The sequence below is a fragment of the Trachypithecus francoisi genome, unplaced genomic scaffold, assembly GCF_009764315.1.
Source record: "Trachypithecus francoisi isolate TF-2019V2 unplaced genomic scaffold, Tfra_2.0 Lachesis_group1, whole genome shotgun sequence".
NCBI classification, from domain to species: Eukaryota; Metazoa; Chordata; class Mammalia; order Primates; family Cercopithecidae; genus Trachypithecus; species Trachypithecus francoisi.
In genome coordinates, this window is record NW_022681454.1 from 135,534,435 (window position 1) to 135,606,523 (window position 72,089).

Genomic DNA, 72,089 nt, shown 5'->3' on the forward strand with positions numbered 1-72,089 from the left:
GTATACATGTGCCCTGTTGGTTTGCCACACCCATTAACTCGACAGTTACATTAGGTATTTCTCCTAATGCTATCCCTCCCCCATCCCCCGACCCCATGACAGGCCCCGGGGTGTGATGTTCCCCACCCTGTGTCCAAGTGTTCTCATTGTTCAATTCCCACCTATGAGTGTGAACATGTGCTGTTTGGTTTTCTGTCCTTGGGATAGTTTGCTCAGAATGATGGTTTCCAGCTTCATCCATGTACCTGCAAAGGACATGAACTCATCCTTTTTCATGGCTGCATAGTATTCCACGGTGTATATGTGCCACATTTTCTTAATCCAGCCTATCATTGATGGACATTTGGGTTGGTTCCAAGTCTTCACTATTGTGGATAGTGCTGCAATAAACATACATGTGCATGTGCCTTTATAGTAGAATGATTTATAATCCTTTGGGCATATACCCAGTAATGAGATCGCTGGGTCAAATGGTATTTCTAGTTCTAGATCCTTGAGGAATCACCACACTGTCTTCCACAATGGTTGAATTAGTTTACACTCCCACTAACAGTGTAAAAGCATTCCTATTTCTCCACATCCTCTCCAGTACCTGTTGTTTCCTGACTTTTTAATGATCGCCATTCTAACTGGTATGAGATGTACACCATTACACTCTTTTCTTCTCTAATTTAAAGATTGGGGGGAGGGAATGAAGTGGGGGAAAGAAAAAACTAACCACATGATGCAGAGTCAGTTACTGGAGATGGAAAGAACTTCATCCTCAAGTTTTCCTGAGGGCAGTAGAGTCCAGACTATCTCAACATGCCTTACCCCTGAGTGTGTTTGGGGAGCAGTTTTGGTGTGAATTCCTTCTCTGGTTCACATGGACTGTTCTGTGATCGTGATTAGGGCAAGGACAAGGGATTTCCTATTCACCTGGAGGACATGTGCTCCTTTGGGAAGGCCCATCTGTAGGTAAAGCAGTTTGTCCATCAGCAGCTGCAACTTCAACTATCTAACATGGACCTGTTTCTTAGTCCCCTTCTCACCTCTGAAGTCTTGGAGTCTCACTGTCACCTGTAGAACCTAAAAATAATATACTCATGACTAGGCCCCCAATGCTGGAAAATAAAATGCAGTAGATGTGGAATAGAGCTGAGCATCCGCACTTTCTTTAAAAGTTCCACAGGGCCTTCTGCTGTGCTCCCAGACTTGAGACCTGGACTTCAGAGTGTGGTCAGGAGACTCAGGCACCCCTGAGAGGGGCCCTGCTTCCTACACCTCCTACCTTCCAGATGATCCAAGTCCATATTAGAGATGAGCAACAGTGGTAAGAGAAATAAACAGGACTCATCCTCTTTGTAGTCATTTCCTCTTTCTGTTGTATTAAATTACCATAAATTTAGTAGCTTATAACAACACAAATCTATTGTCTTATTGTTCTGGAGATGAGAAGTCCCGAATCAGTCTCAGGGGGCTAAAACCAAAGTGTGGGCTCTAGGAGGCTCCACGGGAGAATCTGTTTCCTTGCCTTTTCCAGCTTCAGCTTCCAGAAGCCACCTGCCCTGTGACCCCCAGCCTGCCATCCCATGATTCTATCTTCTCCTAACTCCCTCTTTCACTTCCTTTTTTTTTTTTTTTTGAGACGGAGTCTTGTTCTGTAGCCCAGGCTGGAGTGCAGTGGCGCGATCTCGGCTCACTGCAAGCTCCGCCTCCCCCCGGGTTTACGCCATTCTCCTGCCTCAGCCTCCCAAGTAGCTGGGACTACAAGCGCCTGCCACCTCGCTCGGCTAGTTTTGGTTTTTTTTATTTGTTTGTTTGTTTTTGTTTTTTTGTTTTTTTGTTTTTTTTTGTATTTTTTAGTAGAGACAGGGTTTCACCGTGTTAGCCAGGATGGTCTCGATCTCCTCACCTCATGATCCGCCCGTCTCGGCCTCCCAAAGTGCTGGGATTACCGGCTTGAGCCACCGCACCTGGCCCTCCCTCTTTCACTTCTAAGGACCCCTGTGATTACATTGGATTGTCCTACCAGGATAATCCAGAATCATCTGCCTCATCTAAAGATCTTCCGCCTAATCACATCTGCAAAGTCCCTTTTGCTGTGTAAGATATCATATTCATGGGCTCCGGGGGTTAGACATAGACACCTTTAGGGATAAGGGGCATTACTCTGCTTACCACACTCCTCTTCTAGGAATGCTGGGGTTTGATATGGTTTGTATCTGTGTTCCCACCCAAATCTCATGTCAAATTTTAATCCCCAGTGCTGGAAGTGGGGCCTGCTGAGAGGTGAGCAGATCATGGGGCCGGAGTTCTCACGAATGGTTTAGCACCATCCCCATTCCCCCTTGGTACTGTATAGTGAGTGAGTTCTCACAAGATCTGTTGTGTCAAAGCGTGTGGCACCTCCCCGCTGCTCTCTCTTCCTCCTGCTCCAGCCATGTAAGATGTGCCTGCTTCCCCTTCACCTTTGGTCATGAGGAAAAGCTTCCTGAGGCCTCCCCAGAAGCAAAGCAGAAGCTAGACTGCAGAACCATGAGCCAATTAAACCTCTTTCCTTTATAAATTACCTAGTTTCGGATAATTTATGTCTATCCAGTTAGATAGCAGACATTTGCCAGAGGAGTCACTCATTATCAAAGTCCCAAAAACATTTTTGGCTTTAGTAGTCTGCTCTTTCTGCTTGCCACTTATTTCCCCTCCTGCTTTTCCTGGTTAATGGTCCTCTCCTGTTTCGTCTTGCCTTGTTTTTGCAGATACACAGTTCTGGATAAGGCACAATGCTCATTCCTACATGAGACAAGTGCACTGCATTTGGCATGCACAAAAGAGAAATAATTTCAGAGCATAAGTTTACAAACTTTGTGTAAAATAAGCTTGGAAAACTCTACAGCCAAATATTGTCAATCAGCATTCCTGGCACGTTTGCTCATTAAATGCTATGCAAGTCAAGCAGGTCTTTATCGTTGTTGAAATAGCAAATCTGCACATTTTGTGTGATTCAAAATATTTGTAATAAAACTGCTACTAAATATATAAGCATGGCGGTGGTCCTCATATCACAATTTTTTCTGAGGAGTGAAGGAAAGGATCATACCCAGCAGTACAGCTCTGGGGAGTTTTGCCCATGATGACAGAGTATTTTGGAGGGTAAAGAGGAAGGAGGGGGAAGCAATTGTAAAACCGAGGGAGACAGGATATGGGGCTCCATTTGCTAAGGGAAAAACAGCTGGAAATACACTGTGGTTATTATAGAAAATAAGAAAGTTCCTTGGAAATTAAATTTAGGGAAGATGAAATTGAAAGCAAGAGGAAATGAAAAGTCTCGCTGGTTTAAAGAAAGCACATTTAAGAAAAAGTGAAGTAATGGTAAACATTTTTCAGATACCTCTATGGAGTTCTTGTTTTGTGAATGACCAGTTCTTCTCCTTTATTCATTTTTCGATTATAGTGTTCATCTTTTTTATTGATTGGTAAGCACTCTTTGTGTAGTCCGGCTATTAACCTTTATTTCTGAAGTATGCATTACAAGTGGAGCTCCTATTTGTCAATCTTGTTTGTGATAAGCATTATTTTCCTACGGAGGAATTTTTAATTTGTAAAAAGTCAAAACTATCAATTTTTTTCTTCATGCTTTGTGAATTTTTTATTAAGCTCAGAAAGGGCTTTTGTACACCAAGATTATTTAAATCTCACCACTAGTAATTAAAAATGCAAATAAAATGAGATTTAATTTTTTACCTATCAACCCCATTTATTCATTTCTTTAGAAAACATTTTTCAAGTGTCCATTATGTGACAAGCATTGTACTAAGAGCTGGGAATACAGGATTATAGAAAACAGAAAAAAAAATCTCTGCCCTTGTGACATTTACATTCTATTGGATCAAGATAAGCAATAAGATGAATAAGTAAACGCATAATGTATTAAGGAACAAGTGCTATGAAGTGAAATGAAGCTAGAAAGGAATAGGAATGCTGGAAGGTGAGACAGGTAGCAATTTAAATAGCATGATCAGGACAGGTCTAGTTGAGTGAGCCATGCTGATATCTGGGAGGCAGTGATCTGGACCAAGCCGTTTGGTATGCTACAGAAACAGTTAGGAGGCCCATGTGGCCAGAGGGGTGTGGGAAACAAAAGTAAGCATGGAAATAGGTTAGAGTAGTAAGCAGTAAGCATAAGTAATAACAGGTGGAGGAGTAGTCACCTAGACCATCAGCTATGGCCTGTGGGCCATTGTAGGGATTCAGGCTCTTACTCCAAGTGACGTGGGGTAGCTCTGGAGGGTCTTGACTACAGATATTATCTTACAAATTATTAGAATCAGTCTGGCTTCCCTGCTGAGAATAGATTATTCTAGAAGTAGGTCAATATGGCCGGGCGCGGTGGCTCACGCTTGTAATCCCAGCACTTTGGGAGGCCGAGGTGGGTGGATCACGAGGTCAGGAGATCGAGACCATCCTGGCTAACACAGTGAAATCCCGTCTCTACTAAAAATACAAAAAAAAATAGCCGGACGTGGTGGCGGGTGCCTGTAGTCCCAGCTAATCAGGAGGCTGAGGCAGGAGAATGGCGTGAACCCAGGAGGTGGAGCTTGCAGTGAGCCGAGATCGTGCCACTGCACTCCAGCCTGGGCGACAGAGCGAGACTCCATCTCAAAAAAAAAAAAAAAAAAAAAAAAAAAAGAAGTAGGTCAATATGAGGGGATTAGTGCAATAATCCAGGTGAGAGATGAAGGTGACATAGCTCTGTGGTAACAGGGAATTGGAAGTGAATGACACATGCAAGAAAGATAAGAATCAAGGATGGCATCAAGATCTTCAGCCTGGGCAACTGGAAGGACAGAGTGGCCATTAACTGTGAAGGAAAGGCTGCAAGTGAAGTAGATCTGGGGGAAGGGGAACATCGGGGAGAGGTTGAGGGGTCTTGTTTTAGATACATCGGCTTTAAGATACTCACTAGGAATGCAAGTTGAGATGGCGGATAGCCACAGCAACAAGACAGATTTCCAAAGCACTTTTCTATCTGCTAGCTGGAGATGTCCATTTACAAATCCTGAGAATATAGGTGGAATTTAAAGCCATGAGACTGAATGAGATGACCATGAGACTGGCAAACATTAAGAATATTGATGGCCAGGCGTGGTGGCTCACACCTGTAATCCTAGCACTTTGGGAAACTGAGGCAGGAGGATTGCTTAAGCCAAGGAGTTTGAGGCCAGCCTGAGCAACAGAGACCCCATCTTCTAATATATATATATTAGATACATATATTAGATATATTATATATATTATACATGTATCTTTTACATATATATGTAAAAGAATATTGAAAATACCAAATATTGATAACTGTACAAGAAAATGCACATTCTCATATGCTTTCCATCTGAAGAATAACCGTTCTGGAAAGCAGTTAGCAACATGTATCACAATTAAAACATGCATAACTTTGACTCAGCAATTCCATTTCCAGGAATTCATTTTAAGAAAGGAACTAAACAGGTGAGTAAAAATAAGGATGCTCATGTCATTAATTATTATAGAGAAAAGCTTGAAACAACCTGAAGTTCCAACAAATGGGAGTTTGTTATTACAGTACATACTCAATTAATATTATATGGCCATTTCAACCAACAGTGTAAAGATTTGTATTCACATGTGCTGTGGTATCTGTAATTTACTAAATACTTCAGCAAATATAGTGTGATATAGATTACATGGTTGTTGTTACTTTTTCTTTATAGTTTAGGCTACACCCTAGGAGGAGACAATTGTTCTAATCAGAACTCCACACCCTGGAGCAGTCAGCTAGCATTTTATCAAAAAAGCCACACTCCAGAGGCGATTACTAAAAGCCCTTCTGTAATCCACATCTCTAATCAACAAGAAAGGTTTTGCTAATTAGCATACTGAATTTCAGAAATGGGTTTTCATAGGAGAAATTAATGGTTGTTAATGAACATAATGGATATTAGAAACGGGCAATCATTGGTGAAATTTGTGGAATTCAAGATCTGTAAAGTGGCTAAAATGTTTCAGAGACGCTTCCTCCTCTTGCATGAACATCATAAAAAAAAAAGAAAAGAAAGTCTTTAGAGAGTCGTGAGGCCTGCATTTTCAGAGTTGATCCCAAAAGAGTCCTGCATTCAGCCATCAGTTTAAAGACTTCTGGTTGCCTATTCCCAGCTCTAAGTGTAAGCGAATCTTGTTTGAGCTATAGGGTTTGCCCCAAGTGAATCTTTCAATGAAGTTATGGTTACAGCCCCCAAGAGGAAAACTTACAGGACTTCAATGAATTTACGGAACAGGTTAATATATTGTTTTGCTAATGGTTGTTTCTTTATTGAATATCTGCCTACGTGGTAGAATTAGTTCTGAGATCCACTTTCATTACAACCCAGGAGTAAGATCGTGAGAAGTAGATAACACTCAACCCTTCTCTCTTTTCATCTGACTATTCCTTTTCACCCAGAACCAAGGGTTGTGCATGACTCAGGCTGCAAGGGGGACGACTCAGAAGCAGATGTAAGACAAGTAAGATAAACACCATCTTCCCCAAGTATTCCAGAGGATGAGGATCTTGAGACAGGAAAGGAAAAGGCTGATATTTGGGTTATATTTTTATAATCAGGAAAAAAATAAAGCTAAAATTTGTCTTTCAAAAAGGAAAGTAAAAATAGAACAGGAGGGAGGAGAGATACATGAGAAAATATTCAGGGAATTCCATCCATGTAAACTACCAGCTGGAAATTGATATTTCACCCCTATTCTTGCCTTCGGTGCTTCCCCCCCACCCCCTGCCCCACCAACAGTAGGATTTGGGACCTAAATTACCTAGAAAATTGCTTCTCCTTTTTTTCACTCTGTCAGAGTTCATCATCATGTCATAAGTGAATAAATACGTTTGAGTAAGCACAAACTTTGAAATATTTACGCTATCCATTTCTCTTTTCCTCTCCCCAAAGGCAGTCAACAGTATTTAGTTTATTTCCTACCATTTGTTTTAAGTAGGAAGATGTTATTTTTGGTTGTTCAAATTACTGTCATTTTACATTGATTCCCGATGCTGCCTTTCCGCCTTCCTGTCTCTCTTCCACTTTATAAAGTAGTCCCTAATTTATTTCCCTACACCCTCTTTTCTACTTCCCTCTCTGTTGCTTTCTTCTCCTTTCTACATCTCTCTCTTCTTATTCCTATTGTCTAGCAATCCAGGTACCCAGAGAAGACAATAGTAACTTAAGAAACAGCCTGGTGAGAAGATGTCCTGAGAGAATTTCATAGAGTGATTAGTACATCCTAACATGAAAGGGCACGTTTTTATAAACCCATGTTTTATAAAAACTTGTCTTCAATGAAGACTGGAAAAAATAATAACCAAATGGTAAAGTTTTCCAAAATCTTTTTTTTCTGGTTTTAAAAAAGCAGACTAGAAACAGATGTAAGTTAGGAAGGCTAAATCACAAAACCCAAGAATGCAAGCCTTACAGAATTCTGATAAGAATGTCACTGCACTCCAGCCTGGGCCACAGAGCGAGACTCCGTCTCAAAAAAAAAAAAAAAAAAAAAAAAAAAAATGTCATGAAACACCATTTTCTCTTCAAATAGCACTTAAAAAAAAAATACTATTTGACTTTAAACTCACCCATCTCTGTCTGGATGAACATATGTTACCACACAGATTATTCCCCTTTGAAAATATCCACTGCCATACAAACCAGCGGGAAAAGGGAAATTTCCAGCAGGAGGTAGGCAATAAGACATGAGAGCTCTGGCCCTTTTAACTGCTGTTAAGTAGCTGGCTGTTTCCTTTCCTTAACCCCTCTCTCCCACTCCTGCTGCTATGGCTGTTGTTTCTGCTTTGCAAGGACATGTCATTTTACTTACTACTCTCTCTCCCCCTTCTTAATTGGCCTGCAGTAAAAATACAAATTGCACCATTGTACTTTATTATTAGCCATTTGATGGGCCCCAAACTGCCTTATAAGTACTGCCTAGAGGGTATTAGTCAGACCTGCTGACTCTACTAAGCACCCACTTTTATATGTTGACCCCCAGATGAGGCCAGTGGGTGGTAACTCTGCCCCCTCCCACGGGAGCATTTACCTGGTCCCTGCCTCTCCATTAGCAAAGGCACAACTGAAAGGTGTGGCTCCCGTCCTGCAGCAGCCAAGTACACAGCCCTAATCTCTCCTCTGCACATTAGCTTTAATGCTTATTGTACTTTATGGACATGAAAAGTCTGTCTCATTTTTCCCCCTCTCTCTAGGTACTAAAGCATAAAGCGAATGTCTGAATTTTAAAACAGCAGCTAAGGTTCATAATCTTCCGTAAACTCTCATGGCTTGGTAAAGACAGCCCGTTTCTTGGAAGTAAAATCAAGGAAAATTGTGGTTTCCAAAAAGCGTGTTGAAAGAGCAAGGTTCCAGCTAGACAAGAATAAGGTGAGGGCTCCAGGGGGTATTGTTTGCTGTGCTGGTCCCACTCAGTACATATCACTGTATGTTTCAGTAGCGAATGCTGATTGAAGATCTGCTTATGTTGTAATGACAATAAAGGTCTGTTGTGAGATTTCAGTTTCACAAAGCTCTATTCTTTGCGTAAACCTGATCACCAATTTTCTGCTGTCAGATACCTTGGAATTCACATCATTTGTGTGCTCTGAAACATTAAAATGGAAAAAATGGTAAAAATTTTTCAATGTAAATAAAAAGCAAAATGGTGGAACAAACTGATTATGGCCTAATCTCTGTCTTAACTTATTCATTCAGTAACTTATAAGAAGTGCATCTATACCTCTATGCCAGAAACTATGTGCCTCATTGATTACTGAACATATTGGTTTATGCTTACAATTCAGTGTGGAATATGGTGGAACTTCCATCTTATATTTAACTGTGGGGAAAAGAGAGATCACACTGTTACTGTGTCTATGTAGAAAGAAGTAGACATAAGAGATTCCATTTTGTGCTGTACTAAGAAAAATTCTTCTGCCTTGAGATACTGTTAATATGTAACCCTACCCCCAACCCTGTCCTTGCAGAGACCTGTGCTGTGTCTACTCAAGGTGTCATGGATTTGGGGCTGTGCAGGGTGTGCTTTGTTAAACAAGTGCTGAAGGCAGTATGCTTGTGAAAAGTCATCACCATTCTCTAATCTCAAGTACCCAGGGACACAAACACTGCGGAAAGCCACAGGGACCTCTGCCTAGGAAAGCTAGGTATTGTCTAAGGTTTCTCCCCATGTGATAGTCTGAAATATGGCCTCGTGGGAAGGGAAAAACCTGATCGTCCCCCCGTCTGACACCTGTAAAGGGTCTGCGCTGAGGAGGACTAGTAAAAGAGGAAAGAAGGCCTCTTAGCAGTTGAGATAGAAAAAGGCATCTGTCTCCTGCCTGTCCTTGGGCAATGGAATGTCTCGGTGTGAAACCTGATTGTATGTTCTACTTACTGAGATAGGAGAAGACCGCCTAGGGCTGGAGGTGGGACGTGCCGCTAGCACAGCAATGGTGCTCTTTATGCACTGAAAATGTTTATGGAGATGTTTGCATATATGCACATCAAAGCACAGCACTTTTCCTTAAACTTATTCGTGACACAAAGATCTTTATTCATACATCTTCTTGCTGACCTCGCTACTATGACCCTATTGTCCTGCCACTTCCCCCTCTCCGAGATGGTAAAGATAATAATCAGTGAATACTGAGGGAACTCAGAGACCTGTGCCGGTGGTTCCTCTGTATGCTGAGCACCAGTCCCCTGGGCCCACTTTTCTTTCTCTATACTTTGTGTCTCTTTCTTCTCTCAAGTCTCTCATTCCACCTAACGAGAAATGCCCACAGGTGTGGAGGGGCAGGCCACCCCTTCATTTAATTTAATGTAATACATCATGTATGGTTTCCTCTAAGGTTCTAGTTTTTCTGCCCCATATCATTTCTTCAACATCTCTACTTTTTTGTTTACAAATGTTCATGAGTTCCAAGGTTTTGTGGCCATAATGATTCTTCAGAAGGACATTTCAGCTCCAAAGAATGGTTTCAACAGTAATGCCTTCAATGGAGTAATTATCAGATTAAGGGAATTCCCAACATAGCCCTTGCCTTCTGATGTTATTGTGGTTTCTGTTTACGTCTCAGAAGCACACACGTCACTTGTAGATGTCTCAGTCTCCTTCATTCGGAGTTCCTCCAAATCAATCAACATTCATTCGGCAAACTGGAGGCTTCACGTCCAGTTTCTTTCAGGAAAATTACTCCTCTCAGGCAATAAGCTCATAGACCAAAGACCTGGGCACAGAACTCAGGAAGCACCAATATTCAAACCCACTAAGAGAACGAGAAGGAGCAGTGAGAAGGAGTGAAAGCAAAACAGGACACAAAGAAAAGGACATCACAGAAGCCAAAAAAAAAAAAAAAAAAAGAGACAAAGAGGATATGTTTCTGTGAGGAAGACATGCTGGAGGACCAAGAGAATAATAAAGAATGGACTCTCACTAAAACAAGGGAGACTCCACAGAAAACAGACAGGGTGACACTCAGTGGCCATGCGTTGGACAGGTGAGTTGGTAAACTATTTGAGGGGCAGACTCTGTGACTGTTATTTCCCTTAAAATTATCCTAACACCTAGCACAATGCTACATAGATAGATGGATAGGTAGGCCCATAGACAGCTAGATAGAATATATAATAAATAGTAGTTTCCATGTGTATATGTGTACATATATATGTGTGTGTGTGTATATATGTATATGTGTGTGTGTGTGTATATATATATATGTATATATTTTTTTAAATTTTTGTAGAGATGGGGTTTTACTACATTGCCCAGGCTGGTCTTGAACCCCTGGCCTCAAGTGATCCTCGCACCTCAGCCTCCCAAAGTGCTGGGACTACAGACATGAGCCACCAAACCCAGCCCTATTTTTCCACCTGAAGCACAGGAAATGACATCCAAAACACAGCACACAGAGTGGACACTGTCAGTAGGAACCTTGGTAAAATTTTATGTTGTTTTGTTTCCTTAGGAAGCAGTGTGGAACAGAGAAAAGTTGAGTGGCAGCAAGTTAAGAGAGCAAGATTTGAGCTCTGACCCTCATTGACTAACCAATAACTAACTGTATAACCCTCAGCTAATCCCACCACCTCCCTGGGCCTCAGTCACTATCATAGTACAATTAGGGGAGTGGGCTCTGTGATACTTTTTCCAACTACAAAATGTTGTACAAAGCATCCTTACTGCTCTCCCACTTGAAGGCTTATCCTTTACCCATCCATGCAAATATTTTTCCCTAGCTCTCAAGTCCTTCAGACCCATTATACTACACTCTGGCTGTACCTAATTCTTGCACATAAGCTCATCCTTCTAGAAATGCCCGTTTGCTTCAAACCTTCATTCCTGCAGCGTAGCCAGCCTCAGCTGAGCATTATAAGGGAAGTAACAGATTATTCAGTTGACTATATTCTCACCCAGTAAATTGGGCTAGTGTGCATAATATGCCCTCCATTTGCCCCTCTGCATGCACTCCCCTTTACTCAGAGCTCCTGTACCCTCTGGCCAATGGGAAGCCGGACAGAAAATCAGAGGAAGGAGAAAAGGGAAACAAGGTTGGGGCATGTATTTCCCTGGCTGCTTCCTTGTGAGGTTTCCTGGAGATGACCTGTTCCTTTATTAGAGGTAACCGTCCTCTCTTAGGAATCATGCTCTACAGGGCTCTCCTTTTACAGTTTGGTAACTGGGTTTGATAACCTGGTTTAGTAACCTCTTGCTCCCTATCCCTTTCATCTCAGGAGTGATAAGAGCTCAATTGTTCTGACTCCAGCTTCCTGAATTGTCTGTCTTTCCCAGTTTCCATCCACCCACACCTTTATACATAAGTTTCCTTAGATTTTTCTTGAATTATCCTAATTTGCATTCATTTGTATTCTGTTAAGACCCTGATAGATACAGAGAGGCATCGCTGGGTTTTTTGGAGGGAAAGAGTATTTTAAAACTTGCTTGTTCATGTAAATTAATCTCTAGTTGGTAAAATGAATAAACAGTGGTAAATGTTTGTTTACCATTAGTCGGTAAAACAGTTTTATTTTGTTTTTATAAAGCTGAGGTTTACTCTTGGCCCTTGGCCTATTCATTCCCTTTACCTCCCCACAAAATCTGAAAGATTGATCCTTGGTCTATACCAATCCAAACCTTGGTCAGATTTTATTTACTATAATTAAAACCAAATCTAAACACATGAATTTAGGACTAATTTACCCAAATCATATTATTCTCTCCAAAATACATGTCCTGAAAACACAATATGTATTGTTTGTTCCACCTATTTTGAATTAATTGATTTTAAATTAGCCCTCAAAGAAAAGGCACCCATTTACCACTCAGGAAAAGCTTCTATTATAAGGTGAGCACCTCAAAGTAGGCAGCATCAGGCAATGTTACTCAACCTCCTTGAATTCCCAAAAAAGGAATGGCCAGACTGAGCAAGGAAAGGGGCATGGAGCCAGTTGGATTTAGCCATCCACTTAATATATTCTAACTCCAGGAGAAGTGGCCTTCGAGGAAGTTGCACCACCTACTTGACATGTCTTTTTATATGGTGTGTTACAAGGGATTTTTTTTTTCTTGACCTGATTTTGTAATCACTTTGCTTAACAAGCACCATATTTGGAAGTCTGGGGTTTCTATTCCACAGTAGCTCCTGAAAATAGAGATGTTCTTCTTATTCAGATACAGGAAATGTCTAATTCCTACCTCTGAATAGTCTAGGTTAATTGCCTCACTTAATATCCTACAGCAGCAAATTCTACAGCCTAACTCAATGTTTCACTAGAAAAAAAAAAACCCTTTGTGTGAAATTGGGTCTTTAAGTTAGGCTGAGCCGGGGGGGGGCGGGGGGAGAAGTAAGTAGGTGTTAGCATTCACCTCTCCCCCAAATAAATGTTACCTTGATTAGCAGCCTCTAGAGAAAAAGTGCCAGCACATCTCACTCTCCCCTTCATGAAGCCAATCCAACATGTATGTATCATCAAGTAAAAGTTGGCTCTGTGAAGCATTTACAGAGAGGCTTGTATCTCTGTGTGTAAATCACATCTCTTCCCTGTGACAAGTCGTGTCCAGGCAAAGCTTATTACAAATTCAGTCTGAAATCTCGAGAAGGAATAGGAAAAAAATAACAACAGCTTTATGGAGCTATGCTCAGGAAATGACTTGAACTCATCCCAATTTTGAAGCTCCATTCTATACAGCAAGCAGCTAAAACCCCATTTTCTGGGGAACTGCCCTTACAGGGAAGGTGTGGCAAAGCCATCTGCTGCTTTATAGTGGTTTTCAGCCTTGTTTTTCTGGTCCAGCTATGAAATTGTACTAATCACAGAAACAGACTGTTTGGCCAGGAAGCAGTGTATGCCAGATACAAGTGAATTTAAGCCCACATGTATTGAAGCTGCAAGCTTAGTTTGCAATTTATGTGCAAGTGGTTTTGTACTTATTGATCTGGATCGAGTGCAGGTCCTATAGGGGAAATATGACAGATTTCATCTGTCTGACAGCCAAGTCTAATTGTATTTTCAGTCTAAAATGACCAAAGACAAAAGTGCACATGTCGAGAGTCTTCACTCTGGTGCCATATGGAGTATTAGATACAGGGCTGTGGTCACTGTAAGTGTTCATTTTAATAACTAGACACAGGCTGCATCCTGAACAGCTAAAGCAAGAAAGGTGAGAGTTTTTAATTCAAATCTGAATTAATAGACCATCTGATTCTGCCTGAATGTGGGTGGGCCTTTTTAAAGACTGCCTTTTATAGACATGATTGGGGGGAATTTAAAAGATGTGTCATATATTATTGATTCATCTGGACCATGAAACTTCTAAGCCAAAAGTCAAATACTTCCCACAGTGGTTGTCGCTAAAATTATAGCCAATACTTCTGGGAAAGCCCACATCTTAAAAATCTTCTATTTCTCTCTCTCTTTCTCTCTTGATACCCCTGTGTCCCTCTTTCACTCTAGGGACCTTAGTGATTACATCGGGCCCCACCCAGATAATCTAGGATTGTCTCCCCATCTCAAGATTCTTAGACTGAATCACTTCTACAAAGTTCCTTTTGCCATGTAGGGTAACATAATCACAGTTTTCAGGGATTAGCATGTAGAAATTTAGGGGTGTAGGAGTACATTCTTCGCCTACTGTACCTACCCTGTCAGTCTTATTTCATAAAATTATCTCCTACTTTTCCATCAGTTCCAGCCCCACTGATGTTCTTATAAATCCTCAAACAAACCACAGTTACCTCTACAACAGGACCTTTGTATATGCTAGTCCCTCTGACTTCACTTAATTTACCCTTAACCATCTTACAAATCAAATACCCTCATCGTATCATAGTTTTTTCTTATTACACATCATAGTTTTCAGTTGTACACATATTTTTGTGATCACTTATGTCTCTCTCCCCCACCAGACTATAAGCTCCATGAGGACAGAGATCATTTCTGATTTTGTTCACTTTTGTTCCAGGGCCTAGAACAGAGAGCACATAGTAAGCATTTGATGAATCTTTGTTGAATGACTAATTCATATCAGTAATTGACAGCCCTCAGCTGTCATGGATATTAGCAGTAATTGATATACACACACCTGGATTAAATAAACTATAGACATAGTCGGGTGCAGTGGCTCACACATGTAATCCCAGCTCTTTGGGATGCTAAGGTGGGCAAATCATGAGATCAGGAGTTTGACACCAGCCTGGCCAACATGGTAAAACCCCATTTCTACTAAAAATACAAAAAATTATCACAGCATGGTAGCAGGCACCTGTAATCCCAGCTACTCGGGAGGCTGAGGCAGGAGAATCACTTGAATCCGGGAGGTGGAGGTTGCAGTGAACCGAGATCATGCCACTGCACTCCAGCCCGGGCGACAGTGCAAGACTCCATCTCAAAAAAAAAAAGAAAAAAGAAAATATAGACATAAGCTGCGATCTGCTCAATCTCATCTAATCTTCGTAACAAATTTTTTGGGTGGCTACCGTCATAATCTCCACTTTATAGAGTAAGAACCGAAGAGAGGAGAGCTTAAAGAACTTACCAGAAGTACATATCTGGTAGGTAATTGAATCAGAATTTTCTCTCAAGTGGGTTTGTTTCCAAAGACCACACTGATGCCCTGGGATTATTTTCATATGAGCACATGGGTGGCTGGGACAATGGAACAAATCTAGCTGAAGTACATGGGTGAGGAGACTATACCCATGCACACGCAAACACATTTCCTAATCCCTGTCCCACTGTGTGGGAAATTTTGAGAACATTCATAGAAGACCCATAAACTGAGTCAGGCATGGCAAAGAAAGTTCTGGGAACATGACTAGGGTGACCCCTACTAGCCCTCACCACTAGGTAATGGACTGGGGAAGGAGAAGACTTTGAAAGATGCAAGTATGCATAAGGCTGGCCAGAACCTTCGTTAGTGCCCCAGAAGGTAAACTGTAAACCCCAGGATAGGTGAAAGAAGTTAGGTCATAAAACTGATCCCTGCTGGCCTCCCCTCAAGAGAAGAAAATCTGGCAAAGGGCAGGACCTTCCTAGAGACCATCTGCTTCATAAGAATTTGCACGTGGGGGTTAGTCACCCCTCACTCCTGCAACCAAGATACAGAAGAGTTAGTAAGGGCAGTCTTGTGGGACTGAGCCGTAAACCTGTGGGGCCTGTGCTCATTCCAGGAGTTAACATCAGAATTGAACTGAATTCTTAGTGTCTGAGAAGTGAAGAATCACTTGGTGTCAGAAAAGATGGCACCTATTTGGTGTCAGAGAAGATCAGAGAGATGGGTAAAAAAATCAGAGATGAAAGGCAGTAATATTCTAGGCTAGGAGAATTTGGGTCCACACAAGCAACAGGAAGTATTGCCTTCAAATTATCCTGCTGATAAGGTTGGCAAGGTAGGTCCTTGAATGCCAGCTCAGGAATTTGGGTATATTCCTATAGTTTAAGTGTATTTAGCTATTATGGATTTGGGAGCATGACATAGCTTAGAAATTTTTCTCTTATCACAAAGGAAACTTCTACCTTGAGCAAAGAAGCAGCAGTAGAAAATTTACAAAATATATTTACACATCAAGTAAGAAACCAATTGTTTCCTTTTTAACCACACATATCAGTAGCATGAATTAGCATTAGTACTGTTTATAACTTATTTAACTTTATTGCAGTTTTACTAGATAACCAGTTAGTCAACACTCTCATGGTGGAGTCAAGCATGACTTCAACAAACAATTTTAAATTAAAGCACAAAAACTCAAAGACAGTTCATGAATATGATAGCTTTTCTTTCCAGCACTATTGGCTGGTTTTAGCCATATCAATTTTCAAAGAAATGAATACTACCTAGGACACTCCCTTGTATCTGGGATTACTGTCAACTCAATTGAAACAAATTCTAAGTTCTGCTTCTAATGCTTCTTTTTGCAGGTTTAAAAGATGCATTTTGGAGTTTTGCACTGTTGGACATCCAATTTACGTCATTGTGAGGAGCTGCTAAGCAGTTTATCTTCTGTCCATTTTAACGATCAAAACTGAATTCCAATGAAAGCCTTGTACTATTAGTATTGTACTATTCTATACTGCCTGTTGACCTGGGAAAAATGGGCCAAATTTAGTGCCAGCTTTATTAAATGCATTGCAAACAAACCTCTATGTATAAAAGCCCTACAAGTCGAGTCAGTCTTTAGCGCAAAAAAACTGAGTAAATGTAAGACCTGACACCAGCCTGCCTAAGCAGGAGTATACTACAAAAGGTTCAAAACATCAGAGTAAACAAGTAAGAAAGGCCTCTCCTCAAACAGATGCATGAATCTAAGCCACACTAAACAAGGACTTTGACACTGTGTGAATTCAAAATTAATTTGTTTTATTATTTCCTCTCACTGCAGTGACACAAAAATCTAATTTCTTTTTAAAGTTTCTAAAAGAAGCAAGGTTGGTGGTGGTGGTTGCCATGAACATCCAATGAATGATTCATTCTTGCTCAAGTGGAACCCGTGGGAAATGTTGCCAATAACTTGGTTTATTTCTTATCTTCAGTTCTCAGCAGACAACGTATTTGTCTATATTTGTATGAAGAGTCATAAATTTTTCAGTTAGTGTACAAGTAATAACACAATGTGATTCCATTTGGTCTCAGTCCTCAGGGCTTTGGGAGAGAAGAAAATTCCATCACCTTGATCAACAGTGTGGACTATGATTTCTACAGCCTGCTGGGAAGTCCTGGAAGAGGGTAGAGGAAGGGTGATCTGCACATTTGTCAATCCTTAGATGCATCACCAAAGGAGCAGATAGCATTTAGCCAGATAACTCCAGTTGACTTTCCACATTTCGGGGCTATTGCAGGGAACCGGGATGTTTAGCTGCATTCACCTGTGTTGCTCTGTGGGGCAGTGTTAAGAGGGGCAACACTCCTGAGCGTCTGAATCTCTCTCTCTTTTTTTTTTAACCTTGGGCAAATCTCTTCACCCATATGTAAAAATGAGGAAATACCTTTCAGGATTATTCTGAAGTGTAATCAAAATACTATAGGAAAAAAGGCTAGCACAGCACTGAATATAGTTGGTCCTCAGCAAATGTCATCTCCCAATCTCCCCTTAATTTCCATGAGATCCATGAAAAGGATCTCATGGAAACAAGATTTTCCACACCCTCCCCTTTACAACTACAAAAATTACAATCGCACTTAATAAGCCCTGGGCCCCACCCTGATTCTGACATAAATTCAATCCCTATTAAGGCCATACGAGTAGTCCACAAAAAGATGTATCTGAACTATACTCCCTGATCTCTGGTCAAACCTTTTTCCCAGCATTACATCAGCCTCTATGTTATTGGGATGCAGTAACTAAGAGGCCAGAAAATATTCTCTATTCTAGAAGCTCCCAAAGAATAAAAACTGGGCTCTATTATTTAATGATCATGCAATAGAGCCAGCCATGAATTAATGCGATTCTATCAAGAGCCTTGCAAAGCTCTCCTTCTGTCAGGTAGCAGTTAGGAAGTGCTCAAAGAGGCATTATTCTTCAGGTTCCAAACGTCTCCTGTAGAAACCCAGCTCCCCAAAGCCCCAGCTCTGTCCCCCAGCCCATGTCACTGTAGCCTTTTATCTGATACACTAAGAAACCAACACTTGCTCATCCCACATAAAGACAATATTGCCTGCTTTTTCTTCTATTCTAAGGCTTGGAGGAAGCATACCTTCTGCAACCATCCTAAACTCCCAGCTCCAGACACCTCCCTGCTCTCCAGGCAAACTTTTTTCCCAGCATTACATCTATTTCAGTATTTTTTCCCTTCTCAAATAAGAAAAGCATTCACTCTGAGGCACATTTTTGAAGCAATAAACACTCACTTCTTCGTGGAAAAATAGGCAATTTTCAAGTAACCTTTGGAAGCATCTAAATAACCCACACATATTTATGGCTGAGTGGTTCTTTGGATTGAAGAAACTTTAAGCCTGTATTTGCAAAGATTTCCATTAACATCTTTGAACAACCTCTCATCTCATTTTGAAACAAATGACTCACTCAACAGAAGAGAATCTGGTTTGTTTGCTGTGCGTTCTTTTCCTCCTCCCCCAGCTTGGCTCCCTAAGCAGAGATTTGATGTGTGCATGAAACACTCATAGAAGCTCAAATGGCGAATCTTCACCCAGAGGTCGCAAGGTCCTGGGGGTGAAGGCAGAAGCCTCTGCCAGTGTCCAGGGTCAGCCTTTTTCTCTCATTTTTAACTGAACCTCCATTTCACCTCACCCCCGCTCCTTCCTTCTTGCAAGAATACTTCCCCAAGGAAAAGGAAAAAGGCTCTCATCTTCCTACCACCCCCACATTGCAGCAGGAATGTGCTGTTTTTAAAGGGTTTGTTCTCAGGAGAGAATGCCATAAGCTATATTTATCTCTAATCCATTTCTCTCTCTACTCCAAGATTAAGGAATTAATGACTGCTACAGCTGCTGTCCTTAGCACATTAATTACTGTAAATTGTCTGCAGCCTCAAAAAAAGGAATTGACTCACTGACAACGGTGAGAGGGCAAGGATGTACGCAAAGCATTAGGTACCTAACCTAAATAATAAATCAGTGTAGCATCAGCCCAAGAAGAGATATACAAGCTTGTGCAGTGGGTTTCCACCCACAGGCTTAAGCACAGAGGAAGCAGTGGGGCTGGGTGAGAGTGGGTGAGAGGGGGGAAAATACATTCTATATACACATCACTTTCCTCAAGGCCCATAACAGATCAAATATTAAGGAAAATTACTCTCAGAGTAGTTCATAAAAGCCTGCATCATTGCAAGCCCTTTTCGGTCAGTACGTTGGCTGTTATTACATTTCCTAAGATCCTAGAAGATGGAACGTAGTGAATAAAGGTATTTACAATGACTTGTCCACCCTGGTTTCCTTGCACCCCACACTCCAGGTAGACCCAGTTCCCATTCCCGGAGCCCACACCCTGCCCTCCTCAAAATCCTTTAATGTTCCATTTTCTCTCTGTGATGCATCTTCCCCTTTTCTGCTCTTTCTCCATCCAACAGCTTCACTAATTCTTAGCCCCAACTCAATGTCCCCCCCTCCTGGAAACTGCTTGAGCTCCCCCAGTTCTTCCTGCATGCTTCCATGGAACTCATGTCTTTGCCCCTGAGTGTCACGGTCCCAAAGCTGTGAGCATCCTGAGGGCTGTGCTCCTGTAATTTTTACCAACTCTTTGCTGCTCCTCTCTTCAGGTGTCACCATCCCTTCACCCTACCCCAGCATCTTCCCTTTTTCCTTCACAGCCAAACTTCCCTTCAAGGTCCTCGCTTCCTCCTCTCCATTCCTCAACTCTCTGTATTCTACCACCTTTACCCCATTACTCCAATACACCTGATCTCTCTAATCCCTGGGGCACACTTTAAACCTATCTTCATGAAAATACCCCAAATTGGAAGCTCTGTTGTCACCCTTACCCTCATCTCTAAGGAATGATCAGGCTGTGGCAGCTCTATGTTCCACACAGCTGTAGCCTATCCACTTCTCTCCACTCACAATGCCACTCCCTAATTCAGAACTCCATCACTTCTCACCCAGCTAGCTGCAATGCCCTCGCATCTGGTCTTCCTGCTTCCAATCTAGTCTCTCTTTACTGCAGCCAAGGTGATCCTTCTTAAAAGCAAATCACATTCAAGTCCTTGTTTTAGTATCTTTCCATATTTCCCCCTCTCTCCTGAGATAAATTTCCAATTCCCTTAACAAGATTCACTAGGTCCTTCATTGTCTGTCTCTCCATTCTCATCAGTTGAAACTCTCATTGTCTCTGCCAGCATTCTGAACTTCTCAGGTTTCCTTGAGAGTGTCCTGCTTCCTCTCATCACCAGACCTTTGCCTATGCTCTTCCCTAATTCTTTTCAAGCTCCCTTAGGCTAGCTAACTCTTCCCTGTCCTTCACTCACCCTCTTAGATTTTATCTCCTCCAGGAGTCCTTCTCTGGCCGCCCCAATCCTGACTAGATGTCCCCCTTCATCCTCCTGTAGCACCCGGTACCTTCCCCATCACAGCACTTAACACAACTTAGTAACTGCCTGTTTTCTGCTTGGTATTCTGCTTTCTCTGCAAAAAGTAGAGATGCCTGCAAGCCAGACCAAGCAGAGAGAGATTTATTATCAGGATGCAGAGGGCCTCACAGGCACCTGAGAAAATGAGCTTCCTAGGAGCAGGAACATAAAAACCATCAGAAATTGAGGCTCTTCTTTCCATCTCCCCCCTCAGAGACCTAAGGTCACAGCATCATTGTGCCTGCCTGCACATCACTCCATCCTTCTCTCTCTCTCTGCCAGATTTCCCTACTTCTGCTTAGTCCACAAGGCTATCCCAGCATCCACTACATTACCCAGCTCTCGAGGTCACCTTTTATCTTCTGCCTCTGGTGCTAACAGGTACAACATCTCAGCTTTCCGATTCCGAGTTCCTGAATGATGAGTTTGCTTGGTGCCTCTCATCTCGTGGTGCTGCGCCACTTGTGTGTTGTTTCTCGGCCAGCCTAAGGATGGCTGCCTTGACTCAGGTCTAATCAGATTTACACAAGAAAGGTGGGAATGTGATGCAGAACACAGCTGTGCTCACTGATATGGTCTGGCTGTGTCCCCACCTGAATTTATCTCAAATTGTAATCTGAATTAGAATCCCCTCATGTCAGGGGAGGGACCTGGTGGGAGGTGATTGGATCATGGGGGCAGTTTCCTCCATGTTGTTCTTGTTTCTTGTGATAGTGAGTGAGTTCTCAGGAGATCTCATGGTTTTATAAGTGGTGGTTTCCCTCTTCCCCTCCCTCTCCACCTGCCACCTGCCACCTGCCACCATGTAAGATGTGCCTGTTTCCCATTCCACCATGATTGTAAGTTTTCTGAGGCCTCCCCAGCCATGCGGAACTGAGTCAATTAAACCTCTTTTCTTTATAAATTACCCATTCTCAGGTAGTTCTTTATAGTAGTGTGAAAACAGACTAATATACACACTTAGCAGAGATTTGGGGTACAGCCATAAATAATAGGAACCTCTGAGACACTGAAAGACACTGCTACACTTAATCTCCAGCGAGTAACCAAGCCTTTTATTGTTATGTACTATTGCCTAGCAAAAAGTCAGGCACAGGGAAATGCGCTGAGCAATGGCTGAACCAACATGTATCAGAACTCTCTATTCTAGAAGACCCATTTGGAGATCTTTTTTACAGTCAGACCAGGCAGGGTAAGCAAGTTCTTGATCCCCACATAACAAGAAGATAGCTGTTTTTTTCTTAAAGGGAGTTGTCCAGATAATACATGTTTTCTGACTTTTCACTTCACTTAGAGTCAAACCTACCACTTAGCTGATAACAGCTCCTAGCTGCTTTAACCAAAACAGCAATAATCTTTTGTAGCTTCAGCCTGCTTGTTTGACCTCTCCTTAAAATAATTGCTGAATTGGGCTTTAAAAGTCTAGAAGGAAATCAGATAAAAAGTATAAACAGGATTAATGCATTATTTTACATCAATGTAATAATAACTGCCTCAAGATCCTGCCCAATTTGGAGTTCACCTCTAGACTCAGCAGATCCATAAGCCACAGAGTCCACAGGGCACCAAGCATAGTTTCTGACTTAGGGTGGGTATGAAAGGCTCTATCTTAAGTTAGACCTTTTTAGTACGAGCCAGATTTTCTCTACTTATTATAACTTGAGATCTCTCTCTCTCTCTCACACCAGTATTTGTCTTTCAACATTCAAGACCCGCCATCTATTTTATTTTCAAAACTTGCTTGCAACTAAAGAAGAAAGCCTTTACGAATGGAGAGACTCATTTGTAAACAATAATAGTATTCTCACCAACCAGCCATGCTCCCTTTGTCTTTAAGGCCCTGCCATTGAAGACTGAAGAATATAAGATTATTCCTCAGACTGGCATCAGCATCACCCAAAGAACTTGATGAACACGTGTATTTCTGGAACCTACCTCATTGTTTGAAACAGAATCTCCAAGAGTGAGGAAAGACTGGAATGCAGTGGCATGATCTTAGCTCACTGCAACCTCAACCTCCTGGGCCCAGGTGATCCTCCCACTTCAGTCTTCCAGGTAGCTGGGACTGCAGGCACATGCCACCATGCCCAGCAAATGTTTGGTCATTTTTGTAGAGACAGGGTTTTGCCATGTTTCCCAGGCTGGTCTTGAACTCCTGGGCTCAAGCCATCAGGAAATAAATTTTTAATGAGCACTTGGATGATACTTATCATCTTACAAGTTTGAAAACACTGACCTACATTATCTTGGTTGGCTCTTCCCAAAGCATATTTCATGAATTAGGGGTTCTCACCCTGGCTGTACAGTGGAGTCACTTAGGAAGCTTCTTACACAAGCCAATGCCCACCACACCACCGTTTTAATTCAAATCTGCAGCCATAAATGACAGCCACTGGTGCAACAGCCGCTCTGCAGATGCCCCGTGAAAAACCAAGGGCTCTCAAGTAGAGTAAGTTTGGACGGTTCTGCTCTTCCAGCCCCTCTTTTTGATTGGCAGTAGAAATGGTCGCAGTAAAGACTCTGGAAGTCCTACAGCAAAAAATCAAATGTAATTTTATTTATATTTGTTTAAATGTACTTAAATTTGGCCAGGGGCAGTGGCTCATGCCTATAATCCCAGCACTTTGGGAGGCCAAGGCAGGTGGATCACTAAGTCAGGAGTTCGAGACCAGCCTGGCCAATATTGTGAAACCTTGTCTCTACTAAAAAATACAAAAATTGGATGGGTGTGGTGGTGCACGCCTGTAGTCCCAGCTACTCAGGAAGCTGAGGCAGGAGAATCACTTGAACCCGGGAGGCAGAGGTTGCAGTGAACCGAAATCGCACCACTGCACTCCAGCCTGGGCAACAGAGCGAGACTCTATCTCAAAAAATATATATATATATATACACACATACACACACACAGACACACACTTAAATTTGTGCTCCAAATTTAATTGCCTGCAAGAGAACTTGTTTTGTCAACTTGCTTGTTTGGTGTCTGGATGGTTGATTTTTACATAATATGAATGAGAATGCTGTATAGTATGAATGTACTTAAATAAAGCCTGTTGCCCTGTTTTCTGAGTGAAGAACTAGCCTAGATGTTCCAATTTAGTTTGCGTGGCAACTCCTGTATTCTGCTTCCATTTAGCTCCTCATTTCTGTTTCTATTTACAGTTTACTGTTTATTTCATTTCTGTCTCTGGATTTTGTATTGGCACTGACTCACTAAACTTGATTGTAGGTTCTCCCTTGAGGAAACTGACAAAGACAAACCTCTTTTACCCCTTTCCTTTCATCTATCTGATTTAGGGCAGCCTGAAAGAACTAACCCTGCCTAAATGCAATACTCTATCTTTAAGTTTTATGCAGCTGTATCATATTCACAGTTTTTAATACCATGATATTCAGGTTATCAACTCCAAATAAGAGTGGGATAGAAAATGGGACTATAAAGACCATGCATACCCTTGAGCTGATGCATGGTTGGGTCCCCACTGCAGGAATATTAACACAGGAGGGAGGGTCAGCCATAGTTACCATGCACACACACACTTTCCTAGTCTGGACAATTTCCTGAGGAGGAACAAAAGTAAATCATTAAACTACCTGGAGAAAATAAAGTGGAAAATAATGGACTCTCAGAAAAAAAGAGAGAGAAATAAAAAGGAACTTTAAATTATTTGACATTAAGTTTCTCTTCCACTTACATAGTAGAAATCATCCTTCTGGCTGGCACTAATTCTATAGCAGGACTTCCCCCACAGCAGCACTGTTGACATGTTTGGCTGGATAATGACTTGTGGATGCTCCTATGCACTGTAGGATGTTTAGCAGCATCCTGCTTTCTACCTACCAGATATCAGTAGCATCCCCCCCACCACTGCCCATTCAACTGTAGCCATCAAAAATCTCTCAGACACTGTCACACATCCACTGGAGGCAAATGTCCCAGATTAAAAACCACTGCTCTAAGCATTATATCTATATATAAAACATTATGAAACCAAGACTCAGTGAGAGAAATTAAAAGTTAAATCACAAATCTTTTTTCTAGATAATTTAACTTTAATCATACAACAGAATATGGATAGATATTTTTCAAAAAGTTTCCTCAAGGTTTGTATTTCCTGTACCAATGTTAATCATACTCTTTTTTTTTTTTTTTTTTTTTTGAAACGGAGTCTCACTCTGTCACCCAGGCTGGAGTGCAGTGGCCGGATCTTGGCTCACTGCAAGCTCTGCCTCCCGGGTTTATGCCATTCTCCTGCCTCAGCCTCCCTAGTAGCTGGAGTTTTTTGTATTTTTTAGTAGAGATGGGGTTTCACCGGGTTAGCCAGGATGGTCTCAATCTCCTGACCTCGTGATCCGCCCATCTCAGCCTCCCAAAGTGCTAGGATTACAAGCTTGAGCCACTGCGCCCGGCCAGTCATACTCTTTTTTAACTCTCCAGTTAATTGGGGTAGAGGGATGGATGGTAGTGTTTATGAAGAAAGGCACATTTCTAAGCTGAACCTAGAATTTTCTTTTAATTACCAAGAAAGTTGGGGAATTAAGATTTTGCTATATGAAAGTTTAAAATATTGCAGTTAATTAAAAATAGCCTCAATAAAAAGGGAAATAAGAGGAAAAATTCAAAATAAATGTAACGAAGATTAATGTTCAAGATGTAAAGAATCTACCAAATTAATTCTGTAAAGAAAAGAAAAGCCTGAGATTTCAATGGATAAGTGGCCAAAGACACACACAAATAATTCACCAAAGAGAGCACTCAACAAGAGAACAGTAATGAGCACTAGAAAATTGTTCACCTCACCAGAAATCAAAGAAAACTAAATTAAACACAATTTTTGCCTATAAAATTCGTCTCTTTTTAATTAAGGAGATTCTGCACTGATAAATGTGAGATGAAAAAGACACTCATATACTGATAAAAGTTTTTAAAATTAATTTGGCAAAATTATGAGCCTTAAAAACATTCACTCTGCATAATCTATTCTAAGAAATTAATCCTAATTACTGGAAAAGCTCAAAGATGCTCATTATAGCATAATCTAAGAAAATAAAAAATTGAATATCACCTGGATGCCCAATAAATAATTTATGTTGGAGAGGTTACATTGTAGCAATTAAATGTAGTATTATGAAGCCATTAAAAAGTTGCTTTAAAAAGCAGGTACACAAAATCATATATTAAAGGGGGCTACATAGTTACCAACTGAAAGGCTGACCCTAGTTACCTTTGAGTAGCTGTAATATGGGAAAATTGTTTCACTCCTTCTATTTTATATTTCTGAATTTTTTGTAATGCGTGTGTATTACTTCTACAATGGAAAAAATAAACTCATAGAAAAATGATTCACTTTTTTTAAAGTGCATGGCTGTATAATGAGGCATTAAAATAAGCTGGTTTCTCAGTCATGTTTTCTCCAGATTGAGCTATTTTGAAAACATTCTCATCATTTAAAAGATGATTGAAGCTAAGGAAACCTAATCTGTTCTAATTTCAGGGTCATCGACCTCAGCCACATAAACAACCAGGGGAAGATGGATTCTGGAATACACTTAAAGAAGCCTTAAGACATGATTGTTCTCCCTTCCCTAGGCACATTTTTTTAACTGAATATGTGAAACAGGTTCTTCTCTACATAGCAACAGGAAATCACAAACACGGAAAAGTAACATCAAGTTCACTCATTCACCTAGATAACTTTAAAAATAAATAATGAATACGCAGCATCTGCCTTTCCTCATTATTAAAAGTGTGATCAATAATATTTATTGAGTATTCCTCTGTTCCCTTTATCATACCAATTCATGAAACATAAGAAATACCAAAAGACATGAAAAGATCTCAATTCTGAAATCAATCAAATAATGAGGAAGTATAAAAAGATAGATTAGAGAATCATTATTTCCTAATAATTCAAGACAAAAATTCACAGAGTTTAGGAACTGGAAGTTACTTTAAATTCAACTAGTCCTACTTCATTTTGTGTAGGTTTTCATGTCAAAATAAAGAGGAATGCCATAAGAGGTCATTGTACACGGATGTCAAGGAAATCTATAATAGTGGGGAGAACCTTAGAATCAGAGTCTTAGATTAAATTAAGGGATTAAATTAAATTAAGCGACTAAAATGGTAGTATAGTGCCTTTAGTCATCAAAAGTAGGATTCCTCTCTACATCCTGATGAAAAGTGGTCACCCCTGTTTTTTAACTGTTGTTTGTTTTTCTAAGGATCTCAACCATAATTGTCTCTGCCTATGATGTTGTATTTGTACTTTCAGCTGTGAATTAAAATCTAGTGTGTTTCATTTCTAAAAAAAAAAAAAAAAAAAAAAAAAAAGAAAAGTGGTCACCCTGATGCCGTCACTCAGGTTCTGGTCACCCCCTTAAGAATGATCACTGATGCCTTTATCTCTGTATCATATTCCAAGATCATCTAAATCTTGCCTGGAAAATACTTCTTGTCCATCTCACCCTTTCTATTTCTATCAATCTAGATAGAAATAGTAAGAAAATCATGGCATTAAGTGAGTCTGAAAATGAGCTGGGCTAAGATGGTGGCAAGGAGAACAAAGAGGATGGGTGGAGATGAGATATACCTAAAATAAAGGAAAGGCAGGAATTGATGGCTGACTAGATATAAACATGATGCCCATGTTTTCTGAACCAAAAAAAAAAAAAAAAAAAAAAAGTGGGATACATGGCCTGACAATCATGAAGGTACTTCTGAGTTCAATGGGGCAGGATATTTGCCCTCAGGACCAACTCAGAAAATCCATTTAGAGGGATTTTTTTAAAGTGAGCATGACCGGGAGTTATAGAATGGGAGTCAGGATGAAAGAGTGGGGAGAGCCAGGCAATAGGTAGAAAAGGAAGCACTCTTTAAGCTGTAAGTACTACGTTATTTTCTTTTTCTATTCAAGCATGTTCTCTTCTGCTGGAGAATGCTTTGTTAAACTGATCTGAGGTCGTTTCCATCCTCATGAGAAATCTGATGCAGTATTTCATCCTAAACATTATAAAGCTTGGCATTAAAAGCTTCCCCAAGTCTATTTTCCCCTGGAGTCAGGTACCGTTTGTCATTTGCTCACACATTCCTTCTGGCACACTGATTCCCAGGGGCAGCTATGGGGCTGGAGAGCATCCTTCACACATGACTTCCCACTGAGTCCAGAGGCCGATGGGCACAAGTTGAAAACCAACTTACCCCGTTTATTGATGAATTCTCCCATTTGGGACACATACGTGTTGTCTTCTCTTCGTATTGTTCACCTAGGTTTATAATGTGCCACCAAAACTCAGAAAAACAAAACTTGAAACTTGATAATAAGTTTTATGTTAGAGTGTTCATCTCTATGAATCCAAGTATTTATCGTTCTTTTGGGGAGCTTACTCAAGCCTATGTTCCAGAAAGCCAGGAAGTAGTCAGTATATTCTTAGAGTGAAGACAGAAGGATTCTAAAAAAGGCATATGAGCAGTATTTAACCATAAATATGGTGAATACATTTTCTGAAACAAACAAAAGAATGTGATTTATGGTCTGACAAACATTTTACTAGTCAATAAAATGGAGGCCAGGAGAAAAATATCTTTGAAAGTAGGGCTGAAAAATCCAAGACATTGGTCTCTATAGCTATAGAGACACATAGAGAACAATCTATTTCTAAGTTTGATAAAAGAATGTTGTAAAATCCTGAGTTATTAAATTTAGAAGGAATAGGGCAAAAGAGGTAAATATCAGAATGTATATTTCATCTTACTAAGTAGGCAAACCACCAACTGTCTGTTTTTGCAAATATGGTATGTGGTCTAGAGGAGCAATTTTTGGTCCATAACATAGCTCTCTAACAGACTTTGAACATGCAGCCTAAAATGAGTATTGAATGTAAACCCTTTTGGGAGTTATAGGAAATGTCTAGAGTATATATTTTCTCACCTGGTGACAGGGAGGAATAGGACTAGATTAGTATAGAGAGACCCTAAGAACAAAGCCCCTAAAATAGCAGTTTTAGAGTCTTGTGGTCTTGACGATGGTCTGTTTTATCCTTAGAATGAGGCCTAGAAGCCATTACATTTAATGGGGATTGTGAAGACAGAAACAAACAGATTTCTGAATACAACTTTTCTGCTCGTGTCTCTGTGAATATGAGATGAAGTTTCTGGTATCTATTAATGTTATTGATCAAACCACAATGCGTTTATGTCTCCAAAATACAATTTATGCTTAACATTTTTCTTTTAAATGTTTTCTGTACCTTATGGCTCCCCTATATGTAGTAGCAATTTTTCCTCGCTCAAAGGGCAACCATGATGTGGAAAAGGCTCCGTCTTTGGGCAGCCAAAAGGGGATTCCTGAACCACTTCAGCAGGCTTTTGCGGTAGGTAAAAAACCATACCTGCACGACCTTTAACGTGTTTCTCTTGGAATGCTACCCCCAGGGGTGGCGAGTTTTCTCTAAGGAAAGGGTAAACCCAGCAGTAGGGCTCCCACATCCACAGCCCTGGCGGACATCTAAAATTCCAGGGTCAGTGTTTGGGCACCATCTTGCTCCTGGACCAAACTGAGGGTTGAGCTGCTTTTTCTCACAGCCCAATAACGAGATGCAGATGAACTGGGGAGGAAGAGAGTTTTATTTTCTGCAACTGGTTACAAGGAGAAGGCTTGGAAATTATCACCAAATCAATTCAAAATTACACAGTCTTCCAGAGCTTATATATCTTCTAAGCTATATGTCTATATGTAAGTGTGCACTCATCTAAAGATGTAAGTGATTAACTTCTTTTTAATCTATAACTAAGGTCTGAGTCCTGAAGACCTTCCTCTGGAGCCTCAGTAAATTTACTTCATCTAAATGGGTCCAGATGCTGGGGTGATTACCCTTATCTTGTCTCCTGCTAAATCATGGAGGTTTGAGGAGTTCCTTCAGATCCCCAATAAACCTGTTTGTGGAGGCCTGAGGAGTTTCTTCTGTACCACCGTAAAATTTGTTTAATCCTAAATGGGTCCTGTTAAGAATTCCTTCGCTATTTTGTCATTCTTTAAGGCCCAGGAAAGGCCTAGGCAAAACTCTTGATGGGCTTTCATTACATCCCAGCCTTTGTATAAGGGCACTGGCTTTTGATATTTAACTTAACCGCTCAGTTAGTACTAAAACGGTTGTTAGCGAGACCTGACCCGCCACAATCTTAGTCTGTTCTGGCTGCTATCTCAAAATACCTGAGACTGGGTCATTTATAAGAACAGGAATTTATTTCTCACAGCTCTGGAGGTTGGAAAGTCTAGGATCAAGGCGCCGACAGATCCCACGTCTGTGGAGGGCTGCTCTCTGCCTCCAAGATGTTGCCTTCTTGCTGTATCCTTACATTGCAAAAGACACGGAAGGGCAAAAGGCTTCAGCTAGTTCCTTCAAGCCTTTTTATAAGGGTACTAATCTCACTCATGAGTTGGAGCTCTCCTAAAGTGTCCACCTCTTAACACTATCACATTGGGTCTTAGGGTCCAACACAGGAATTATGAGAGAACACATACGTTCAAACCATAGCAGGTACAGAGTCTTGCACACTTCCCCACACACAATGATCTTATAATTTCAAAGAAATGAAAACAAACCCCTCACCTTATGGTGAGAAAATAAATAACAGATTGCAGACATAGAGTAGCCCATTTTCAAAGGGAGTCTACGATACTTCCTGAAGACCAGATTCCTCAAAGCTCCAGAGAAAAAAAAGAAAAAAGAAAAAAAAAAAAAACCAGCCATATTTTCAAGGTGTCAAAATGTTCTGCAAGATTCTATGGGATGAGGCTAATGTCACTCAGTACTGCAACCATCAGAGTTGTGTACACACACAGACAGTTTTGTGTTTTACTTGTTAAGTTCAAACAGTAGCCAATATAGCATATTCTGGAAACCTTGCCCCGGGACCTAGGTCTGTCTTTAAATTACCACAAACATAAACATCAATCAGTATTTCCTTTCTGGAGGACAATTTAGTAACACCTTTCACAAGCCTTTGAAGTGTGTGTATATATTCTTGGACTCAGCAATTTCCTAACTAGGAATTACTCCTAAAAATTAAAAATCATGAATTTATGTAAAGATTTAGCTATAAGGATGTTCTATCTATATTTGTTTATAGTAAATAAAACTAGAAACAACCAAATCTCCAGCACCAGGGAACTGAATAAATTCCTGTATATTGGTATGAAATGTTATTCACCATTGAAAACTAGTATTATAGAAGCATATTTAATGACACTGGCTCACGCCTGAAATCCCAGCACTTTGTGAGACTGAGACACGTGGATCACCTGAGGCCAGGAATCCAAGATCAGCCTGGCTAACATGGCGAAACCCCCATCTCTACTAAAAAATACAAAAATTAGCTGGGTGTGGTGGCACGCACTTGTAATTTCAGCTACTTGAGAGGCTGAGGTATGAGAATAGTTTGAACATGGGATGTGGAGGTTGCAGTGAGCTGAGATGGTGCCACTGCACTCCAGCCTGGGCGACAGAGCTGGGCGACTCTCTCTCAAAACAAAAAAAAATTAATGACATTGTATGTTAACTAAAAAGAGAGATTATAAAACAATATGAACAGTATGTTACAGTATGTTCCATTTGGGGAAGGTATCATAAAAATATAAACAAGCAACATTATGAAAATTAAGATCTTTGTCACCCTGTTAACATTTTGATGTGGCTTCTAAAGTTTGTACAGTTAATATGTGCTGTTTAAAATAAGAAAATAAAGTTTTAAATTACTACTTTTAAATTTCAAGCAACCAAATATTCCTCAGTATTAATTATCAGCAGAGCTATTGGGAAAAAAAGAAGGGAGAAAAGAATTAACATGAATTGTTTTTGCATATTATTTTTATTCCATTTTATTTAAATATAGGATCAACTTAACTTAAATTGCTCCCTTTTGGTAGATATCGAAGATAATTAGAATGTATATTTTTTACTGAAAAAACACAAGGGAGATGCTTTGCTTTTTCTCTGAATCCTTTATCATTAAAACCCTATGATTAAGATTGCTGCTTCTGTTTACCAAACTGGATGAATTCTAAAGTTATTTCTTTCCAAGGTGAAGGTGTTAATTTGCATTACCTCTGATTACGCATTCAAAAGAGTGAGCCAGGTTGCATCTGCTATATATTATGCAGTGAACTGTTGATTATCTGTGGAGACAAGGACAGTACAAATAATAAAAATCCATAGAGAATGCCCAAACTTCATTTTAGCCAGAAGTGTCAACAGTTTGCCAGAGTTGTTAGCAAGGAACAAAGCTGATTTGAGTTTTATCTCCTAACTCCCTTCCATATGCTTGAGGATTATGCTAATAAGTGAAATGACCAGCAGCAGAGGCAGCCCTGGGTAATTCCTAGTCAGGAGAATTGGTTTCTGATTAATCAAGATTTGGCTGAGTTGGAGCATAGACATGCAACTGTCTCCCAGTAAACAGCCTAAACATTCTTTAAATATTCATTGTCTAAAAAATTGCATTTACTTTAACAACATGTTTACCAGAGTTTATTTTACCTATGAACCACAAAGACTGTGACACCCCATTTCTGCCCAATCTGAACTGTTCATGCACAGAATGAATGGTGAACCCATTTCTCTTTGTCATACTATCCTACTGAGCTACCAAATTTAAATTTCTAAATATGTTATTTATGGAAATTATAATTCCATACACCAGATCAATCTATTTTGGCAATATGCAATTAACCTAAAATTCAATAGCCTAAAATTATTATGTTTCTGAAACTTGGAAGGAAAATGCATCCTTCTGTAACCTTTCTTTCATCAGTAAAATCTACAGAAACTCTACATTCCTACATATTTACACACATACATAAACCCTAGCAATGCCCATGATCTAATTTGACAGATGCTTTTACCACTCCATATGTCCACATATCTCATTTTACATTTGAAATTAAGAAAGTTAAGACAGGCCTTTTCAGACCTTATGAGAAATACCATTTCTCTAAAACTGCTTTTCTTCAATGAAGTATCATAAATTGACTGAGAGGGATGTTAACTGCGTTAACTTTTTAAGATTCTTTCAAGTCTCTGTCTTTTGTGAAATAACTATAAATTTAGGTTAGTGGTTCAAATGACTTTTTCCCCCCACAACAAATATGAATAAGATAAATTGTACTAAAACTCTTTTATGCTTCACTGAATAACAGCCAGTAATAAGGCAGGCTCAGAGAGCAGACTCTAATATCAGATGCATGGTATAGCTTTAAATATCTTCTATGGCACTGGATAATAGATTTAAATAGGTCCCTTTACTAGGAGGTTCAAATTGCCTCTTCTAGACTTTTCAACAAGAACTTTTCAGTCTTTCCTTTCACAAAGTGATAAGACTTTCTTTACCTACTTTGTATACAATCTGTGTTTCCCTCCAAGAAAACTTTCCATTTTCCACAACCTACGAAAATACTAGCTATTTTGTGAAGAGAAGCTGATTCATGATTGCCTGAATTTCAACAATATAACACTCTATTGTGAATATTGCAAGTCATTGTCATCGAGTTAAAAGACAAACCCGAGCTATCATTCTTAGCGACTCTATTGTTTTAAGTTCAGGAAACTTCTCAAATTCATAGCAGGGGAAGGAATTACCAACGTAAATCTTTCTTGGCCCATATATTTGCTCTCTGACCCAGACTTTTTTGCTTTAAATAACTGGGCATTTTCCCCAGAGTCTGGAGGGATAGTGGCTTTCTTCTGTATATATGATCATTTCAAATCCAACCCCATATTCACGTCTTCAGTGCCTTGCCTTATAAGGCACAAGAAAGAAGAACCCATACACTAAAACATTACACTAAGATTTCTAACATTCTCTTCCAGATCTGAAGGTAATTTTTCCCCCAATTTTATTACATTTATAAAAAATGCAGAATTCCTACTGAGAAACAATCCAATTACATTTACTGCCATATCCCATAAATTCAGTTTCAACATTTCTTGATCTTTCAGGACCTGTTATTTTCCAAAAATAAAAATTTCAAGAAGTAGGACTGAAAAAAAATAGCATCCACCTAAATATGAACTAAGGTGCTATATATAGACCACATATTCATCAGGCATTCAATAATCGCTTACTTTAAGTAAAACAAATTCTAGTGGTAATGATAGGGAAAATTATGCCTTCTATGATAAAAATATGATGCCATTTTATGACGCAAATTTTTCCAGAATTGGCAATGTTCTTTTTTTACTTTATTTTTTAACACTTTCCTTACTCTTTTACCTCATTTCAACTTATTGGCAGTAGTCTTGGACAGTGAAAGGTTTAATACCTATGCCAGAATCAACCTGAACTTAGTGTTAGGCTAAGGATTGATTCTCCATTTCACACACATACGTTCCTTCTTTACCTTGTTCCAAAAATTAACTTCCGATTGCTCTTTCTCAATCATGTGAGAAAGGGGCCGGGATGGAGAATTATGTTTATTCGCCTCACAACCAACATTTGTAAAGTCATTAACAATTTGAGTACCACAATGTGATGCAGTTTCAAAAGAAAAAGAAACAAACTGAAAATCTGGTATTTGTGGGTCTCATACTGACTTTTATAAAGAAGTTGAGAATTATTATTTTAAAAAATGAATGTATCAAATGTGTTCTGTGAGTTTTTTTTTTAAAGCTATTTATGCAACTAAATGTTACCTTAGGTTAAACATCTACTGCTTCTCTAGCTGTTACGTAAAGCTAAACTCATTTATATTGCATAGGCTTTTTTTAAACCAAAGTATTAAACTAAACTAGGTTCTTTATTTACTATTTTTAAAAATTCAAAAAATGTCCAGAGTAAAGAGAAGGTAATTTCACAGACTCTCTATGAGAAATATTTCCTTTAAAGGCTGCTTTATAGAGGCAAAGAGAAACTGGGAATGGTCTCCTGATTTCGTTTGTGATCACCATTTGAAAAATGCAAACCAAATAGAATCTGGTTTTTCTTTAATAGCAAAACTTTGAAGCCTGAGATATCTAGATACCAACATTTTGCTTTGCTTCACATGCAAGCCTAGACTGAAACACCGTAAGAATTTCTTTCTCCTTTCCTCCACAAGTAATCTTCTCAAAAGAAAAATCCAAAGGATTTTCTTTGCTGCCCTTTCAATCTTCAGTCTTGACAACCTGGCTTCCACCCCTACCACTCCCTTCAACTGCCCTCATTAATGTTTCGAGGGGCCACTTAATTGCTAAACCTTGTGAGACCTTTCAGTCCTCATCCTGCTTCCATATGCAGACCGTTTTCCCTATCACTCATCCCTCAAGATGCACAAGGATGACCTCTTCCAGGAAGCCTTACCAACCCACGTCCCAGCTGGTGGGTGACCTTGGGCATCTCATCCTCCATGCTCCAGGAGCACCTTTGCATGTTCTGTGAGGGAATTTACTATGCAGCAAGATACCCACTTGTTTGTCTCCCTCCCTGACTGTGAGCAATGCAAGTGTGGAGAGTTTTAACCTTATTTATCTTTCTACCCACATTGCCTACCCAGTGTCTAGACTTGGCTGGCAAATGATACCATTTTTTCAATTTCAGGAAGTAAAGCAGAGAGCCCTGGCAGCACTGCCTACTAGTTTTTCTTCATGGCATTAAAACAGAGGTTTTTGCCTACTTTCTTTCAAGGCACACTTCAGCAAAGTTTTCGTCCATATATTCCTCATCCCAAGCAAAGAGGATTCTGTTTCAAAACACTGTGTCATCAAATATCCCAAAGCTTCTTTGGTACCTGAAACGGAGTCTGAGCAGAAGTAGGTAGCAAGGGGAGAAGGAGGACAGTAGAAACCTAAACAATTTCTGAAATAAATCCATGTTTCCTGCCTCTTTCCCCTTCTCTATGCATTTTCTTCTCTTTCAGAAGCACTGACACCTGCTAGCCATCTAATCAAGACAAATCTTTCATGCGGTAATTAAAATACAGCTCATCTTCAGAGGGAACAGCAAAACAAAGGCCGAAACAATTAGCTGACTGTGCCAAACAGCATGGTTCACCCCCTCCGGCCCACACCTCTCCCTCTCTTCCCCATTCTTTCAATGGCTTGCTTTTAAGTACTGTTTTTTCACAGGAAGAAAAACGTCATTCCTGCTGAAAGGTAAGAAACTGAATAGATACTTAGACTAGGAAACAGCTTAATTGAACTTCATCTGAAAAATGTTTCGGACTATTTAAGACAAATGTTGGGTTCCCCTCTCAGCTGGAATTGCATTAGATGAGGGAGGGAGTCAGAGATACCTGCTAATCTATTATCGTCAGGTTAGAACAGAATATTGCATTAGCATGCAAAAGGACACAGGCCGGCAATACAGGGAAAGACAAGTCTTCCCAGAATGAAGACTGCAGAGTAGAGAGGTAAATTGTATGAATAATAACTCAAAAGGTAGGAAATGAACTTGCACCTCATAAGGCTGTGTGTGCCTTGATTACATTAGCACTGCTTGCGATATTAAGCAGTATATTCATTTTTATTGTATTAGTTTTTGAATAGTCTGTAAAAGGCCAGTGTTTTATTTCGCTCCCTGAACCACCTGTCTTTTCTACAACATCCCCTACCAGCACATTCAAGCATTAGCGTTCAGGATTTCTAAAATCTTTTAACCATTGATGGCTGCCAGCAGTCAAATTAAATTCAAAGGGTTTAGTATAGTTTCAGGTTTTAGCGATATAATTTACTAAGAATGCCCAAAGCATTTGCAATCTAATTTGCAGTTCAGCAACGAATACCATTTCCTAACGAAATCTGCCTGAAATTTCCTTTTAAGGCTCCAGAAAAAAATACACTTGTGACACCTGTGTGTCTTCCTGCTGGCACTGACTCCAAAAAAAAAAAGAAATTTACCAAAAAAGGATGATATACCTCATGCAAGGTGCAAAAGAAAAGAAACCAAGAGAATGAATTTGTTTTTACCGCTAGGTCATGTGGGCCAGTACAGGCACTGTATGCCTCTTTTTAAAATTTAGGTTATGTTTCTATTTCTTCCAAGTCCAATATTAGTGCTGTATTTGTTACAGCACGAATAATCAGCATAGGCTTAACCAAACTCTTGGCTTTCTGAAAAATTACTAAATAAAAACCACTGTAGGAAACCCCAGATTTGATCATTTCCATATCCTTATGGAGGTAAACAGTCTATTTTTCAGTAAGAAACAAGAGTGTCAATTTCTAATCCTAGAGTCAATTTCATTTCTAATACTTAGTTCCAAAGTACCATTGCTTACAGTGTCCTTATAGAAGGACATTTCACCCTTATACGTGGAAAATAAGGCCAAAAGTGACTGTTAAAAATCTACGGCTAACTTAGAGTATTGTTTGTCTTACGAAAAATTGCCCTCTCTTACCTAGATTACTTTTACTTAGATTAAATAAGGCATGAGGAATGCTTGAAAAGTGTTTTGAGAATCATCTGTGGAAGCTGAAAACATAAAATTTTATCTAACTTACTTTTAGATTTCATCTTCTCTCTTCCTGATACGTAGGAATTCTGATCCCTAGCCATAAGGACAAAGGCAGCGAAGGGCAATGCAGCTGACGATTGCCAGGTAAAAGCTGAACTCTTACAAGTTTTCCTTATCAGAGATGGTACTCACCACTAAGGAGGCTACAGAAATCAAATCTTCCAGCTGAACTAATTTAATTAATAAAAGGCATAATTTGGGAGCTCATTAGAGAAGTCAGAGATGCCTAGCTATACCCACACAGAGTTAATCACTCACCATCAAGCCAACTAAATGTAACTCTAGAAATCAAACCATTAAAGTATAAATTGAAAAGAGCCAAGTTCCTAATGACGCTAATGATCTAAATCTGGCTGTTGATCTCGCTCCTTTCATTTCCCACTCAATAAGCCCCTTTGTACCTTATAATAAACTCTATAGTTTATAAAATTTGAAAATGCTAATGGAGCAGCATTATTAATGTTTTTAAAGCCTACCAAAATATCAGCCCTTGAAAGGAAAACTGAGTCATTCCCAAGACAAAGGGAGCAGAAGCCTCCATCTGTCTCAGCACCTGCTCCCCCAGGTCACCTTCTATTCCCAAACCCTCTCCTCGTACGCAGGCTTTCAAGGATGCTTCAGATGTCCAGAAGTATGGCGGAAAATGAAACAAAAGTGAGTGCCACAATATTTTGATTTGTTTCTATCCCAGTGGGAGAAAAGACGTAACTAACCAATTCTGTAGAAATAAAAACAAATCTTCTTTTCAAGCATCACCTATCTCTTCACTCCCAACTGAACCACTCTCCACCCACTTCCACTTTTAACAGGAAACCATTTTTGTTTGTAGAGCAACAGACAGAAAATTAATGTAGTCAGCCATTCACTTTCCAATTAATTTAGTGAAGCAGCAACTGAATAATCCAATTCTATCAAGTCAGAACATGAAAATGTCAGCTGCATAGCACTTAGTAGAAATAAGAGGAGGAAGAAAAGAAGTAACTAGCATCTCTGAATACCTTCTTTGGCAGGCATTTTGGTAGGCATGCACTCTTTTACTTTCATCCTTACAAGACCCTCACAAGGATGGAATTATTATCTCTATTTTACATAAACTCTCTTTACATAGAAAATTTAAATGACTTCCCAAAGATCACAGAACAAGTATGTAGCAATGCTGGGATGGAATCCAATGTCTCTCTGACTCCTTGAGTTAAACTGAAAACGAATAAATGATAAAAATTATGATACTTTATGATAATTATAGATTAGATGAGGGTTTATCCTTGCTAGTTTTAATAATTCTGGTTTTTTTTTTAACTTCTCTTTGCCATTATCTTATGGTTACCTAAGATATAGTCATTTACTTTTTAAGAAACATCTCAACCCATATTCATTCCTTCCCCTTGCTTCATCTTCATCCTTTCCTTCCTTCACTTACAGATTTATACCTCCCAAAGATTCAGGCAAACAAGATGACAAAGATTGTGATTTAACGGGAATTAATGAATTGTGTTTAATTTAAAATAGATTCTGAATACAGATTGTTTATTACATTTTATAGCTACTTCTCATATGCACTTCTGATTGGAATAACTTTACAGAGGATTAAGGTCCAATAAAATCCCACACGATGTACAGTGTATGTGTCAGACATCTAAAAATTCTTGAGAAAGCAATTACACTCAGTGCTATCTAATAATAAACCAAATGGACAGCTATGATACGAACTGCATTTCCTTACAACTCTACCCCCACCTGACTCTGCATTTCAATCTTTGCTAACTCTCGGCAAAAGAACAGATGTTCTGCTTTGGGTTGAGAAATCAACAGTTACCATTCATATGTTCCAGAAATTCAAGGGCCTAGTGCTGCTGTTTTAAGGATGCTAATTAATTCTAGCCCTTATGCTCCAATGTTCTTGTGGTTTCAATCACTTGCAATCTCACAGGACCTTGGTCCCCACTATCTCTTTTGAAAGTCTATGGGGAAAAGCAGCTAGGAAATATACACTTCACTAACCTAGGGGGAGAAAAGAATTAATCTAATATGCTCTAATTTTGTATATTTCTTGTATCATTATCATTGCTGTCCTCTCTATTGTATTGATTTGAACAGGTAGGCACAGCCCTGCTGACACATATAATTGAAACAATGCCTAGAGATGCCTTTTGGTCATATTTTTCATTTATTTACCAAACACAGACTAATTTTGGAAGCAGGATGGAAAGAGCTATTTCTGAATTCATTCCTGTTTTTGTTTGTGTGTTTGTGTTTGGATCTAGTGTTGATTGTGCATAATACTCAGCTAGGAGCACGTTAAAAATGCAGCTTCCTGGGCTCAAAGACTACAGATTAGTAGATCTGTGAAGGTATTAAGGTATCTTCCATTTTTTAAGAAATACCTTATTCTTAAGCAGATGGTTCAAGGACCTCAGGAAATGCATGCGTGCTCTTTAGCACAGATGTTAACAATCTCTATAACCTTTGCCCAAGATGAGATAGCCTGAGCAGAAATGGTCCTGCAAGTCAAGTATGGTGTAAAGATCCCATTCTATTTACATTAATAAACCCTGCTTGGCTCCCCAGCCAGACAGACATCATTCACACCAGAGTTTCCATGGGCACTGAAGTTTAAATCACCTGGGGTGATGATAATCACTGGGACAGGGCCCAGGGATTTGTTTCTTTAACAAGAACCCCAGGTGACTTTTATGCACTGACCTAGGGGGGAAAATAATTTAATATGTGCTGACTTTGTATATTTCTCATAGCATTATATTGCTTCCCTATCTGTAACATTGATTTGAACAGGTAGGCACAGCCCAGCTGACAAATATAATTGATATAATTGAAATAGCAGTCTGATGAGCCGTTAGCTACCACCAAACCAGGTATACCCAGTGAAAGAACATCAGCTGGAAAGTCAGCCAGACCTGGGCTGGAATCCAAGATTTTTCACCTATAACTGTCTGATTTGACGAAGTTCCTTAACCTTGAGCAAGTTTCTTAATCCCTCTGAGCTTTATTTCTCTCATCTTTACATTTGGAATAGTATTACCCTTCAAGATATTGTGAGATGTCCACAACTAACATCTTACTGAATGGTAGTTGAGAGCTGAGAGCTTTTCCTCTAAGAACTGGAACAAGACAAGAATTTCCACTTTCACGTGACATTCTTATTCAACATAATACTGGAAGTCCTAGCTAGAGCAATTAGGAAAAGGAAGAAATATAGAGCATGCAAACTGGAAAGAAGGAAGTCAAATTATCCCTGTTTACAGATGACATGATGTTGTACATAGAAAAACTCTATAAAAAATGCTTAGAACTGATCAATGAATTCAGTAAAGCTGTAGGATACAAAATTAATATTAAAAAACCAGTAACATTTTTACACATGGCTATAAAATAGCCAAAAAGAAATCAAGAAGGCAATTATGTTTACAATAGATACAGAAAAAATTACCAAGGAATAAATTTAACCAAAGAGGTAAAAGACTTCTACAAGCAAAATTATAAAACACTGATAGAAGAAACTGAAGAGGATACAACCAAATGGAAAAACATCCCATGATCATAGGTTGAAAGAATTAACATTGTTAAAATGACAATACTACCCAAAGCAATCTACAGATTCGATGCAACCCCTATCAAATTACCAATGACATTCTTCACAGAAATATTTTTTAAAATTCTAAAATTTGTATGGAACCATGAAAGACCTCAAATACCAAAGCAATCCTGAGCAAAAAGAACAAAGCTGGAGGTATCATACCGCCAGACCTCAAACTGTATAACAAAGCTTTAGTAACCAAAACAGCATGGTACTAGCATAAAAACAGACATATAAACCGATGGAGACTAGAGAACCCAGAAATCAATCCAAATATCTATAGCCAATTGATTTTTGACAAAGGTGCCAAGAACATTCATTTGGGAAAGAGCTGTCTCTCTTCAATAAATGGTGCTAAGAAAACTCCATATGCAGATGAATGAAACTAGACCCCTGTCTCTCACCCTATACAAAAATCAACTCAAAATGGATCAAAGACCTAAATGTAAGACCGGAAATGATAAAACTACCAGAAGAAGTAAAAGGGGAAATGCTTCAGAACATTGATCTGAGAAAAGATTTTATGACTAAGACCTCAACAGCATAGTCAACAAAAGCAAAAATAAACAAATGGTATTATATCAAACTAAAGCCTCTGCACAGCAAAGAAAACAATCAACACAATGTAAAAGACAACCTACAGAATTGAAGATAATATTTGCAAACTACTCATCTGACAAGGAATTAATATCTAGAATATACAAGGAACTGAAACATCTCAACAGCAAAAAGTAAAACAATCTGATTTAAAAATGGGAAAATGATCTGAATGGACATTTTTATTTTTATTTTTATTTTTTTTTTTCCTTGTTAAAACACATTTTTATTTAAATCAGGAACAAGGCAGTTTTTTTTTTTTTTTTTCTTTTTTTTTTTATTATACTTTAAGTTCTAGGGTACATGTGCATGACGTTTATATCATGTATAACTCCCCAATGCATCCCTCCCTCCTCCCCCCTCCCCATGATAGGCCCCAGTGTGTGATGTTCCCCTTCCCGAGTCCAAGTGATCTCATTGTTCAGTTCCCACCTATGAGTGAGAACATGCGGTGTTTGGTTTCTCTTCTTGTGATAGTTTGCTAAGAATGATGGTTTCCAGCTGCATCCATGTCCCTACAAAGGATGCAAACTCATCCTTTTTGATGGCTGCATAGTATTCCATGGTGTATATGTGCCACATTTTCTTAATCCAGTCTGTCACAGATGGACATTTGGGTTGATTCCAAGTCTTTGCTATTGTGAATAGTGCCGCAATAAACATACGTGTGCATGTGTCTTTGTAGTAGAGTAATTTATAATCCTTTGGGTATATACCCAGTAGTGGGATGGCTGGGTCATATGGTACATCTAGTTCTAGATCCTTGAGGAATCGCCATACTGTTTTCCATAATGGTTGAACTAGTTTACAATCCCACCAACAGTGTAAAAGTGTTCCTATTTCTCCACATCCTCTCCAACACCTGTTGTTTCCTGACTTCTTAATGATTGCCATTCTAACTGGTGTGAGATGGTATCTCATTGTGGTTTTGATTTGCATTTCTCTGATGGCGAGTGATGATGAGCATTTTTTCATGTGTCTGTTGGCTGTATGGATGTCTTCTTTTGAGAAATGTCTGTTCATATCCTTTGCCCACTTTTTGATGGGGTTGTTTGTTTTTTTCTTGTATATTTGTTTGAGTTCTTTGTAGATTCTGGATATTAGCCCTTTGTCAGATGAGTAGGTTGCAAAAATTTTTTCCCATTCTGTAGGTTGCCTGTTCACTCTGATGGTAGTTTCTTTAGCTGTGCAAAAGCTCTTTAGTTTAATTAGATCCCATGTGTCAATTTTTGCTTTTGCTGCCGTTGCTTTTGGTGTTTTAGACATGAAGTCCTTGCCCATGCCTATGTCCTGAATGGTACTACCTAGATTTTCTTCTAGGGTTTTTATGGTATTAGATCTAACATTTAAGTCTCTAATCCATCTTGAATTAATTTTCGTATAAGGGGTAAGGAAAGGATCCAGTTTCAGCTTTCTACTTATGGCTAGCCAATTTTCCCAGCACCATTTATTAAATAGGGAATCCTTTCCCCATTTCTTGTTTGTCTCAGGTTTGTCAAAGATCAGATGGCTGTAGATGTGTGGTATTATTTCTGAGGACTCTGTTCTGTTCCATTGGTCTATATCTCTGTTGTGGTACCAGTACCATGCTGTTTTGGTTACTGTAGCCTTGTAGTATAGTTTGAAGTCAGGTAGCGTGACGCCTCCAGCTTTGTCCTTTTGACTTAGGATTGTCTTGGCAATGCGGGCTCTTTTTTGGTTCCATATGAACTTTAAAGCAGTTTTTTCCAATTCTGTGAAGAAAGTCATTGGTAGCTTGATGGGGATGGCATTGAATCTATAAATCACCTTGGGCAGTATGGCCATTTTCACGATATTGATTCTTCCTATCCATGAGCATGGTATGTTCTTCCATTTGTTTGTGTCCTCTTTGATTTCACTGAGCAGTGGTTTGTAGTTCTCCTTGAAGAGGTCCTTTACATCCCTTGTAAGCTGGATTCCTAGGTATTTTATTCTCTTTGAAGCAATTGTGAATGGAAGTTCATTCCTGATTTGGCTCTCTGCTTCTCTGTTACTGGTGTATAAGAATGCTTGTGATTTTTGCACATTAATTTTGTATCCTGAGACTTTGCTGAAGTTGCTTATCAGCTTAAGGAGATTTTGGGCTGAGATGATGGGGTTTTCTAAATATACAATCATGTCATCTGCAAACAGGGACAATTTGACCTCTTCTTTTCCTAACTGGATACCCTTGATTTCTTTCTCTTGCCTGATTGCCCTAGCCAGAACTTCCAACACTATGTTGAATAGGAGTGGTGAGAGAGGGCATCCCTGTCTTGTGCCAGTTTTCAAAGGGAATTTTTCCAGTTTTTGCCCATTCAGTATGATATTAGCTGTGGGTTTGTCATAAATAGCTCTTATTATTTTGAGGTACGTTCCATCAATACCAATTTATTGAGCGTTTTTAGCATAAAGGGCTGTTGAATTTTGTCAAAAGCCTTTTCTGCATCTATTGAGATAATTATGTGGTTCTTGTCTTTGGTTCTGTTTATATGCTGGATTACGTTTATTGATTTGCGAATGTTGAACCAGCCTTGCATCCCAGGGATGAAGCCCACTTGATCATGGTGGATAAGCTTTTTGATGTGCTGCTGAATCCGGTTTGCCAGTATTTTATTGAGGATTTTTGCATCGATGTTCATCAGGGATATTGGTCTAAAATTCTCTTTTTTTGTTGTGTCTCTGCCAGGCTTTGGTATCAGGATGATGTTGGCCTCATAAAAAGAGTTAGGGAGGATTCCCTCTTTTTCTATTGATTGAAATAGTTTCAGAAGGAATGGTACCAGCTCCTCCTTGTACCTCTGGTAGAATTCAGCTGTGAATCCATCTGGTCCTGGACTTTTTTTGGTGGGTAGGCTATTAATTGTTGCCTCAATTTCAGAGCCTGCTATTGGTCTATTCAGGGATTCAACTTCTTCCTGGTTTAGTCTTGGGAGAGTGTAAGTGTCCAGGAAATTATCCATTTCTTCTAGATTTTCTAGTTGATTTGCGTAGAGGCATTTATAGTATTCTCTGATGGTTGTTTGTATTTCTGTGGGGTCGGTGGTGATATCCCCTTTATCATTTTTTATTGCGTCTATTTGATTCTTCTCTCTTTTCTTCTTTATTAGTCTAGCTAGCGGTCTGTCAATTTTGTTGATCTTTTCAAAAAACCAACTCCTGGATTCATTGATTTTTTGGAGGGTTTTTTGTGTCTCTATCTCCTTCAGTTCTGCTCTGATCTTAGTTATTTCTTGCCTTCTGCTAGCTTTTGAATGTGTTTGCTCTTGCCTCTCTAGTTCTTTTAATTGTGATGTTAGAGTGTCAATTTTAGATCTCTCCTGCTTTCTCTTGTGGGCATTTAGTGCTATAAATTTCCTCTACACACTGCTTTAAATGTGTCCCAGAGATTCTGGTATGTTGTATCTTTGTTCTCATTGGTTTCAAAGAACATCTTTATTTCTGCTTTCATTTCGTTATGTACCCAGTAGTCATTCAGGAGCAGGTTGTTCAGTTTCCATGTAGTTGAGCGGTTTGGATTGAGTTTCTTAGTCCTGAGTTCTAGTTTGATTGCACTGTGGTCTGAGAGACAGTTTGTTATAATTTCAGTTCTTGTACATTTGCTGAGGAGTGCTTTACTTCCAATTATGTGGTCAATTTTGGAATAAGTGCGATGTGGTGCTGAGAAGAATGTATATTCTGTTGATTTGGGGTGGAGAGTTCTATAGATGTCTATTAGGTCCGCTTGGTGCAGAGATGAGTTCAATTCTGGATATCCTTGTTAACTTTCTGTCTCGTTGATCTGTCTAATGTTGACAGTGGAGTGTTGAAGTCTCCCATTATTATTGTATGGGAGTCTAAGTCTCTTTGTAGGTCTCTAAGGACTTGCTTTATGAATCTGGGTGCTCCTGTATTGGGTGCATAGATATTTAGGAGAGTTAGCTCTTCCTGTTGAATTGATCCCTTTACCATTATGTAATGGCCTTCTTTGTCTCTTTTGATCTTTGATGGTTTAAAGTCTGTTTTATCAGAGACTAGGATTGCAACCCCTGCTTTTTTTTGTTCTCCATTTGCTTGGTAGATCTTCCTCCATCCCTTTATTTTGAGCCTATGTATGTCTCTGCATGTGAGATGGGTCTCCTGAATACAGCAGACTGATGGGTCTTGACTCTTGATCCAGTTTGCCAGTCTGTGTCTTTTAATTGGAGCATTTAGTCCATTGACATTTAAGGTTAATATTGTTATGTGTGAACTTGATCCTGTCATTATGATATTAACTGGTTATTTTGCTCGTTAGTTGATGCAGTTTCTTCCTAGCTTCGATGGTCTTTACATTTTGGCATGTTTTTGCAATGGCTGGTACCGGTTGTTCCTTTCCATGTTTAGGGCTTCCTTCAGGGTCTCTTGTAAGGCAGGCCTGGTGGTGACAAAATCTCTAAGCATTTGCTTATCTGTAAAGGATTTTATTTCTCCTTCACTGATGAAGCTTAGTTTGGCTGGATATGAAATTCTGGGTTGAAAATTCTTTTCTTTAAGAACGTTGAATATTGGCCCCCACTCTCTTCTGGCTTGTAGAGTTTCTGCCGAGAGGTCTGCTGTTATTCTGATGGGCTTCCCTTTGTGGGTAACCCGACCTTTCTCTCTGGCTGCTCTTAAGATTTTTTCTTCATTTCAACTTTGGTGAATCTGGCAATTATGTGTCTTGGAGTTGCTCTTCTGGAGGAGTATCTTCGTGGCGTTCTCTGTATTTCCTGAATTTGAATGTTGGCCTGCCCTACTAGGTTGGGGAAGTTCTCCTGGATGATATCCTGAAGAGTGTTTTCCAACTTGGTTCCATTTTCCCCCTCACTTTCAGGCACCCCAATCAGACGTAGATTTGGTCTTTTTACATAATCCCATACTTCTTGCAGGCTTTGTTCATTTCTTTTTCTTCTTTTTTCTTTTGGTTTCTCTTCTCGCTTCATTTCATTCATTTGATCCTCAATCGCTGATACTCTTTCTTCCAGTTGATCGAGTCGGTTACCGAAGCTTGTGCATTTGTCACGTATTTCTCGTGTCATGGTTTTCATCTCTGTCATTTCGTTTATGATCTTCTCTGCATTAATTAGTCTAGCTGTCAATTCTTCCACTTTTTTTTCAAGATTTTTAGTTTCTTTGCGCTGGGTACGTAATTCCTCCTTTAGCTCTGAGAGGTTTGATGGACTGAAGCCTTCTTCTCTCATCTCGTCAAAGTCATTCTCTGACCAGCTTTGATCCGTTGCTGGCGATGGGCTGCGCTCCTTTGCAGGGGGAGATGCGCTCTTATTTTTTGAATTTCCAGCTTTTCTGCCCTGCTTCTTCCCCATCTTTGTGGTTTTATCTGTCTCTGGACTTTGATGATGGTGACGTACTGATGGGGTTTTGGTATAGGTGTCCTTCCTGTTTGATAGTTTTCCGTCTGACAGTCAGAAGGAGTGTCTGTTGGTCTGTTAGAGATTGCTTGAGGTCCACTCCAGACCCTGTTTGCCTGGGTATCAGCAGCAGAGGTTGCCGAAGATAGAATATTGCTGAACAGCGAGTGTACCTGTCTGATTCTTTCTTTGGAAGTTTCCTCTCAGGGGTGATGCCACCCTGTGAGGTGTGGGGTATCAGACTGCCCCTAGTGGGGGATGTCTCCCAGCTAGGCTACTCAGGGGTCAGGGACCCACCTGAGCAGGCAGTCTGTCCGTTCTCAGATCTCAACCTCCGCGTTAGGAGATCCACGGCTCTCCCCAAAGCTGTCAGACAGAGTCGTTGGGGTCTGCAGCGGCCCCGCTCTTTCCCTAATGGACTGCAGCTGTGCGCTGTCCGCAGAGGTAGAGTCTACAGAGACAGGCAGGCTTCCTTGAGCTGCTGTGAGCTCCACCCAGTTCGAGCTTCCCAGCGGCTTTGTTTACCTACTTAAGCCTCAGCAATGGCGGGCGCCCCTCCCCCAGCCTCGCTGCTGCCTTGCGGATAGATCGCCGCAGACGGCTCTGTTAGCAGTGAGGGAGGCTCCGTGGGCGTGGGACCCTCCCGGCCAGGTGTGGGATATATTCTCCTGGTGTGCCTGTTTCCTTAAAGCGCAGTATTGGGGTGGGAGTTACCCGATTTTCCAGGTGTTGTGTGTCTCAGTTCCCCTGGCTAGGAAAAGGGATTTCCTTCCCCCTTGCGCTTCCAGGTGAGGCGATGCCTCGCCCTGCTTCAGCTCACGCTGGTCAGGCTGCAGCAGCTGACCCGCACGGATTTTCCAGCACTCCCTAGAGAGATGACCCCAGTACCTCAGTTGAAAATGCAGAAATCACCGGTCTTCTGTGTCGCTCGCGCTGGGAGTTGGAGACTGGAGCTGTTCCTATTCGGCCATCTTGCTCCGCCCCCCACAAGGCCTGAATGGACATTTTTAAAAAGAAGACATACAAATGGCCAACAAATATATGAAAAAAATGTTCAACATCACTAATCATCAGAGAACTACAAATCAAAACTGCAATAAGATGTCATTTCACTCTAATCAGGATGACTATTATGAAAAATACAAAAAATAACAAATACAGATGAGGATATGGAGAAAAGGAAACTCTTACACACTGTTGATAGGAATGCAAATTAGTACAGCCACTATAGGGAACAGTATGGAGGTCCCTCAAAAAACTACAAATAGAACTACCATATGATCCAGCAATCTTACTACTGGGCATTTATCCAAAGGAAAGAAAATCAGTATTTCAGAGAGACATCTGCACCCTCATGTTTATTTTAGCATTGTTTACAATAGTCAAGATATAGTGTCCTACAACAGATGAATGGATTTTAAAAATGTGGTATATAAACACCATGAAATACTATTTAGCCAAAAAAGGAATGAAATCCTGTCTTTTGCAGCAACATGGATGAAACTAGAGGCCATCGTGTTAAGTGAAATAAGTCACGCACAGAAAGTTAGACACCACATGTTCTCACTCATGTGGAAGCTTCAAAAAGTTGATTTCATAGAAGTAAAAAGTAGTATAGAGGAGACTAAAACCTGGGGAGGGTAAAAGGGAGGAGGCCATAGGGAGAGATTTGTTAAAGGATACAAAATTACAGCTAGATGGGAGGAATAATTTCCAGTGCTCTACATCACTGATCAGTGACTTGAGTTAACGAAAATATATTATATAGTTTCAAATAGCTCAAAGGAGGATATTGAATATTCCCAACAGAAATAAATGATAAATGTTTGAGATAATGGGTATGCTAATCACCCTAATCTGATCACTGTATATTGTATGTATTGAAACATAATTACATATCCCATGAATATGTACAATTATTATTTGCCAACTTAAAAAATAAAATTAAAAAAACACAACATAAAAAAGTTATGAGAATTAAATGTGATAATATATGTCAAAATATGTGACTTAGTGTAGGGATGTGAAAACAATAGGAGTGAGGGGCTTCCTGTTTGTGTTTTGCCCACTGTCCAAGGAACACAGCCTGTGACTTCTTCCACCAACTCTTTACATCAGTTGATATGCAAGACTCTTTCGGATTTTTGCTGAAGGAGAATAAGGAATATTCATTTTTTTGCTTTAGGAAAGTATGAGAGAGATTTGAGAAAGAGGAGGGAAAAATGAAGAAAATAGGTGTTATGGACTGAATGTTTGTGTTCTCTCAAAATTCTTACGTTGAAATCCTGACCCTCTATATAATGGCTGGTGGTGGGGCCTTTGGGAAGTAATTATATCATGAGAGGAGCCCTCACAAATGGAAGGCACCTTATAAGAAGATGCCAGAGAAGAATGCACACTCTCACGTGAGCATATAATGAGTCGGCTGTCTACAGCCTGGAAGAGGGCCCTCACCAGAACTCTGCCATGCTGCCACACCAATCTTGGACTTCCAGCCTTCAGAACTGTGAGAAAAAAATGTTTGTTGTTTAAGGCACCCAAACTGTGACAATTTGTCATAGCAGTCCTGGATTAGTCCATTTTCACACTGATATAAAGAACTGCCTGAGACTGGGTAATTTATAAAGGAAAGAGGTTTAATCGACTCACAGTTCGGTATGGCTGGGGAGGCCTCAGGAAACTTACAATCCTGGTGGAAGGAGCAGGAAGGAGAATGAACACAGGAGGGACTACCAAACACTTAGAAAACCATCCAATCTCATGACAACTCACTCCCTATCATGAGAACAGCATGGGGGAAACTGCCCCCAAGATTCAATTACCTCCACCTGGTCTCTCCCTTGACATGTGGGGATTATGGGGATTACAATTCAAGATGAGATTTTGGGTGGGGACACAGTCAAACCACACCAAGCCCCACATGACTAAGACAAGAGGATATAATGGTACCCATCTCTTCCCTGTCATTTGAATTCATATTGTATCCCAAAACAGGGAGGAATTAGGGCCAGCATCTGCAGGATCTGTTTTCTAAAGAGACTTTTTGAGACTGTATACCCAAGTAGTAGTTTTAGGGCCCAAGTAAGAAAGTGAGGCAAAGAAATGAGTGAGCCACTCTCTGTTTCTGTGTGGAACCCATTGTCAATGAGAAATCTAAAGATGGGTATCATTGGAAGAATCAAAAGATGGAATTCCAAATAAATACCAGTGGCCTCATGCTGCCACCATTAGAAATGGCAATGGAAAGACACTCAAATGTCTTTGGGGGCTGAGGGAAAAGGAGGTCACCACAGAAAGTAAGGAACATTAGTTTAACGCTACTTAATTTTTAAAGCTGAAAATTGAGTTGTCAGCTCATACCAGGCATCACTGAGAACCCCCACACCTGCAGAGGTCTTTGCAGGAAAGCTCAATACTCTGCAGGAGCAGATCAAGGACAGGGGCAAGGACTGGGTTCTTGATTTCACCATGCCTTGTTTGTATCCACCGATGGGCGAGTATTCACAGTAACAATTTTCATTATAAATGCCTGTTATTGGTCCCAGGCGAAACCAACCAAGCAAGAACAACAACAACAAAAAAATGTCTTTTCTTTGCCAGAATGACATGTCACAACAAAAACTCGAATGGTGGTAACTATCATTTCTACATGGGCTTAGTTGTCTCTGACCTCAAGCGAACTATTTTAACTTATATATGATACATCCTCCTCATCTGTGAAATAGCCTAGTTGGCAGAGGCTTTCAAGGCTTGATATATGAAGATCAAAATAGCTCAAGATGATATAGAGAGATCATACAAAACAGTCAAGAAATTAAGGGTTTGGTCTATATCTTATGGTCAAATAGGGCAGCCATCTGTGAATTATATTGTATTCGGATAGATGGCACCAAGAGTAAAGAAATATGGGTTGCTCTGCCAGTAACAAGCTGAGTGACCTTGAGTAAGTCCTCTAAACTCTGTAAGTCTCTCTCCGTCTTCCTCTGTAAAGGGAAGAAGTGTGTAAAGTCTATTTCATTCCTAGGGTTTCAGGTAGAAGATGTCAGGTCTTGAGAAGAGCAACTAAAAATATGATCCCCTTATGATGCCATGGGAGTTACATCACCCAGTACTTACAAGAATCCAAATGTTGACTGAGATCTTCTGTAAGCAAAAAGAAACACTGAAAAGCCTTGTCAGGCATTTTGTAGTCATCTGGTAATACAGTCTTGAATGTGTCTATCTTGGGCATACCCAGATGTTTATATCATGTTTAATGTTTCACTTAATGAGATGCAGTGAGGTCCCTTTCAGGCATTAGAGCCACAGGGAAGAATAGAGGAACAGGACAGCTTGTTTTGACAGAGTGAACAACACACTGTTGTCACCAGCTTGTTGATGACATTGATCATTTGAGTTCCACCTGCTATGTTCATTTATTTGTTCATCAACAAATATTTACTGTGCAACTTTCCTAAGCCAGAGACTGTGCAAAGACTTAGGAAATTCAAAGGTATCACCCCTGCCTTCTCTGAATGTGAAATCTAATTTGAAGAGATAAGTATCCAAGCAATTATGAAACAAGATGTTGTATGACAAGTGTCACATGACTTGAGGCAATAAATGCCATTAATCCAGTGGATTTTAAATGTATTCAATGTCTTTTTCAGCAGAGTAAGATATTAATTCTAGATGTAGTTCTCCAAGGTTTTTCCAGTGAAAATGGAATTTGTATTGGCATATAATGGATGAATATAAAGGAAGAAATGAACTGGAGGGTGTTTACTCTAGGGAGGGAAAATTAGCACAAACAAAGGCACTAAGTTGAGAAATCTCAGAGCAATCAGAATAGAGCAGATGATATCTTACACTGTTGCTTAATGTGTCAACAACCTGCAGGTCCCTACACAGTAGCTCTAGACCTTATGAAGCAGATCCCATCAAACTTATCCTTATAAACAGCTCCTTGACCCAAAGTGCTTGTTTCTTTGGCCAGAATTATTCAGTTCATTAAATTCAGTGGTGAGTTGCTGGACCACAGTTTAGAGGTCTGTAGATCCAGTCTTTTTACTAACATGGAAAAACAAAATAGGCCTTCCCATTTTTGCTCACATCCAGTGAGAATAGAAGAGTGTGGGACCTCCCACTCCCCTCTTAGCTTTACGTGTGTCTTATGCCTTTAGCTAACCCAATAGTTTTAATCCACAATAAAGTCACTGGGACAGTCAGAAGCATGAGTGGCAAAGAGCCAAATCATTGGGCTTCCCAGTGGAAAACATGCTTCATAATACCCCAGACATATCTGGATTTAGCAGTATATCATTGCTCCATTGAGCATGTTATTCATCTTGTTAGCCATTAGCCATACGTGGTATCATATCCCTGCAATGAACTTCCTTTGCAAATCAAAACCTAAAGTATGACATCACCAGCAGCTGGAGTTGGGAAATAAACTCAGGGCTAACACCAAGAGAAAACATAAACATTGGAATAAGCAAATATGCTCAATGAAAGAGAGACGCTTTATACCACACATCTAGTGCTAACTTCTCTGACACCTGAGTTGAATTCATCCCATTTGATAAATGTTAGCCTAAAATAATTCTCATTCTTTTATATAGTTTTCAGTAACTTGAATGTTTTTAAATCTCATGAAAAGATTTTTACAAATAACTTATCTTCTTTACAAGGTTTCTATTTCAATTACCTTCTGTAACACAGCACTTCTGTTGTTTTAAAGTTTGGTGTTTGTTCCTTCACCTCACACATTCCACCCTCCTACAAGTTCCTCTCAATTGGCAGTTTCTATTTATATTTCAACATATTAGTATAACAAATTTAAATAAAATCCTCTGCTTGTATCATTAATTAGCATTTGGCAATGGGCCTGATTAAATGCCCTTGGAAGCAAATGATTTAAGTATCAAAAAGGTTATTTTTATCATCTATTAAAAATGTCTGTTAGAGAACTATTGCCACCACCTTCCCAGCCTCTGCACAGAGTCTAGTATAGTTCTTAATGCCCCTCTCCAGGTTGTATTGAGTAACTGTCAGTCAGCGTGGTCAGTTTTTCTAACAAATGAGGAAAGCTTGTCTGAAACAGAGGAGTTCAAATAATTAAAAACGTTTTAAGTTTAAATGAGTAAAATAATTTCCTAGTTCATGCTGGAACTTCAAGAAACAAGGTTTTCTCTTAGTTATTGACATTTCTCCTTGATATTGATATTGTATTGATTGATATTGACTTATTATTGAAGGTCCTCTCTGTGCCTGGAATTTATTTAACCAGCAGAACTCCTAATCTGTACTCTTCTAACTGAGAAGCTGAATGTACTTTGTCAGACATCCTGACTGAATGTGACCTGCACTGGGCATAGAAAACTTTGGTTTTATAGCTACTGACTGTCGTTCGTAGGTCTCTCTTATTCACCCCTGTGTTTCTAGCAACTAGTATAGTGCCTGGTAATAAATGCTCACTAAATATGTGTTATATAATGAAGTGAAGTATATACACTTAGAGTATACCTCTAAAAAGACAGGATAGCTTAAAAATAAGATAAATTGCCATATATTTTGTACTTGTTTGTGATTCCATGTAAATATGAGATATAGCTATAAGAAGTGAGTGATTTGGAGGGAAAATATTTGGAGCAAGCAGTGCAGTAAACCTTGGAAAATCAGCCACCGCGACAGTATATTGCCCCCTTCTTATGAAATGATCTAGGTGAGAATGAAATAAGGAACAGAAGAAAGGGAGGAAGGCTACAAGGGAAAGAGAAAAATAAATGTTTTATACTTAACATAGGAAAATGTTATACCTAAGTATTATCATTGAGTAATCTATCTGATTTTTAAGATTTTCTACAAATTAATACACCCTGTATGAAATAAATAAAAATATCCATTTGCTGTGACTTTTCCAGAGTTAGTGTTTTGTGTCTTTCTGACTCGTCATGAAAATTAGAAACATGTTCCATGATGAGTAATGCTTTAGTCACTAAAATAAAGATCTGAATGTTACAAATGAGGGATTTTATTGAATAGAGACTTTTCTGGGCTTTTTTTGGCATATGAGTAAATATTTATTGAGCAAAGAGATTTAAGACATAAAGACTCCCTTCAGGGAATTTACAATCTGGTATCTTCAATAACAATCTTAGGAGGAAAAAAGGAATAATATGGAAATAAAGAGGAATCTGTGTTTCAAGAAAACCTTCCAGAAAGAAAGAGAAACTAGATAAGAGGGGGAAACAATACAACATAATTAATTTGACACCTGAAAAGAACCTCAAATTCTAGGGAGGAAAATATGCTCAGAAATGTAATCCACCACGACTTTCAGTCATAAGTACAGTGTTATTCAATTTTACCAACAAGAAAATCCAAATATTGAAGGAAATGAAAGTAGATCTGAACTATAGTATTAATAAAATATTTATTAGTCAAACATCCATAATAAGAAGCTGGCTACTCTTCAAATATAACTCAGCAGTGAACAAGATGAATTTTAGATCATGTATGTAAAGGAGGCTTGAAATAATCCTCTGAATATCAATGCTAGTTTTTGTAAACACAGACAATACACCCCTTCACACATTGAGTTCCCTTCATCTTGAGAAATGCTCATTGCATTGGTTGCATATTCCTAAATTTTTTCCCCTTGTTTCCTTAGTGCTACTAAAAAGTAAACAACCCAGAAAAAAATTACTACCCTTCTCCGTGGCACCATGAAGGCAAACATATCAGGTGAATAGATTGACTTGTGTAAGCTTGCTCCATGAGAGAAGAGAGAAGGACAGGGAAGGAATCTTTGGTAAGGGTCTTCTATGTGCCAGATGCTGTACTAAGGATATTGTGAATCCTTTTTGAATCCTCACAACAACCTTGGAAATTAGTATTAATATAAATATTATTTCTATTTTAGAGATAAAAGAATTGAGAATCAGAGAGATTTACCAGTTTTCACAAAGCTAACAATTAGTGCAAGCAGGATCTGAACACAGGTCCATTAGGCTAAAAATTGCTAGCTCACGCCCCACTAGACCATGCAACATCCTTTACAAGAGAAAGTTTCAATAAAACCAGCATGCACTCATTCTGGTCTACAAATATGCACTCAGTGTTAGATGACTTGTTATGCCTAAATGAATAAGTGCTGCCAGTGACAACAGCTTGGTTGCTTCTATAATCTGTACACTGGAAGTAATAATTCATACATCTGTGTCATGACCTTTGTGGGTACTTTTTAGGTAGCTCTCTTGTGAAGCTAATATTGCCTGTTTTGTAGATTCTACATTTGTTGATTGGTCTGATGTTGACAATTATCTCTACCACCACCAACAACAACAACAGATTGTGTCTTGTTATTCTCTACAGCCACTAACACAGTGCCTTGCATAGAACTGGTGGTAAATGATTACTGAATCAAACTGAAATATATTGAACTGAATTGAATTGTCTTGAATTATGAGACCAGGTAGCATGTTCACATCATTTTTGGTTCAAATAACTATTGAGCACTGTGTGCCAGGTGACACTGTATTTCCTAGTATAATCCAGGCTATTTCATTTTCCTCCAACATATTTAAAATAGAAAACAAGAACCCATTGTTTGTTATTTTACCATGGACCCCTATAACATGAGATATAATGGTATTTAATATTTTTTAACTTTGCCATTTAGAGCCACAAGTCAGTATTGTAGACAAGTCTACCTTCTATGTTACTTTTTCCCCCATTGGGAAAGTGGAAATATGAACATTTTATCCTAGAATCTTTTCAATTATGAAAATTTAAGTCTTGAGTTATGTATGGCATTGCAGGTTTGGAGAAAGAGTGGGAATCTGAAACAATATCAAGATGCTCTGTGATTTACTTCCTAGCGTGATCAGACTTCCACCGCAACTTGGGTTAGAGTCCTGAGAACCACCATTCCTGAGTGATTTAATCTGCTGCTGTCTGATTCTTCTAACTCCTTTTCCACGTGGCCACGACCAATGTGGTCATTCAATGTGGCCATTGTTAAGATATGTGAATTCTCAGGGATGTAATTAAGGAGGCACTGGGATGCTTTCATCAAAGGACAGTTTATCCGCTGCAGCACTACTGTTCTTGTGCAGGTTAACTACTTGGTAGTCCATTCGTGTCCTGGGGTCAATCTGTGTTTAAAGGATGGAGGTGAGTGTGCAGGACAGGGCCGTTTATCTTTGCTGCCTTCTCATTTATTATCACAGTGCTTCCTCACATGGCACTACCTCAGCTGGTCAAAATCAGGGATCACATATCACCAGAGTTATCGGGATGAAAGGCAAAATACATTCTTTGTTCACTCTATGTAAGAGTATTTAAAATAATCATGGCAATAAATCAGATGGAAATACCCAAACATAGAAGAGGCTTATTCTGGAGCAGGAATTACTTTCTTCTTTTGCTAGCTTCCCATGACAGTTACAGACATCTTCCCAATGTATGAATATTCTCAATGATCAGATTGGCTTGTAAAATTATGTCAGTCCACACACTCTGCCTGCAGCCAACAAATCTGCTCTTTATTTCAAACAGGGAATGGTCGGTTATCAGCAGGAGAAGTTCAGCTCCATTCCACTTCCTGACATTAGGCCATAACCCTTTGAAAGACTTCAGCATAAAGATGGTCTACTAAAATAGCATTGATTTAAATCATGCTTTCTCTCTGTGCCTCCTAAATGTCAACACAATCAAAATGTATTGGATGCCCATCATGCTCCAATAAGGTCAAAGTAAGAGGCCAGAAAACGTATGAAAGACACAGAGGCAAGTAAGAAGGGCAGATAGACTAGAGGAAATGCAACCCTGAAAAAAATCCTGAAGATTTTTGAAAATATCAGAAATCAAACCACAGAAATCAAACAGTTACAACAAAATGAAAGCAGAAATTTTTTCATCCATTGAGAAGACATGACAAGGCAATCAACAAAAATGTGACAGACTAGGACCCTTAACACAGAAAACTTGAAACAAAAACCTGTGCCAGGAAGACAGATGGAATTCATCATTCCATTGCAGTATCCTGAAATATACAGGGCTTTGCAAACTATCCCTCTGAACTATGGGAGTAACATCATTTAACACAGTCATTAAATGCAAGAGCCATAACATGTATAGCAACCATGTGAAGGTGACAGTAGTCTGCTGAAAAATACTCAGGACATCTCAAACTTTGCCAGCAGACTCAACAAAGAAAACTGTACAAGGCTCCCACACATGGCTGAAAGCTGCCTTTCCATCTAAAGCTATTCAGAAGAGACTGTAAGCCCCAACTTAGCATCATTCAATAAGCATGTGATCCGGAATGATTCAGCGGAGAATGACAATCTATGTGCTAAGAGATTGAACATAGGCTCCACTAAATAGTAGAGGTGGTGGGGTACAGAAGGCATTGGGAGAGGTTTACATGGCTAGTCTGTTTTGAGAACAAGATATGGCTTTCTTAGGAGCCTCCAGCAGAGTATTTTTGCTGCAATGAAATGTTGTCTTGGAACAAGCCATTCCAGCCCACAACAGCATGAACTAACAAAGCCTGGAGTCCAGTGGAGGCCACCTCCTCACCCTGTTATATTATCTGCTGCTAGTGTTGCTATGACAACTTTTCAAAGTAGCCTTACTAGGGACCAGAGTAAAAAAACCCTACAGGCACAGATTATGTCTACAGGACATGAAAGAGATGGTCAATGCAGTGGAGGGTAAATGGTCAAGATAGCTCTTAAACATTATTTAGAAACCCTCTGCCTCCAATTTTAAAAATTGTCTGAAATCTTCACTTACATTGTCATGAAAGTATATAAAAGTTTCTTTATCAACCTTAATATGATAATTACATAGGACCCCAAAAGGTTGCCCTTTCTGATTCCTATTATCAAAATGTAATTTTTCTTTGTCCCAGTGCAAGTGTCCCACACTGCAAGAGGCTTTTATAACCCACTTGATATTCAAGCCCCATGAGAGAGGATGTTTGATACAGAGAACCAAGTGGAAAAATGAGATCACTAAGTTTACACGCCACAGTGGCATGTGACACATATCCCATGGTCAAGGACAAGAAATTCAAATAATAAGATGGATGATAAAGAACTCTTCCTCGTTTCCCAATTTTATCAAGAAAAAAATTACTTCCCTTAGTAATTATTTATTTTCCAGTTTCCACACGTGGTTCTCATGATAATTGCTGACTTTGTGAAATGTGTAACACAGACACTTATGTAAAGCAAAGTGGCTTTTGACATTTATGAAGTGCTGATTCTCTATAAATATAGAAAAGGGGTAATCATCACAAGAACTATTCAGTGGAATAGATCAATAGTGAAGACAGATACTCTTCTTGCATTGAAATTCAGAAGGCAAAAAACATCCATTTTTTATCTCTTTGATAAACTAGCACATTCTGTGACTTGCCAAATAAGATTTAAGATCACAGCTATGACACAGACACAGGGAAATTTTAGGAAGAAAGGAATCGTAGGTCAACTTGGTCCATTTCCTCTCCTCCTATAGATCTATATATAGATATATCTGTGCGATCACCTTTGGAGACAGATAGTGGTAGGTATACTGTCACTCACCTTATGATCTCTTGTAAAAAAGAAAAGTCATCAGTTGTGGGTAGCTCATAACACAACCTAAGCAGTGATATCTATCACAAATTTGCTGGAAAAGTAGATAAGCTTCAAAGAGTGATTTGGAGAATATTAAGTATAAATTGTGCTTCCATTTTCAGTGACATTCTTTTCCTCACAACCAGAGACCAGTGCTGGAGAAGGCACAGTGGCAGTCAGTTCCCCTGTGGAGACCACAAGCAGCCCAGGCCAGAAGCTTCTCCAAGAGCTGAAGTTTTGCATTTATGCATATTTGCCAATTCACCCCTTGTTAGGCTTCCCTGTGATATGCATGGAGGCCAAGTAGCCATAGGCCAGAAAGCAGTTGCCAAACGAGCTGTGCCCATCTCAGGAACTCAGCTTGAATGTTGGGTTAATTTTAGCCTTACACAGCATCAGCTTGGCTCTTCAACCCTTCTTCCTCACCACTTTCATCATATTTTAATATCTTAAAGGGTCAGGGATCTGATTGCTATCAAGGAGGTTCCAATTCCCACATGGGTGATATAGGCCTCTGGAAACATGTCTGGTGGCATGTTTCATCTATTGAACAAGTATTTATGGAGCACCTACTCTGCATATGTATGTGAGAGTGTGTGGTTCAGTGGCCAAAAGTGTGAGCCCTGGAATCAGGTTGCCTGATTCTGCCATTTGCCAGCTGGATTAGCCTTGGACAAATGGGTAATTAAAAATCCTGTGCCTCAATCTCCTCACCTAAAAAACTGAGATAACAGTAGCACCCACTTCTTACAAATCCTGTGAGGATTAAGGAGTTAACACAGGAGATGCACCTCAACAGTGCCTGGTGTACACTGGCCTTGATAAGCATCAGCTCTCTGTCTTCCCTGGCACAAGCTGGTGCCCACTAATAAATAGGGTGAATTAGCAGCTTCCCATTTCATATCCCTTATCCGGCCTGTTCTACTTGACCCACATCTCATCCTTAAAGAAATAAATGAAATAGAGACTTCTTCTATTTATTATTTTTCCATGTAGCCTAAGGTATACAACCAAGTACATAATAAACTCTTCATTGTGTCTCAGTCTTTCCAAGCTATTTACCATAATTAACTTCAGGGTCTAATAGGACAAATGATTTTTAAAAATAGTTTGTTCCACCTTCAAAATGAAAATTCTAACCTTCCAATGTGCAATCCTGTTATTCATAATAAGGATACATAACCTTTATTGAGTATTTACTATATGCTAGGCATTACGTTAAGCACTTAAAAACTTTCTCTCTTAATCCTTAGAAAAATCCCATGAAGTGGGTGTTAGTTGCCCCAGTTTATAGATGAGGAAAGTGAAGCTGATAAGGACTACTATCTTGACTAATCTCACACATGTAATAGAGTAACACTAGCTGCTATAACAACAAACCCCAAATCTCAGTGGCCTGTCAAAGTAAAACTTTCTTGCTCCTGTCTCAGCCTGATGCAGGACAGTACGGGTTGGAGGGTGAGTGAACTGTGCTACCTGAAGTCATTCAAGGACCCAGGCTCCTTCTATCTTCTGGGTCCTTTTCCAAGTTCACTTCAGTCTTCTCCATTGAGCCGACTGAGTGAGGATCACACATGCAAAGGTATTTTTCTGGCCCAGGCCTGATGATGGCATACACTGTTCCTGTGCTCATTTTAGCAGCCAGAGTGTAGTCACATGACCACACCCAAACTGCAAGGAAGATGTGGAATCGTGTCATCCTAGGTGTTCATATTTGCAGTCTTCAAGCTGCACTGCTAGGAAATAGCAGAGCCAGCACCTGAACCAGATCCACCAGGCTCCAAAGCCCTTCCTGGTACCCACCACACTATTCATATCTGCATTAGCCTTTCAGATTTCCCTGCATCACTCTGCCATCCGACTTCTCAACAGATTGTAAGGCTAACTCACTCTATCTAAAGTTGTACTTGTGAAATTTAAAAAACAAGTTTTATATATACCTTGTTGTATACAACTATTTTCTTGACATGGTTTATTTTTTATCTCATCTAGAAAATAGTTAAGACCCTGTATAACTTGTATTGACCTACCTCCATCTCTCATCAGCCTTTGACTTCACACACAGGGACCATCTCTGACTGAAACAGTACAACCTCCAAAGGGATTCCAAAGTATTACTGTCTCTTCAAAGCTCATATCAAAATATTACTATTATACTAAATGTACATTTGTGACACATGACAATCAAATTATTTGTATGATTTCTTTTTAGTCATCTTCATGCACATATTAATTGGATTTTTTTCCTTGAACTAAGCAAATAAAGACATTGATGACCCATCTTATCAATAAGTGATAAACATTATGAGAATCCTTTAAGAACAGTGTTCACAGTCTGATGTGTTGATGCTACACTGAAAAAAAATCTGATGACAGATGTAGCAAAGATTATTCTAATCAATACAAGTTTACAAAATGATTAAACATTAGGGGCCGGGCGCGGTGGCTCAAGCCTGTAATCCCAGCACTTTGGGAGGCCGAGACGGGCGGATCACGAGGTCAGGACATCGAGACCATCCTGGCGAACACGGTGAAACCCCGTCTCTACTAAAAAAAAATACAAAAAACTAGCCGAGCGAGGCGGCGGGCGCCTGGAGTCCCAGCTACTCAGGAGGCTGAGGCAGGAGAATGGCGTAAATCCGGGAGGCGGAGCTTGCAGTGAACCGAGATCGCGCCACTGCACTCCAGCCTGGGCGACAGAGCGAGACTCTGTCTCAAAAAAAGAAAAGAAAAGAAAAGAAAAAGAAAAAAGAAACATTAGGAAAGGCTTGGTACACTACACACTAACACCATCAATGTCTGGCAAACATCCTAAATATGATGGAAGAATCTAACTGAATGATTAATTCTGCTACTTGAGCAACACACTATTGGAGACCAAGTTGGAAAACCCATCAATCCCTAATAATAAAAGCCTTTATGCTCAACCATTGAAAATTTTTTATTTACATCATTATTTCCATTTACCAAATACTTTCCACTGTCTACCTTCTTAGCACAGGGCAGTTTATTCCTCCCATCTCTTTGAAGTTTGACATAGCCGTGTGACTCGCTCTGGTTTATAAAGTGTGAGTGGAAACGACAATTGTCATGTCCAGGCAAAATCTTTAAGAGCAAGTACATGATTTGCCACAAGCCCATTTTCCTGCTCTGGTGGATTAAAATTGGCTGTAAATTCTCTATCACTTCAGAGTCAAGAAGTGGACTCTGTTTCCCCTCCTTCTGCCTCCGAGTTGGCACTCTGACTTGCTTTTTCCTCAAGAAGCCTTGAAACTTCACCTCTTACTCTTTCTTGGATCTACACTACCATGTACACAAGTCTAGGCTAGTCTCCTTGAAGATGATAGACCAGATGGTTTGAGAGTCCCCAGCCAATGCACCAACTGACCGTAGCTGCCTGAGAGGCTCCAGGCAAGAATGGCAGAACTGCCCTGCAAAGACCAACCCAAGTTGCAAAATAGTATGCAAATAAATCGTTTTTGTAAGCCACTACATTTGAGAGTCATTTGTTACATAATAACAATAGGTAACTGAGATACCAGCCCAGGGAACTGTAGAAGCATCTGTGGAGTTTCAGCAGCCTAGATTTCTGAGTGAGGATGACATAGACCAGAGTCCTTCAGTCCATGATGAATGTGTAATGTGTAGTAAGAGTCAGAAATAACCCTGCGTTAGCCAGGCACAGTGGCTCACGCCTGTAATCCCAGCACTTTGAGAGGCCAAGGTGGGGAGATCATGAAACCCATCTCTACTAAAAATACAAAATAATTAGCCTGGTGTGGTGGTAGGTGCCTGTAATCCCAGCTACTCAGGAGGCTGATTGAACCTGGGAGGTGGAGGTTGCAGTGAGCTGAGATCACGCCACTGCACTCCAACCTGGGCAAGAGAGCATCAGAGCAAGACTCTGCCTCCAAAAAAAAAAAAAAAAAAAAAGGGAAGAACCCTGGGTCATTTAAGCCACTGAGATTTTGAACTTGTTTTCTTCTGTGGTTTAACCTAGCCATTCCTTACTGATTCAGAAATTGGTACCAACAAGTGTTGAATTCTGCTCTATCAGAAGAAAACTAAAATGTGAGATCAGGCAGTGGCCAGAAAGGAAACCACTATCAGAAGCTACAAGGATGACAATACCTATTACACAGTGATACAATATGTGCTAAAATGTTCACCTGCGAAAACTCAGAAGGCAGAAAATGTGCCTAATGGATATGTAGCTCTAAGGAAGAGCAAAGTGCACGTGAAACAAAGTCCCATAGCCACCTAACAACGGGACACAGCATGAGAGAAATAAACCCCCTAATTTTAAGACACTGAAATGTTTGCAGTCGAACATTAGCAAAGCATGTCCTGATAATGCAATCCATGAGCCATGATTAACAAAGGGGAAGAGATATCAAGTTGCTGCTTTACTGTGGCCTAGGGAACAAGGTGAACCAACAAGGTGAAGGTAAGAAATGTTGAAGTGGACACAAAGTTTTTGGTTCTAGAAAGCTGGGAAATGAAAACAGCAGCCAAACCTTTGAGCCTCCTGACTTTCTTGAGCAAAAGCACCAGGTAGCCTGTGGAACACAAGGCAGCAAATAGAGAAAAGCCCAGTGAAAGAGTGGGAAAGAGTTTGTTTGGGATTTTCTCCCTTTTTAATATTCCTGAGCCCTGTACATTGGGAGATTTTGTTATAAATGACAATACTGGAGAAAACATAACTCAAAAAAAAAAAAAAACAACTATTCTGTAATTCTTTTTATCAGTGGGTAAGACTGGTACAATCAAACACAAAGACATTATGTAGAATGTGACTCAGAATAAAATAAATAGTTTTATTTTTTATTTGTATTTAGAGCTAGTTTTGAGAAATGTGATTTTTGTAAGACAGCAGGACAGAGAGGAAGCTGGTAAAAATTTACAGTGATTCTTAGACCTTCCCAAGCTTTCCCCTGATATTTTTATAGACCTGACCTCCACTCAACCTTTCTTCCTTCTGGAACTGCAACCACCATACTTGAAGTGTGCAAAAGAGGACTTAGATATCAGCAGGAACTCCAGGTGGGGGAGTGAGATTTAAGTGCAATTGATATCAGGCATCAGATAAATCTCAACCAAGGGAATGAGTCTGTCCCTTCTCAAGCAGCAGGCTTAAACATGCCCAGATCTAGGATTGATAGATGTATGCTGCTATTTCATATACACCAAGGTGACCCCATTCACTCAGGCTGCCATAGCTGTGATTATTGAATAAATGTCCCCAACCGAGAAAGAAGTGCAAAAAGTGATTCTAACAAGCTAGACTCATCATCAGAATCAACATCCCTGAGCTCCAGTGACTGAACCAAGCCAGGCTGGCCCTGTGGGGCCCAGGACTTCATCAGTTCCACTCTGTGCAGCAACAAATTGAAGTTTCCGTCCCAAAGCCCTGCTGATTCTTATGAAAATAGGCACTCCAATATTAATACTGGCTGGGCAGCTAATAAAGTAACTATCAGTTATCCAAGAATGCCATTATTCTTGGCTGCTAGTAGGGGAAAGGGCCAAAAACAAAGCAAAGGAATCCAGGGAAAGACAAATGTAACACTTAAGAAGAAATGTGAGCAGACAGGGTAATGTTAAACCATTTGATCATTTAACTAGGAAAGCATTGAATGCAAGATTCATAAAATTTGAAAAGTGGTACACTTATGATTCAAAAGGTTCATTTTTTTTTTTCAACAAAATGGGTACCAGCACAGAATTCTAACCTTTCTGGTTAAATACAACTTACAGAATACCAAAAAAAGAAAACGAAAACCATCGTGTTAGCTTCAGGTTGAATTACTGTCCTCTCTTTAATAATGCATGTAATTGTGAGATGTGGGGCTTTTTGATGCAATATAGTTATCAACCTGTGAAATATCTGATTCTGTAAACTTTAAAAACATAGCAATAGCAAATCAACCAAAGTTGGATGCTCAGTGAAAAAAAAATATCCCCATCACTGTTCTTAGGGAAGAACTGTGCTTTTTGTCAAAAGGCCCCTGAGGCCCCTTGAAAAAGGGATAAGATGCCTTGAAACAGATTTTGATTACACTTGTCCCACTTAAAAAAAAAACTCAGCAAAAAATCAGAGGAAACAATTTTTAATACCAAACCAAATAATGTGATGGCTTTTTAATTAGTATTGGTATTATCTAGGCACAGACTGGGTGGATGATACAATGTCAAAGGAATTTTTTTCTTTCCCAAAAGTTTGGCTCTGTGCTCTTTGCTCCTTGGTTGATACCAATTTCAACAGACAAATTCTCAACCCATGGTCCACATTTTTTCACTGGTTAAAGAATAAATCCTATTATCTGAACTAATCTCTGCAGCCTCATGTCCCACATACACCCTTACAAATCCCTCCTCAGTCACCTGTGACCTGGCCTTACTAGACCACTTAATGTTTCCCAAACATGCCAGACTCTCACCTATCCCTGTATACTGTTCTCTACAGCCAAAGCATCCCCTTCCCACACCATAATGTAGTAAAACCCTGATCAGACGCAGTACCAGTTATTCAATATGATTTCCTTGAACAACACCTAGCAGAATGAACAGCACACTTCCATCCCTAAAGACTTCGTTCATATAGCTACTTTATCAATCACCACAAAACCATGTGCTCCTTAAAACAGCAATCACTCTTTAGCCATCATTCTACTCTGATTATTCAAATGAGCACTGTATTAGTTATCTATTGCTACAAAGCAAATTACCCCAAAACTTAGTGCCTTAAAGCATCATTTATTATTTCACAGTTTCTGTGAGTCAGGAATATAGGCATGGTTTAACCAGGTCTAGGTCTTACAGCTCTGGATCTCTCAAGGGTGTAACCAAGGTGTTGGCAGAGGCTGTATTCTCATCTGAAGGCTCAGCTGGGAGTGGACCTGCTTCTAGGCTTCCCCTCACAGCTGTCAACCAGAACCAGCTCCACATAAACTATTATCTCCTTCAGTTCCTTCCCACCTAAGCCTCTCCATAGGGCAGCTCACAACAGGGTAGCTATTTTCATCAGAGCAAGCAAGTGAGAAAGAAATGAAATGATAGCAAGAGAAAGAGTGCCAGCTGAAGTTGCAGTCTTTTGTCCTAGTAGTGACACCCCAACACTTTTGGCATATTCTATTTGTTAGAAGTGAGTCACCAGGTCAAGCCTGCACTAAAGGGGAGGCTATTATTACACAAGGGCATGAATACCAGGAGTCAGATCACTGAGTGCTGATGTCAGAAGCTTTCTCTCACAAACACCTTACATAGTATGCATTCAGTAAGGGCTTATTTATAAAAGTAAAAAAGAGATGTGACATTTTCTTCAAATATCTTTAGTTATATGATCAGTTCTGTAAACTTTAAGGATATGTAATAACGGAAATTATACAAAGTCTATGTTCAGAAACATATTTTCAAAATAAGCACCAGAGTTTAAAAAATCAATTTGAGAGGGAAAAAAGGTCTTGCCATTCTCCCAAAATCATCTCAACCATAAAATCTGGATCAAAACTTTAAGGCTGTCAATGTCCATGACTTATTATCCAAATGTTCAGGAGAAAAAAAAATGGATAGGAAAATAAGATATACACATTGTGACAAGATATTAACAACGAGTTAATCTAGATGAAGGATATGTGGACGATCATTACTCAATTCTTTCAACTTTTCTATATATTTTGACATTTTTCAAAATAAAAAGTTGCATGGAGTATAGATTTTAAAGAACCATTTTACACTGCTCACTCATAAACTAATAATGTAGTCTCAAATATAATGTGAATATATAATTTTAATAAGTAGCTCTAGCTGCTGTCACTAACAAACCCAAAAGCTCAATGGCTTCACGTGATAAATATTTGTTTTTCACTCTTGTCATGGTCAGTATAGAGCAGATTTCCTAAATGACTCTCATTCAAACAGTACAAACTGTCATCTCCAACTTACCTCAGAAGGAGAAGGTAGGTATGTGGATAATTGTAAAGGGGTTTTATGTCCAGAAGCAAAAATGGCATTCATCACTTCCCATCATAGTTCATTGACCACAAACGGTTCAAATGATCCCAACCTAACTGAAAGCAAGGCTGGGAAATGAGGACTTTCTATGTCAGGGAAAGGAAGTAGGACTGATAAATATCTAGCCAGTCTCTGACAGAAGAACATTGTCACTCTAGTTGCTTTCCTTGTAGATGAAGAACCTTCTTTAAATAAAGATTATACGATGAATAAGTTTCTAACAGAAACTAAAATACAGGTATACCAGATCTCAAGTCAGTAGTTTGACAATGATTTCCAAATACTAGTTTTCTGAAGGATCAAGTTAGTAGCTTGAATTAAGTTATATCAAGTTCTCAATGCGCTACCTTCAACTAGCTACAATTAGGCCTAAACAACATCACTGTCTTTAGATAAAGATAAGTATGTTGCCATCTTAGGAAGCTGAAGTCAGTCTGATTGAGTATTTCTTCATTCAGGCCTGAAGAGGTGGAGTTGTATTAGGAGCCTACCTCTGAAGCAGAGCTTTTGTGCTTATAGTATCCAAAAATGTTTAGCAAAGCCAAAATAGAATTCAATCTCGATTTATAAGAAAGGTAAACACTATTTGTTTTCTGGGTCCAAAGTTTATCTTGTTTGTAGCAGAGACTCCTGTAGACCAGGGAGTGGGGTAGAGGAGGGTAAAGAGATGCAGCAGTGAGGGAAGGCCATCAGCAGAAGAATAATTAGAAGACCAACCCAAATTTACACTGGTTTGTTAGCTGATGGGTTGTCATTTCAGTCCAGATGCTTTCAAGAGATTCAAAAAGATCTAGAATTCTCATATTAGTGAGTAGGGATAAAAAGGGTGAAAGTATCATGCTATGTCTTTTTACATTGTTACAAGAGAAACATTCAAAGCAAAAAAAAAAATATTTATGGGTCTGGGGTGTGTATGTGTGTGTCCAACAGAAGTCCTGTCTGATAATATTGAACAGATTTGTTATAAAAAAGAAGGGCCTATATATAACCACTCCACCTTATAGATGGTCTGCATTAGGACAGCAAGGGAAAGCGAATCATGCTTCTGCATCGTGAATAATGAATGCAGCATACTGAGCAACACAATCACTCTCTAATTGTTAGCATTCTCTTTTGCCAGTAGAAATATCAGAGACAAAATTCTAGGACTTAAGGACATATTTTGTTCCACATGGAGAATTTGAGTTCAAGGGTATATGAAAGTATTAACTATGCTTGTACTGTCTTCTTTTTAAAAAAAATTCAACTTTTATTTTAGATACAGGGTGATATGGTGTCCCCACCCAAATCTGATGTTAAATTGTAATCCCCAGTGTCATGGGAGGGACCTGGTGGGAGATGATTGGATCATGTTCTCATGATAGTTGGTGAGTTCTCATGAGATCTGGTGTGTTGTTTTGTTTTGTTTTGTTTTTGTTTAGTTTGAGATGAGGTCTCTCTATGTTCCCAAGTTGGTCTCAAACTCCTGAGCTCAAGCCATCCACCTATCACAGCCTCCTAAAGTGCTGGGATTACAGGTGTGAGCCACCGCACCCAGCTGACATCTGGTTGTTTAAGTGTGTAGCACTTCCCTCTTCTCTCCCTCTCTCTCCTGCTCCTCCATGGTAAGACGGCCCACTTCCCCTTTGCCTTCTGCCATGATTGTAAGTTTCCTGAGGCCTCCCAGACATGCTTCCTGTATAGCCTGTGGAACTGTGAGTCAATTAAACCTCTTTTCTTCATAAACTACCCAGTCTCAGTAGTTCTTTATAGCAGTGTGAGGACAGACTAATACACAAGGGTTACATAAACATGTTTGTTACCTGGGTACATTGCACCCAGGTAGTGAGCATAATACCCAATGGGTAGTTTTTCAACCAACATCCCCCTTCCTTCCTCCTCCACCCCAGTAGCCTATAGTGTCTATTGTTACCATGTTTATGTCTATGTGTGCTCAATGTTTAGCTCCCACCTGTAAGTGAGAACATGTAGTATTTGGTTTTCTGTTCCTGTATTAGTTAGCTTAGGATTATGGCCTCCAATTCCATCCATGTTGCTGCAAAAGAATGAACATGATTTCATTCTTTTTATGGTTGTATAGTATTCTATGGTGTATATGTACCACAATTTCTTTAACCTGATGGGCACCTAGGTTGATTCCATGTTATTTGCTATTGTGAATAGTGTAGCAATGAACATAAGTGCATGTGTCTTTTTGGTATAATGATTTATTTTCCTTTGGATATATACCCAGTAATGGGATTGCTGGGTCAAATGGTAGCTCTGTTTTAAGTGCTTTGACAAATCTCCAACCTGATTTCCACAAGGGCCAAACTGATTTACATTCCCACCAGCAGCTTATAAGCCAAGGCCAGTGCTGAGAAGGGTATTTTCTATGTTTTCTTCTAGGACTTCTCTAGTTTGAGGTCTTACATTTAAATCTTTAATCTATCTTAAGTTAACTTTTGTACATGGTGAAAAGTAAGGTTCCAGTTTCATTCTTCTGCATATGGTTAATCAGTTGTCCCAGCACCATTTATTAAATAGGGAGTCCTTTTCCCATTGCTTGTTTTTGTCAGCCTTGTCAAAGACAAGATGGTTGTAAGTGTACGGCTTTATTTCTGAGTTTTCTATTCTATTCCATTGCTCTATGTGTCTGTATTTGTACTAGTATCATGCTGTTTTGGTTACTGTAGCTTTATAGTATAGTTTGAAGTTAGATAGTATGGTGTCTCTGACTTTATTCCTTTTGCTTGGGATGGCTTTGGCTATTCGAGATCTTTTTTGGTTCCATATGAATTTTAGTATAGGTTTTTATAATTTTATGAAGAATGATGTTGGTAGTTTGATAGGAATAGTGTGGAATCTATAAATTTCTTTGGGCAGTATTACCATTTTAACAAAATTGATTTTTCCAATTGTTGAGCATACAATGTTTTTCCATTTATTTGTGTCATCTCTGATTTCTTTCAGCAATGTTTTGTAGTTCTCCTTACAGAGATCTTTTATCTTCTTACTTAGCTGTATTCCTAGGTGTTTTATTTTATCTGTGGCTATTATAAATGGGATAATGTTCTTGATTTGACTCCAAGGCTGGACATTATTGGTGTATAGAAATGCTGCTGACTTTTGTACATCAATTTTGTATCCTAAAATTTACTAAAATCATTTATCAGTTCTAGTAGCCTTTTGGTGGTGTCTTTGGGGTTTTCTAAGTATAGAATTTGCTTTGTAGTCTTTTTTAGCAAATTTGCTAACCAGACACCCTGCTCACAGTTTAATTTCTTAGGTTTCTCACCAGTCCCACAAAAAGTAATTGTGGAAAAGCAATGGATAACTTGAGTAGGCTTCTGAGTTCACCTAGAACATTTCAGGTTGAGTGAACAAGTTAAAAAATATAGCTTATATTTTTGTCAAGTTATCGTACGTGAAACTTGATATTTGACAATGACTATGCTAAAAAAAAGTTTTCAGATTGCGTTAGACACTCTTGACTTTTTGATGTAGATTGTTCAGTTGACAATTTTACATGTAAAATTGTAAAATAAAACTGAATGTTGTCATTTTATTGAATTCAATCTTCTAAAAATGTATTCTTTTTTAAAATATGTCAGTGTAAATTTGCCAACTGTCTCCTGGTAGATTAAACTATCTTTTATTGTAAGATTATATTTATTCTAATTTTTAGGTATTAAGCTGTCCTTTATTTTATAAAATTACGGTTATAGAAGATGAGTTAAAAAATGATCACCCAAAATTTTCAAAATTTTCCTTATTCATAAAATCTGAAAGCCTAACACTGATTTATACTATAATGTGAATTAGCTTATCAACTTGATTTCCTACTTATAGAAGCCTGGATGCTCTAATGAAGAAAAAGTGAAGGCAATGGGAGAAAGAATAGGGAGTAGAGATGTTCTGACATTTGAGAAACTTCAGTCTTTGTTCCTGTGTGCTGCTATAACAAAACACCTGAGACTGGTAATTTACGAAGAACAAAATTTATTTCTCAAAGTTTTGGAGACTGGGAAATCTAAGATTATGGCACTGGTATCTGATGATGTGGGCCTTCCTGCCGTATCCTCACGTGGTGGAAGAGCAAGAAACAGAAATCACTCTAACATGCCCTTTTTATAGTGGCATTTATCCATTCATGAGGACTCAGCCCTCGTGAGCTAAATACCTACCACTAGGTCTTACCTTCCAATGCTGTTACATTGAGGATTAAACTTCTAACACAAGAATTTGGGAAGACACATTAAGATGACAGCAGCTGACATAGGCGAAACATTCTTGTTAGGGTTTAGGGTTGTTGAGGGCAGTATGAAGGATCTGGGGACCTGGATACCAACAGGGAAGTTGGATGGACCCTTAAACAAATTCTGTTTTTGTCATCATGTTACCAATGGCCTTTTACGGCAGTCGGGATATATTTGTGATAGTAACTGGCTAACAAAGCTAAAAGCTAATGCCTCCACTACAAAGACATCTTAGAGGTGTTATTTTATAAAAAACTAAAAGTTGTAGATCATCTGACATGTTTATTTATAGGGAATTCTGGAAAAAAAATTGTTTTATTTTGCTTTCCTGGGTCTATCGCTCTGGTGACAGTTTAGTACGTATAGAGAAACAAAGAGATGTTGCTTAAGCACAGACAAATCTAGAACAAACCAAAGGTCCTGTTTGTACAGTTCACCTGGGCCTAGTGACATGGCCACATTGCATGGAAATTCCTCGTAGATACTATTCCTGCTGTTCTGAGGATTATCTCAATCATTCCTTCACTTTTTAAGCAAATATTTATTTGGAAAGAGTTGGATCTTTCCACCACATCCAATTCAACTAACTAATATACACCAGCCAAATAAGAATGTTGGATCTTTAAACATCAAAGGCCACATTTATATGAAGTGGAAAATACATCTTTAAGTTTATAAAAGCCCTGGCAGAAGCCTGGCTTTTTTTTTTTTAAAGAATCGTGACCATCAGTCTGGTAAATGACTGCTCACCCAGTGGCCTGCTGTTGAAATCTCTCTGGGCCACTTGGTATCTTTGGTTTACAACAAAGAAAGGCTCATTCTGCAGCTATATAAAAGGATGTCCTAATAAAAAAGCTTCTTACCTGTCTCAAAGGAATATGGGAAGGATGAATTAGATAATGCCTTCAAAGGTACTTTTAAATGGTGCTATGGAAATAGACGATGCTATCGCTATTGTCATTTTGTTATAGACAATAGTGTTACTTGTTTTTCTTGGAAAAGCTAACTTTGTATCCAAAACAAGCCAAAAAGCAAATACACTTAAATCAGCCATTTGAGGGACTTAAAAATGCATTTGTGGCTAGATGGACTTTTCTTTTCTATGGTTCCCTTCTCCTTTCCTCCCTTCCAAGTTCAAGCAACCCCATGAGGCCTGAAGTTTCTGAAGTCAAGGGTCGAGAGAAGAATAGAGACAGGCAATAGCAATATATAAGTAGAAAACAGCAGAGAACAAAATTACAGAAACTTATCACAAGAGGAGACCTTTGAGAGCATGTCATTCAAACTCTTTGCTATAGTAATAGAAGACTTAGACCCAGAAAGGTTAAGCAACATTCCAAACATTACACAGATAGTTAAAAAACAGTCATGGTCATTCTTAAACATATCCTAATAGCTGGAAAGAGAAAAGGAACTCTCCAGTGCCTGTTTCAGCACCACCATAGTCCCAGGACCTACCTCATACTCATGAACATGTCTCCACAGGATGAGAGGTAAGAGTTAGGGCCCTTGAGTCTAGTGACTTGGGCTCCTTCCTGACCCCACCCTACTCCCTCGTGGGGTAACCTTGGACAAGTAATCTCTCTAAGCTTAATTTCCCCAGGCTGTAAAAGTGGATGTTAGCAGTAC